Source organism: Cucumis melo, chromosome 1, assembly GCF_025177605.1.
Source record: "Cucumis melo cultivar AY chromosome 1, USDA_Cmelo_AY_1.0, whole genome shotgun sequence".
NCBI lineage: Eukaryota > Viridiplantae > Streptophyta > Magnoliopsida > Cucurbitales > Cucurbitaceae > Cucumis > Cucumis melo.
Genome location: NC_066857.1, coordinates 12184097 through 12256185, shown reverse-complemented (window position 1 = coordinate 12256185; position 72089 = coordinate 12184097). Strand labels below are relative to the sequence as shown.

At 34.8% G+C, this 72089-nt stretch overlaps 2 protein-coding genes and 1 long non-coding RNA gene across 5 annotated transcripts; 1 reads left to right on the top strand and 2 right to left on the bottom strand.

The window, feature by feature from the left end:
* Positions 1 to 4099: 4099 nt before the first annotated feature.
* Positions 4100 to 5499, bottom strand: LOC103490376 (probable long-chain-alcohol O-fatty-acyltransferase 5). Its single transcript, XM_008449867.2, has one exon. It carries the CDS (start codon positions 5436 to 5438, stop codon positions 4377 to 4379), a length of 1062 nt encoding a protein of 353 aa, XP_008448089.1. The 5' UTR covers positions 5439 to 5499; the 3' UTR covers positions 4100 to 4376.
* Positions 5500 to 36117: 30618 nt separating this feature from the next.
* LOC103490112 (protein ENHANCED DOWNY MILDEW 2) lies at positions 36118 to 71256 on the bottom strand. 3 transcript variants are annotated; one of them, XM_051079572.1, is made up of 20 exons: positions 70871 to 71256; positions 70728 to 70758; positions 70210 to 70640; positions 70040 to 70136; positions 68058 to 68111; positions 67827 to 67975; positions 61629 to 61716; positions 61444 to 61542; positions 50815 to 51062; positions 50637 to 50726; positions 50045 to 50554; positions 49742 to 49889; positions 49557 to 49661; positions 48102 to 48194; positions 44460 to 44501; positions 41887 to 41997; positions 41461 to 41532; positions 38065 to 38183; positions 37896 to 37959; positions 36118 to 37816 (listed from the first exon to the last, which is right to left on the bottom strand). In XM_051079572.1, the coding sequence occupies exons 3-20, from the start codon at positions 70617 to 70619 to the stop codon at positions 36287 to 36289; spliced, it is 4029 nt and encodes a 1342-aa protein (XP_050935529.1). In that variant the 5' UTR covers positions 70620 to 70640; positions 70728 to 70758; positions 70871 to 71256; the 3' UTR covers positions 36118 to 36286. The 3 variants fall into 3 exon arrangements, with proteins under 3 accessions (XP_050935529.1, XP_008447701.3, XP_050935534.1); XM_008449479.3 differs by lacking the exon at positions 70728 to 70758; XM_051079577.1 differs by lacking the exons at positions 70040 to 70136; positions 70210 to 70640; positions 70728 to 70758; positions 70871 to 71256 and adding an exon at positions 69011 to 69110.
* Positions 38105 to 39868, top strand: LOC127144044 (uncharacterized). Its single transcript, XR_007815648.1, has 2 exons — positions 38105 to 38209; positions 39668 to 39868. It is a non-coding gene; the product is annotated as an uncharacterized LOC127144044 (long non-coding RNA).
* Positions 71257 to 72089: the final 833 nt, after the last annotated feature.

Genomic DNA, 72089 nt, shown 5'->3' with positions numbered 1-72089 from the left:
GGAAGCTTTACAAAATACAAGAAAAAAGATCAAAAGGCTCTCACCATCATTCATCAAGCCATTGATGATAACAAATTTAAGAAAATTTCTGGAGCAACTACTGCATATCAAGCATGACAAATTTTGGAGAATACGTATAAAGGAGTAGATCGAGTCAAGAAGGTTCGCCTTCAAAAATTGAGAGGTAATTATGAATCACGACATATGAAGGAGTCTGAATTAGTTTCAGATTATATTTTAAGATTGCTAGCAGTAGTAAATGAAATGAAAAGATTTGGTGAGACAATAAGCGATGAGCAAGTAGTAGAAAAGATACTTCGCTCATTGGATGAAAAATTTAATTTCATCGTTGTAGCTATTGAAGAATTAAAGGATTTGAGTACAATGTCCATTGATCAACTTATGGGTTCTTTACAAGCCCATGAAGAGAAGCTTCTTAAAAAGAACAAGCAGATGACTGAGCAACTTTTTCAGTCAAAGTTGAAATTAAAAGACAAGGAAGACAACCTAGAAAAAGGAAATCGAGGTCGAAGACGTGGTGGTTATCGTGGACGGGGTGATTTCAAAGATCGAGGTCGAGGAAGCTACGGTCAAAGGAAATTTGATGAGAGTAATTCAAACTCAAATTCATCAAGAGGTAGAGGAAGACAACATTATTCGAGGTCAAGTGGGGAAAGATCAAATAATGACAGGAGGTATGACAAAAGACAGGTTGAATGTTCTAATTGTCATAAATTCTGCCATTATTCTTTGGAATGCAGAAATAGAGTTGAAGAAAATGCAAATTATGCTGAGAAAGATGAAGAAAGCGGTGATTCCTTATTGTTTCTAGCATTCAAAGGTGCGGAAACATGTGAAAACAGTGCATGGTATCTCGATAGTGGTGCAAGCAATCACATGTGTAGAAGTAAATCAATGTTCGTGGAACTTGATGAATCTGTTGGTGGAGATATCGTATTTGGTGATGCCACGAAAATTCCAGTTAAAGGAAAAGGTAAAATTTTGATCAATTTGAAGAATGGGAAGCATGAGTTTATCTCTAATGTTTATTATGTGCCTAATATAAAGAACAACATTTTGAGTTTGAGGCAACTCTTAGAGAAAGGCTATAATATTTTGATGAAGGATTATAGTCTTTTGATAAGAGATAATCATGACAAAATTATTGCTAAAGTGCAAATGACGAAAAATAGAATGTTTTTATTAAACATTCAAACTGATGTTGCTAAATGTTTAAAGTCATGTTTGAAAGATCCCAATTGGATTAGGCACTTGAGATTTGGGCATTTGAACTTTGATGGCTTAAGATTATTAGCCAGGAAGAACATGGTGAAAGGGGTGTCATATGTCAAACATCCAGATCAACTTTGTGAAGGTTGTCTCATGGCAAACAATCAAGGAAGAGTTTTCCACAAGAATCATCTTCGAGAGTAAGGAGACCACTGGAGTTAGTTCACACGGATCTTTGTGGACCGATCAAACCAAGTTCTTTTGGTAAGAATAATTATTTCTTATTATTTATTGATGATTTCAGCCGAAAAACTTGGGTTTACTTTGTCAATGAGAAATCAGAAGTATTTGGCATGTTCAAGAGGTTTAAATCTCTTGTTGAAAAAAAAAAGTGGTTATTACATTAAAGCTTTGAGATCAGACAGGGGAGGTGAATTCACTTCAAATGAATTCAAAACGTTTTTGCGTAGAAAATAGAATCAGTCGACCTATGTCAGTTCCATTTACTCCTCAACAAAATGGTGTTGTTGAAAGGAAGAACCGACCAATACTTAACATGGCTCGAAGCATGTTGAAGTGCAAGAAGATGCCAAAAGAATTTTAGGCGCAAGCTATTGAGTGTGCAGTGTACTTGTCAAATCGTTCTCCTACTTGTCAAATTTTGGTAGTTTGTTTGTACGTGGATAACTTAATTTTTACAGGAAATTGTGCAAGTATGTTTGAAGATCTCAAGAAGGCGATGACTCAAGAATTTAAAATGACAGATATAGGGCTAATGTCATATTATCTTGGCATTGAAGTGAAGCAGTCAGAGGAAGGAATTTTCATCTCTCAAGAACGATATACTAGAGAAATTCTAGAGAAGTTCAATATGATGAATTCTAAGCCTGTCGCAACTCCAATTGAAACTGGGACCAAACTGTCCAAACATGAAGAAGGAGATGATGTTGATCCTTCATATTTCAAAAGTTTGGTTGGGAGTTTAAGATATTTGACTTGCACACGACCAGATATTCTTTTCAGCGTTGGATTGGTGAGTCGATTTATGGAATCTCCTACAACTACTCATTTGAAAGTGACAAAGAGAATTCTTCGTTACCTCAAAGGTACGCTTGACTATAGGTTGTTTTATTCTTCATCTAAAGAATTCAAGCTTGAAGGCTATTGTGATAGACTGGGCTGGAGATACTAGTGATCGAAAGAGCACTAGTGGGTATGTTTTCTTCATTGGGAATACTGCATTTACATGGAGTTCTAAGAAGTAACCTATTGTGACATTATCCACTTGTGAGGCAGAATACGTTGCTGCAGCTCATGTATTTGTCATGCAGTTTGGTTAAGAAATTTGTTAAAAGACAGTTGGAATTTTGCAAGAAGATCCAACTGTGATTCATGTAGACAATAAGTCAACAATTGCTTTAGCAAAGAATCCTGTGTTCCATGATCGTAGCAAACACATTGATACAAGATTTCACTTCATTAGAGATTGCATTTCAAGGAAGGAAGTTCAAGTTGAATATGTGAAGACTGAAGATTAAATTGCAGATATTTTTACAAAGTCACTCAAAGTTAATATGCTTAACAACTTAAGAACTTTGCTTGGAGTTTTTCAAAAAAAAAAAACATGTTTAAGGGAGGATGTTGAAAATTAAACATGTTTTAAATAGATAAGTTATATGTGAGTTAATGTATGTAAGTTAGAGAAGGATGTGAGTTAAAAATGTTAGAGTTAATTTAGTAAGAGTTTCACCTTAGTTAAATGTAGGATTTAATTTGTTGTATTTAATTGTGATATGAGTTATTCTTATGACAATCCTATAAATAGGATTGAAATGTTGCAATCTAAATTATCCAAGTGTGAGTTGAATACACACAACAAGTCTTCCAAAAAGCTTTTGTTTTCTATCAAATATTCTATTTGGTGATTATTTATTTGGGGTGTTCATCAAACGCTTCCAACATTCCTACCCCGGAAACAACTCACAAACGGGGTAATAGGCCGCAAATTGATGATATTGAAAATTTCAGCTTTCACGTGAGATCATACTCTTTGGACTTCTCAACAAATGATTGCTTCTCTCGTTTGATTACAAGTAGGAGTTTGATATATTCAAATAATCAAAAACCTTATATTTAGATGGTAACTCTTTTGCAAGAACCCTAGTGGGATCCATAGCTACCTCTTTTAATCTTAAAAGATCAAGCACCTCAAAATTCATAAAAGGCCCTGCATTAGACTCTAATATTTTCATGGAGAAAAAGCTTCAAGATTTGGCCGGCAGGAAGACAATTATGATAAAATAAAAAATAAAAAAGGAAGGCTGACGAAAATTGATTTACCCTCAAATCGCCGTAAAGTGATACTGCCTTGTCTTGGCTTCAGACCGAAACAACCAGCTGATCTTTCTTCTTTTTTCTTTCTCAATTCCCGGTCGATCTGTTTCTTTCCATCGCTCCCCACCGACATGAAAATCCCCATGTCATCGTCAATTTCCTTTCTTTTCTCTCTTTCTTTTAAACCATTTTTTTCCTTCTTTCCAAATGGGATCCACATTTCAAAAGGAATTTTGCTTTCAAATTGTTAGAAAAACAAATGTTGATCATCGTTGTGTCGTGTCGAACCACTACCTTGAAAGCGACCTTGGTGCTGAATGATATATGTCGATTGCTCCGCGAAAGTTAAAAATGGAATCAAAAGAAAAATGCTTTGAGAAAACAATTAGGATTTTATTTTTGTATAAGGAAAAAAAACTATTCACCTAGGAACTTTTCTTTAAATATATATATATATATATATATATATATATGGTTTTTTTAGTTATAAAATATATTAAATAATAACCGTTATTAATTTTCAATTCTTATAAAATAATATAATGATAGACATTCTCAACGAATTTATTCCAAGTATCTATAAAATTTAAAAACAAATTATCCACTAATGTCCTATTTAAATGTGATATCACATTTACAAACTCCAAAAAAGACAGAAAAATCTACAAATATTTTCTTGAAATCACCGGAGGTATTTAATGTCACAACTAAAAAACAACTTTTCTTAACTGCAAAGACGTGGGATTATTTCAGGACTATCTAGCTTTGTAGGATTTACACCTTCAACCATCACCGACAATTGAATAAAATACCTAAATAAATTTACCCTTTAAGAAGTGGGCCATAGCATAATACTCCCCAATCGCCTTGTCGACAACACCATTTCGAATCAATTGAGGGAGCATCAGCCACCGTGCCGTCGCCATCAGGAAAACCAAAGAAATGGGCCCAGACACCATCGGGTGGATATTCCAGAGCCCAGCCACGGCGGCCTTAGCGGCAACCTCCGCGGCCATGCAGAAGCCGTGAAGAACAAAGAAACAAGTGACTTCCCATGTGGGAGGGGCACGTGTGAAGTAATAAAAGATGAGCTCGTGCATCAACCCCGAGACAACGAACGTAGCTACCATACCCAGAAATTGGGCCCACCTACGCCCAAAAGCGCGGGATGTTATGATACGGGTGGGGTCGTATACGGCCGGCCGTAGAATACTCGGAACCATGAGGTTCCATCGACGGCTCCAGAAATCCTGAAGCGAAGTGGACAGATAGGGTTCGTCGAACTGTGGTTCGAACGGAGCTCCGAAGATGGCCTTCCCCGGAAGAGAACACACAGCCAGCACGATCTCGATACCGAAGTACAAATGGAGAAAATAAAGAACGGAAACGATCGCCGGATCCATACGATTCCGGTAATCGTAGAGCCTAACGACAATCGCTAGAAGCAAGACCTTTAAACAAAGAACGATCGGATTTCCGTTTCTACGGATCTCGGATTTGTGGCTGCTGATCTTGATGGGAAGGCAGAGCGTGGCCGCGAAGTGGAGAAAGCTCGGGAGCGGGGAGGAGAAGAGAGGACCAAGATCGAAGGCAAAGAGAAGGAGTTTGAAATTGCCGAGCCAAGAGAGGAAGAAGGCAGTGGGACCGCAGAGATGGAAGGAGCGGAGATTGAGAGGGAGGAGGAGGAAGATGAAGAGAACGGGGAAGAGAGCGAGGAGCCTTGGGATTCCCTTAGGGATCTTGGAAGCGAAATAGTAGGAGTAAGCAATGAGAGGAATGGCAATAGTCCATACCTCGGCTAGCCTGTAGAATTCGCCGTCGTTCATTTGGTTACCGGCAGAGTTTGGGGGTAGTGTTGAATGGTAAACGGTCATTTTAGTTGAGATTTGGGTTTCTGCATATTTAATAAGAGGAAAGATGGATGGGATGAATATCAAATCAAATTCAAACTAATATTATATTATATTTTGTCAAAATATATATATGGAATACAGTAGATCTGGTTTGATTTGATTTTCTTAATCTCTTTGATTAAGTGTTGACCAACTTATTTTATATATATATATATATATTTTTGGTTGAGTATTGACTATTTTTTTTAGGACCAACAAAATTTTCGTTTGGTTCTCTTGGCTTAATATTGAAAATTTAGTAAATACAACAAAATATCAAATTATTTACGGTTCGTAGAACAAAACCCATATAGTTATTTTTTAAATATTTCATGTTTGTCCTTCCATCTTTCTTTTGTGATTCCCCTTTCTCTTCCATCTTTCTTTTGTGATTCGCCTTTCTCCTACTATTTCGTCTGCGATTTCGTCTTTCTTTTTTTCTGCAATTTCTTTATATCATCTTTTTTATTTTTCAATTCTTTATTTTACGTCGTTTAATCTTTTCATCGTTTTTCTTCTTTTTCTCTTTTTTTTTTCGTTTTTCCATCATCTCTCTACTTTTCCTATTCCTTTTTTTTTTCGCTAAGATTTCTTTCCATCGTCTTTTTTTTACGTCGTGTACAAAAAATAGCAAAATCTAAAAGATCGTGTATAAAGAATCTTAAAAAAAAAACTCATTTAGATTGGAGTAGCCAAATGTAAACAATCGTGTAAAAAAAAATAAAAGATCGTGTCTAAAGAATTTTGAAAAAAAAAATCATTTAAATTAGAATAGCAAAATGTAAATGATCGTGTAAAAAAAATAAAAAATTGTGTATAAAAAATCTAAAAATAATCATTTAGATTGAAGTATCAAAATGTAAACGATCGTTTAAAAAATAGTAAACAAATAAAAGATCGTGTATAAAGAATCTTGAAAAAAATTATTTGAATTGGAGTAGCCAAATGTAAACTATCGTGTAAAAAAAGTAAACGATCGTGTAAAAAGAGTAAACAATCGTATAAAGAAATCTAAACGATCGTGTACCAAAAGAATTAAAAAAATCGTGTACCAAATTTTGAAAAAAAAAATCATTTAAATTTGGGTCCCCAAATCTAAACGATCAAACCTTGACCCAAATCTAAACGATCAAATCTAAACGATCGTGTAACCAAATTAAACGATTGTGTAACAAAATTAAACAATGGAATTGAAAAAATAAATTGTAGTCATATCTAAACGATCAGATATAAATTGTAATCATATTTAAATGATCATGTATAAATTGTAGTCATATCTAAACGATCACATATAAATTGTAATCATATTTAAATGATCGTGTATAAATTGTAGTCATATCTAAACAATCGCATATAAATTGTAGTTATATCTAAACGATCGTGTATAAATTGTAGTCATATCTAAACGACCGCAAATATATTACGTGTGCGTTATTGACGACGTGGTTGATTGTGTATTTTTGGTATTTTACACGATAGGTCTCTAGGCTTTTTTCGTTTTTGGAATTGTTCTATAGAGTGTAAATATTTTACCGCTTTTTTATATTTTTGAAAAGACTTTTTTTTTTCTTTTTCTTTTTTAACTGAAAATCGTTTATAAATTTTTTATAAAAATTTAATACTTCTTTACCTTTCCCTTTCCTAATGAAAAAGATGTATCGCACTCACATTTCTTTGTCTTTTTATTTTTAATAATTAAAAAAGATGAGTTTTTAATAATTAAAAAAGATTATCATCATTGTTCCTTAACTAATCTAACTTTGTCGACGTTTAGAACAATGAGTAACTTACAATAGTCTGAGTATTATAATAATCTGGGAATTACAATAGTCTCCGTTTGCGATGTAGACTACTATAATCTGTGTTATTATAACATGTTTTTGGGGTGTAAACTATTATAGTCTATGTTATTATAAGTTGTGTTTGAGATGAAGATTATTATAATTTATGTTAATAAAAGCCGTGTTTGGAGTGAATACTAGTATAATCTGGATGTTTTACTATTCTTTTTTTGTCTACATAAATAATGTACATGAAAAAAAACATTTTTCTTTGATTGATTTTTTAAAAATAATTATGATGTTCATTTAATAAATTTAGCTTCAAACTAGATTTTTACTACTCGTTTTTGCGATACATATATATGATAAATGAAAAACACATAAATCCTAAATTTATATTATTAAATCTTCTTAATTAGGATCCTCATTTGATAAATTTAACCTTAATCTCCACGAAGTAATTTCCTCGTATCTTTAGATTATTGGCTTCTCTTTCTTCTTAGTTATTACTTGTGATTTCTTCTCTTCCAGATTTCTTCTCTTCCAGATTTCTTCATCTACTCTTCCACATTTTCTTTCTTTTTTTTTTTATAAAAAAGATGATTTACTCTTTTGTTTAAATCTCATATTTATTCTTCACCATTTTCAACAAGATTCTTTTGAAGCTACGTCATCTTCCTCTTCCTCATATTCAAGAATATCAAGACCATTTAAATATCATTTTGACATGATCTAAATGATCATTTATCATTTTCAACATGGTTGTTTACCATTGTCAACCGATTGTTTAAATTTGAAACATTTTTCCCATCGTTTAAAAAGAATTACACGGTTGTGTTGAATAATTTAAAAAATTGCTTATCATAGTCAACATGATCGTTTAGCATGGTTAACACGAATGTTTAGATTTGACGTCCTTTTTCCATTGTTTAAAAAGAACTACATGATCGCGTGGATATGATCTAAACGATCGTTTACCATGGTCAACACGATCATTTAAAATTGAAGTCTTTTTTTATCGTCAAAAAGGACTACGCGATTCTGTATCATGACCTAAATGATTGTAGATTATTTTGTTTAGATTGTAGTACATGATCATTTAGAAGAAAATTACTCACGCGCGCTTCTAGCCAATTAATCTCATGTTGACTAGGATATTTTTGGTTTTCCATTATGGGTCTGTAGGTTTTTTCCGTTGTCAAAATTGTTCTATAGAGTGTAAATATTTTAGTTGTTTGTTATATTTTTGAAAAAAACCCCTTTAAATTAATCTTTCATTCTTTTTCCTTATGTCTCTAAATATTTAGCCATATTTAAAATAAAATTAAAAAACAAACAACTTCTAATTAATTCATTCTACTTTCTTAGACATGAAAACTAAATAACAAATTGATTTAGCACTTTTGATAAAAATAAAAATAAAAATGCTTCCTTTAAAAGCATTCCCACATACATCCAAATAGAAAAATTGACAAAACTAACATCATTTTGATTTTATATTTCAAAAATAGCACGGTCGAGATCGAACCGAGATCTATAAAACATTTAGAAGTATGTTTTAGATCTTGGCGCGAGAAATGTATTATGTGAACTCAGTATGTATAACTCGGGGCATCTCGAGCCAACTATGACCCGAGATATGCATTATGTGAATTTGTAATATTAAAACTAAAGGCATCTCGGTGTAGGACCAGAGGCATCTCGGTGTCGGACCACCGAGTTGAAAAATATAAATGTTTTAAAGATGCGTCTTAGGGATATCTTGGTGCTTGTTTGACCGAAATGAAAGAGAGAAAGGTTTCAAAGGATCTCATGCCATCTCAAGGTTGTGTTCGACAGGACTGGAAGTAGAAAAGTAAATTTCAGGACTTTTGAGCAATCTCAAGGCCTTGTCCAACCGAGTTTGAAAGCATATAGCAAAAATTAAAGAGCACTCGAACCATTTCGGGGCGTAACAGCATCTCGGGACAATAATGGCACGAGAAATTCCTTCTGTGAATTCTTTATTTAAAACTCGTGACATCTCAAAGAAATAGTCGAAGGGAGCAAGATGATGCGTAGTTTCAAAAACTGGGGATAAGAAAGGTTTGAACTAAAAGGGTATTCATTGTTATGCTAAGTTAAAAAATATATAACTTAATGTGATGATTTGTGAAGGTACTTGTTCAATAAATGTAATGAATAGATCAAAAAAGAATGCAAGGCATGCAATTATTGCATGAAGAAAAATAATCACCATCAGCCATTTTCATTCTGGTTCTCTAACATCCAAGCTTTGTTTTGCCTTCCTAAGTATTTGCTAAAAACTGAAAAACTCTAATGGTTATGGCTTCTACTAACAGACTCAGATTCATTTGAAGGTAAGGAAGAAGATGAACTCAACGACCTAAATCTCCCAAAGAAGGAAAATATGTTACGAAATGTTCGTCCAATTCCACGAGTCTCTCCTCCCCTACTTCTTATTAAAGCTCACGTAAACCCTTCTTGAAACTTCATTCGCATTGAACCCACCATCCATTTCAGTGTACACAACTAGTGGGTCTCTCTCCCCCGCCAATCCTCCGCCAGAGAATTGTCCAACAAAAAACCCACCACTGAGGAGCCTCCTTGATTGTTAACCCTATGAGTTCTTTGTCAATAACCCAATTTGAAATGAAAGAGAGAAGGAAAATCGAAGAGAGAGGGGAAGTTAGATAGTGCAAGAGGGGTAGTTGAACAATATGGGAGGGGAATTAGATAACCCTAAGGACTGACAATAAAAATGGCAAAATAGGACGTTTACTTTAGATAAATGTCAAATTTATTTTAAAATTGACAAAATAGCAAAACAGAAAAATTTGAAAAAAAATTGCTGAAACAATGTTATAAATGCCCCTACCTAAGTGACAAACTTTATTTCTAAATACAATTGTTCAATAAACCCCAAATACCCTATAATTAAAATCAAACTCCCAACACACAATTAACACCTATCACCATCAATGCTCCATATTATTTTTACAGTCGTTTCATATTTTCTTCAAATCATGTGTGTCAGGCATTCAAACGATTGGAGTCAGCTTCGTCTCCATCAAACTCTTCAAAGTCTTCATACATTTGCCGTAAATCAAGGGGTTTTCTTCTTGTTGGCTCCTCCGACTGGAGACTCACGTGTCGAACAACCCATTGCAAATCCCAAGAAGAGCCGAATTAAATGTTATCATATTTTATTTCATGCACAGGTTTGATAATCTCCTTCAACTCAAAGTTTTCATACATTTCATGCAAAACCCACGGCCAACGTCTAAGGTCGTCAAACGTTGCTCGAAAAAGTCTGTCGTCACTTATGTTGAAACCCCAACGTCTTCCTCTCCATCAGCGACACTTTTTTCCTCTTTTGTTTGAAAGAAAAACTTTCTCTCTCTCACTGTGTTTGTCTCTTGCGTTGGTTGCACCCTCTCTCTCAATCTTCTTCTTTTCTTTTCTCAAATAAAACCTAAAAGAAAAATATTCAAATAATTGTAAAAATGCCATTGAAGCATAATTACAATTCTAAAATTTAAATTCAAATTGTTATTAAAAATATATATTATGTATTATTTAATAAATTGTTTAAAATATAAAAACTAAAAATATTGTATATTTGGTATTATTTTATGGGAGTATCTAAAATTTAAACTCAAATTGTTATTAAAAATAAATATTATGTATTATTTAATAAATTATTTAAAATATAAAGCTAAAAATCTTGTATATATATTTGCCATTATTTTAGTGGAGTATCTAAAATTTAAACTCAACTTGTTATTAAAAATAAATATTATGTATTATTTAATAAATTGTTAGTAAATTGTTTAAAATATAAAGCTGCAATCTTGTCTAACAAAATAGCAAATTTAGTTAAGATTTACCAAATTTGAATGTCTTTTGAAAAATACACTATCTTCGTTCTATTTTCAATATCCGATCTCATTTTTGAGCTATTCAAATACATTGTGTTTGGAATATATGGATTATCTTATACCCAAGGGAATGATACTATATCTTGATGACCAAATCTTTTACTTTCTGTGTGTCTCAAATCTGATGTTTATAACATGATTCATACTCGACATATACTATGTCTTGATAATCGTAATTCTATTGGTTATTATAAAGTTCGGTTAGTTAAACAACCGTAATTATGATTCAATGACACTATTTAGAAAATTGTTCTTATTCTTGGTTTTGTAACAAATCCATCTTAACGTTAAGTTTTTTGGATTGAAAAAGTATATGATTATATTAGCAAATAAATATTAATTTTTGAATATGTGATCATGATATATAACGAATAGCTTATCACATTATTTAAAAGCAAAAATTACAATGTAATTGTGTCAGCAACATATGCTATACATTCTGTCAAATACTATGGATCTAATATGGAAAAAATGATATTGTCATGTAATGTGTACAAATACACTGTAACTCTATAGAAAATAAACACAATCAAACCTGGCCAATTCGATTTTATTAAATTAGAAAAAAAATTAAACAATAAAACAAATGGAACAAATTATATATATTCAAATTTATACTTTCCTTATATTTTCCAAACAAATATTTTAAAGTAGGTTAATGAAATATATTTATTTACCAACCACAAAAATATTTTTAAGGAGCCGAATGAAATATTTTGGATTAAATCAAACTTATTCATTTTTTGTTAATAAATAAATAAATTTGAAGATGATCAAAATAAATTAAAACTAATAAAATATTGGGGTCTTTTAAAAAATAGAACAAAGAGGCAAAATATTTACACTGTATAGAACAATTCTGATAACGGAAAATGCCCACAGGCCCACCGTATAAAATACCAAAAATGCTTCGTCAACTACGCCATCAATAACGCGCGTGTAATATATTTGCAATCGTTTAGATATGGTTCAATATATACGCGATCGTTTAGATATGGTTCAATACATACGTGATCGTTTAGATATGGTTCAATACATACGCGATTGTTTAGATACGATTCAATATATACGCGATCGTTTAAATATGGCTACAAGGCGATCGTTTAGATATGACTATAATTTATACGTGATCGTTTAGATATGGCTATAAGGCGATCATTTAGATATGGCTATAATTTATACGCGATCGTCTAGATATGACTACAATGCGATCGTTTAGATATGACTATAATTTATACACGATCGTTTAGATATGGCTACAATTTATACTCGATCGGTTAGATATGGCTACAACACGATCGTTTAGATATGGCTACAATTTATACGCGATCGTTTAGATATGGTTCAATACATATGCGATCGCTTAGATACGATTCAATATATACACGATCGTTTAAATATGACTACAGGGCGATTGTTTAGATATGACTATAATTTATACGCGATCATTTAGATATGGATACAATTCATATGTGATCGTTTAGATATGGTTCAATTCATATGCGATCGTTTAGATATGGTTCAATATATATGCGATCGTTTAGATATGGCTACAATTTATCTTTTTAATTCCATCGTTTAATTTTGTTACACGATCGTTTAGATTTGGGAACACAAATCTAAATGATTTTTAAAAAACAATTTGGTACACGATTTTTTAAATTCTCTTGGTACACGATCGTTTAGATTTCTTTACAGGATCGTTTAGATTTCTTTACACGATCGTTTAGATTTATTTACACGATTGTTTACTTTTTTTACACAATCGTTTACATTTGGCTACTCCAATCAAAATGATTTTTTTTCAAGATTTTTTATATATGATCTTTTATTTTTTTTACACGATCGTTTACTTTTTTAAACGATCGTTTACATTTAGCTACTTCAATCTAAATGATTTTTTTCAAGATTCTTTATACAGATTTTGCTATTTTGTTGTACACAGCCTTTTACACAGTCGTTTACTTTTGGTTACCCAAATGTAAACGCGTAAAAGAAAAGAAATGAAGAAAGACGATGAAAAGATTAAACGACGTAAAAAAGAAACAGAAAAGAAGAATATGTAAATCTTAAACGATGTAAAAAAAGAATATAAAAAAGAAAGACGGTTGAAAGAAATTGCAAAATCAGAAAAGAAGAAATACGATGGAAAGAAATCGCAAAAAAAAAAAAGAAGAGGAAAAGAAGAAATGCGATGAAAGAAATCGAAGAGGAAGACGATGAAAGAAATCGGAGAGAAATCACGAGGAAGAGAAGGGCAAACTTGGAATATTTAAAAAATGACTAACTTTATTGGCTTTGTTACACGGACCGTAAATAGTTTGGTATTTTGTTACATTTATGTAAGTTTCCCTAAAATATTTTCCTATATCAAACTAAATGGTTGTTATGAAAAAATACCAAAGCTAATAAATTTTAAATTTGCACATTTCTCTCAAGTTTGTTATAAAAAAAAGTAACTAATAAATTTTAAATTCAAATTGTTATTAAAATTTTGTATTCTGTATTATTTAATAAATTTTTATAAATATTTTGAAAAATAAGTTGTTAAATTTTAAATTATAACAATTTGAATTTTAAATTTTAAATTATAACAACTTGAATTTTAAATTGTAAATTATAACAATTTGAATTTTAAATGGTAAATTATAACAATTTAAATTTTAAATTTTAAAATTTTAAATTCAAATTGATTTTAAGAATTTATCTGTGCCACTATTTTAGGAATATTATGTAAGATTTAAATTCAAATTAATGAGTTTAGGAGATGATATAAAATCTAAATTCAAATTGTTATTAAAAATATGTATTATGTATTTTTTTAATAAAGTTTTGATAAATATTATGAAATATAAAGAATCTAAACCTATTGAATTTTTATTTGCCATTATTTTATGGGTATTATCTAAAATTTGAATTCAAATTGTTATTAAAAATATCTATTATGAATTATAGAAATAAATTGTTAATTCATTGATTTAAATCCTAAGAATATGAAAATCTGGTAGAAATTACATCCATATTTTTAGGGATATTCATAAAATCTTCTCCAAAAAGAAAATATCATGTTTAGTTAAGATTTACCAAAACTAAATGTTGTTTACAAATGTATTCGTGATTTGTGATATTCTGCCTCATATTTTGACTTATTGAAATACGCTTGTATCTGTATGAGAAGAATTGTCCTTTATAAAGGGGTATAATCGGACAAAAAAAGTAAAAAAATTCTCCAACAGTCGATTTTGCTATAAGTCAAATTATTTCTAGGATTTGCTATTTTTCAGTTTGCTATCCATTATTTTTCTATTTTTACGGTTTTCTCTAACCCTAATCCCCAATTATGTTAATTTGGGGGCCAAACGTGGAATGGGCTACTCACTCTAAAACCCACCCCAAAAAGGCCATAAAAAACATCACAAAGAATAACAATTTTTTCAATCTTTTTTCTAAAATATGTTCATATTCATGCTATGATTTAATATTTTTCATTCATTTAAAAATAAAAATAATCAATGAATCCTACAACTCAAATGTCATTGAATTCGAGCTAGTTGTCATCATCGACTTTGAAATATTATTTCATTATCTTGATCAAGTAATAGACATCTCTCTATTATTGATCTCGAAATTTCAAATTTCTACGCACAAATGTTATAAAAAATGTCGATTATATAGTTTGTTTTTTTTAGTTGATCCAAATGAAAAATAGCCACTACAAGAAAAATTGGCTACCTTGACACCTTAATATAGCCCACTTGAGAGGAGAGAAATAAAAACAGTCATAGATGTCAAAATGCATGTTTTTTTTGGTAAAAAGCAGAGATTTTTGGATTTTCTCTAATTTAGTAGTTTTAAGTATCATCAATTTATGACAATTTTTAAAGGGACATATGCACTAATGGAAAAATGTAAAATGAAAATTGTGTCCATGACCCAACATTTTGAAATTTGCAGGAATGGAAAATTAAACAAGCTCAGCCCAATTGAAATTTTCGGATCACCTTAATGCCCATATAGTTAAAAATGTGAAACTGCATGTGATTACTATCTGATTGTTATCGGATTGTCATCTGATTACCGCTAATTATCAGTAATATCGATTGTTGTCTGATTGTTATTTGATGTTCATTGTTATCTGATTGTTAATTAATTGCAAATGATACTGATTATTATCTAGTGACCTTACATTTTTTTTTTTTTATAATTACTAAGTAGAATTTGATAATCATCTCATTACCTTCTAGATTTTGTCAATTATTATGTAGTTTATGATTACCATGATATGTGAAGCCTGTGTTTTGGTGTAAAGGAGTTGAAAATAAGAAAGTTGTAAAAATAACAAAGTATTAGGCGTTTTGAGGAGGAGTATGCGCTCTAGTTAAATGACGAGAGGAAGGGTAATATGTGTTTTGAGCTAGGCAAGTAATAGCCAGGCAAGGAAAGAAAGTTGATAAAGGAAGGCAGCAACAAACACTTAACCAATTATCAAGTGATGTGCTAGGCAAGGAGGAGTCGGTTAGGTGTTAAATATAAATGATTAGTTAGCTAAACATATGAAGCATGGATTTTATGCATGTACTTGTATTCCCAAAAAGATTTTCCTAAAATGTCTCCCACTAAGCATTAGGCTTATATTTTAAGTTTTTCTTTCCCAGATAAGCGAAGTGAAGAGGCTGCTTAGAGGAGGCGAGCTGTTGCATGATAAGAGTTGTTGCTAGGCGTTGAAGTTTAGGACTTTAGCTTTAGTTTCTATTACAGTATTGTCTTGTAATTGTACCAAGTCTGCTTAAAGAGATGAATAAATTTGGTAAGTTCTTTCAAGCATAAAAGTGTTACTCTCACTACAACAAATCGAGGTTCTTCTAACGCAGAAAAAGATGTCGGAAGAACAAATGTTAGGAAATACACATTATCCCGATGCCACTTATCACACGTCAGGAAAGAGAACATCATTTCTAACGTCTCTAGGTGTAGGCGTTGGGAATAATAACTTATCCCGACACGACATGCACGCGTTGGAAACTATCAGTAAAAAATGTTCAAACATTAATTGTGTCAGATAGATATTCCCAACGCATCCTGCATGGTGTCGGGGACGTTGTCAGGAGTAAGGGGAGCTCCCGACACTATTTTTGGTTCGTCAAAAATGGAGTCGGGAATAATGAGAGATTCCGTTAGTGATTCATCGAGAACAGCGTCGAGAGTAAAGGGATCTCCCAATATTTTTGTGCTGCGTCGGGAGCCCCCCTATAAAATAGATGTTTCAGTTCTGTGAAACACAAAATCTGAAACAAAAGAGAAAAAGGAAGAGAGATTGATTCCTCTGGCAAAACGAAGAGAAGAGAAACGCCCAGCCCTCGCCACTGTAGCCCTCACTGCGTGAGCCTGCTGTCGTCCCTCTCCCGCCATCTGTCACCTCAAATCCCTATTTAAGGTAAGTTTAAAATCCTAAATGTTTAAAAATATTAGTTTAGGTTAGGTTTATTTAAATAGTTTAGGTTTTTGTGTTTTAAAATTTGTTTTAGGATTTTTATGATGAATTAGTTTTAGGAATAGATTTTGGTTTTTGAAATAGGAATTTTGAATGTTGGTTGAAAGGGGGGGGGGTATTTGAGAAATTGATATGGAGAATTGAATTTTTGAATCTGTGGGTTGAATTTGAATCTGTGGGTTGAATTTGAAGAGTGAGAGTGGGGATAATTGAATATTTGAAGGGGGTAGGTTGAAAATTAGAGGGGAAGGGGGTTGAATTGGAAATTTGAGGTGGGAGGGGGGTTGAATTGAAAATTTGAAGGGGTTGAATTGAAATTTTGAAGGGTGAGGGTTTGAATTGAAAATTTGAGGGATTAAGGTTGAAATTTTAAGAGGGAAGGGGGGGCAATGACTATATTATTGTGTTAAAAATTATGTAATATGTGTTAAGATTCGTTTTGGCTATCCTGTAGTTATGGTATTTCTTAGTTCAATTCTAATAGTTTATTTTCTAGTCGTTTTAAATAACATTGTTGTTTATTTGGGATAACTATCTTGCAATTATGGTAGCCTTTTCTGTTTTGAATTTGTTTGTATTTTTTAGGGTTTGAAGGAGTGGTAGTAGGATAGCTTATATGGTAGTGTTATTGAAAGGGGTGGGTAAGATGTGAAGATTGAAGTTGTTTGTGGTTAATAATTAGGTTGTGTTGGCTATCCTGCAATTATGGAAGCCTTTGTAGTTTGAAGTTAGTTTCAGTGAAAACTTTGAGAGATTGTATATTCAGGAGAGTAAGTCTAGGATGTGAGAGGAGAGGAATATGTTTCTAATCAAACCTATTTATGTTTTAGAGACTTAAACGATGGACAAAGGTTTGATGAAACTTTGGAATAAGTTTTCTCTTGAGTATAGAGATGGAGTGACCTAACTTTTAGAATTTTCCAAGTTTCACGTTGATGCCTATGAACGAATAAGGTTTCCATGCAAGAGATGTATGACTTAAATTGGAACTCACTAGAGGGTGTGGAATGACATCTACTGACTATTGGAATATCCCTCTACTACACAGAATGAGTGTATCATGGAGAGTCATTAAGGTTTAGAGGTACAAAAAACTTTGAGGAAGGAACTAGTAGTAACTCTTTTGATGAAGGAACTAGTAGAAGGCAGTTTACTGAAGAAGATGATATGTTTGGTATGTTGAACGATTTACAAGCCTCAATTGAACAGGAAGAGGAAATGGAGGAACGTCGTTTGGAAGATGAAATGTCGAGGAATATTGAGATAGATATAGATGAAGATACAACAAACATATTTCAAGACTTAATGAATAAAGCACGTGATGAGTTGTACCTCGATTGTTCTGAATTTTCATCCTTGAATTTTTTAGTTAAGTTGATGCATGTGAAGGTTCTAAATGGTTAAAGTAATAAGTCGTTCGACATGTTGTTAGAACTCTTAAGAGCAGCGTTTCCAATGTGTAGTAGTACTATCCCTAGTTCATTTTATAAAGCCAAATGAAAACTTCGTGACTTGGCCTTGGGATACGAGACTATTCACGTGTGCAAGTATAACTGTGTATTGTACTGGAAAGAGTTTCTAATTTGCAACATTGTTCTACCTGTGGCGAGGCTTGATACAAGGTTAATCATAATAGAGGAAAAAAATTTTGCATAAGGTATTGCACCACTCTCCTTTGGTACCGAGATTACAGCGCTTATTTGTACGCAGGAAGGGACCGCTGACATGAGATGTCATAGGGATAAATATGTTGAAACAGATGATGTACTGAGACATCCAGCTGATACAAAGGGATGGAAGCACTTTCATTATGAATTTTCTGATTTTATTTCTGATCCACGGAATGTGTGTTTGGGGTTGGCTTCAGATGGGTTTAACCCATTTGGTCAAATGAGTACCTCGTACAGTATGAGACCTGTTGTGTTACTTCCTTACAATTTGCCACCATGAAAATGCATGAAAGAGACAATTTCTTCATGTCACTGCTCATACCCGATCCTAGATCTCCTGGTAGGAAAATCGATGTGTATCTTCAACCATTAATTAAGGACTGAAAGAGTTATGGACTTTTAGGGTGCGTACGAGTGACTCTCTTACAGGTCAGTTCTTTCAGCTACATGCAACCTTGTTGTGGATGATTAATGACTTCCCGACATATGGTGACCTATCAGAGTGGAGTACAAAGGGGTATCAGGCATGTCCCATATGTATGGATGATAGATCGTCATTCGGGATACAAGGTAGAATATTCTTCATTGAATATAGACGCTATCTTTCATAGAACCACGTGTGACATAGAAATAGGCTACTCGATGGAAAGTTAGAGCGTAAGGCTCCTCCAGTAGTGATGAATAGACACTAAATCTTAGAACAACTAAATCAGTTGGAGTTTCCATTTATGAGTAAATATCCTAAAATAAAGGATAAAAAAGAAAGAGAGCTCTTAATTGGACAAAGAGAAGTAATTTTTCAAATTTCCTTATTGGTAAAGACTACTTTTACGTCACAAACTTGATGTAATGCGCATTAAGAAGAATTTTTGTAACAATTTGGTTGGTACGTTGTTGAATATCGAAGGGGAAACCAAAGATACCATGAATACTCGATTGGGACCTATAAGACCTGAAGATAATAAAGGATTTACGTCTTATAGAAGTTGGTAACTGATTGGTCAAGCCATACGCGAGCTACACATTGACTAGCAGTGAACAAGTTGAGTTTTGCAAGTTCCTGAAATCAGTTAAGTTTTCCGATGGATTTGTTTCTAATATATCGCGATATATGCATGAAAGAGATGGAAAAATATGAAGACTCAAAATGCACGATTATCATGTTTATTACATCGACTACTACCTATTGGTAGTTAAGCATTCGTACTGAAAAACGTGTACACTGCTATTATCGAATTATGTAATTTTTTTCAAGACTTGTGAACCAGAACGATAAGAGTAAGTGATTTTGAAAGATTGCAAGCATACATCATAATCACATTTTGTAAGTTGGAAAGAATATTTTCACCAGTCTTCTTTAGCGTTATGGTACATCTAACCATTCAGTTACCATATAAAACCAAGGTTACTGGTTCAGTTTCTTACAGTTGGATGTATCCCATTGGAAGAAGTCTACGCACTTTAAAATAGTATGTTAAAAATAAAGCATGTCCTGAGGGGTCAATTGCAGAAGCGTCTGGATGAATAAATCGAGCACCTTTTGTTCATGTTACCTAAGTGGTATAGAGACTTGATTCACAAGAGATGAACGAATGATGATACCATTGTAGAGGACGAGGTAATTAGTGAGTTTGAAATTTTCAAGCAGAAAATACGACCCTTAGGTACATCAAGTCTTCGTACTATATCACAGGAAGAGAAATGCCACTTCCATTGGTACATACTCAACAATGTAGACAAAATATCGGAGTATCACAATTAAGTATTCTTTATCTTTGTAATTCTTAGGTATAGTTGTTGAGTATTTGTTATACATTGTTGTTACACAAATTAAACTCATAATCATCCCCATCAAGAAATATTTGAAGCTAATACGTCGATATACTCAAAATGCTATGAATTTGTATAAAAGACATCAACGGGGATTCCCTGAATGGTTTCTAGCACAGTTATATAGCAAGTTTGTGTGACATATATGTACCAACGTATTTAAGCACGTGAATGTGTAAAATCGTTGTCACATTGATTTCAGGTTATAGAACTGCTTGAGTCTAAAAATATATCTCACGATTTCTTCTCACTTGCGATGGGACCATCATTTGACATTCGTTATTACAATGGATGCATCATAGGTGGGCTGAGATTCCACACGTCGAAACTTGATTCCCGATGCACTACTAAAACAGTAGACTAATGGTCATTGGTGAAAGCGATGCAAGTGGAAATGGCAACAATAGTTTCTATGGTATTTTGGACTAAGTATTGCACATTCAGTATTCGTTGGGAAGAAACGGCTGGCTATTTAAGTGTCGGTGGTATGACACGGACATCAACAAAAGTCAAAGAACACACATTGAACTAGGACACAAATCTCTCAACACGTCCCGTTTTTTGTTCACCGAGGAACCTGTAATTCTTACGACGTAAGCACATCAATTTTTTTACCTAGATGACCTAAAAAATGGTAGCAATTGGAAAGTTTTGCAAGTTGTCTAGAATAAGTGCATATGGGACGTGCCAGAAGTGGATGATGTTGAGAAAAAGTACCTTAATGTACTAAAAATCGTTGTCAGCCATCAAATGGATGAGCACATCGAGGATGACACTCTATGCAGAACTAACGTTGATCCCACAATCGTTGAAAGATCGGTTGTGCTTCATGTCATTGACGACTTCACCAACAATGTGGATGAACACTTGTCACATGCAAGCATAACAAGCGATGACGGCGAATTATAGTGACAAACCACGTACCCACATATTTATGTAGTTTATATATTTCAATTCTAGCTATATGTTTGTATTTGCTTATTGAATGTTTGTTTTCTATGTCTACAGGCACTACGTCGTCATTCTTCCGCACTGATTTTCTTGAGATGGATGCCATGTTCTTTGATTTTGTAAAGGATCTAGATAACCTTACAGGAGGGTTGTAATCAGTGGACAACAATTCAGGTGAGTCTAATAATGGTACATTTTAACTTATGATTATTTCAAGTTATTTTTCTAACATTATATGTTCTTATAATTTATTAAGTAGGTACTTTTCAATCATTTGCGACTCTGACTCTTAGAAGATGTGCGCAGTCTCAACTCTTAAAGTTGGAGTGCTACATTATAGCCAATGGGCAGGTTTCGATGACGATCGCCCCTAACACGGAGAAGCCTATTTCCCTACATGTCATTCGCTTCAGTCAAGCGATAGGCATGTGTGTGCAAAAGACATTTCCTGTCTGTTGCCTTAAGTGTCGAACGTAGGCAAAGAATACATCGATGTCGTGAAGGGCAACCTCTAGGTAAGTCCACTACACATTTATGATTTCATTTGAAACATATTTAAGTTAACCAAGTTAATGTGTTGTTTTTGTAATGTGTAGCAGTTTTTTGTTTTTGATTTCAATGATCAAGCAATGAATAGGTTCGTTGAGCATCAGATGCTCAGCACTTTTAAAGAGTTTTTAGGCGATTGTCACAGGCACTTCAAAAAGTACAATGACCTCGAGGAAGCTCGTGCCAACCCACCACACCTATTAGTGGGACATGATGAGGATTTTGGTACTTCCTCTATGACCACTACATGAGTCGTGCATTCCAGGTGAGAAACTGAACCCTTTGTCATGGTTAATTATGATTTCAACTTTTAATATGTATAAGAAATAAACAATATTATTATTTTCATGTAGGAGCAATCACAGATGAAAAAGGCTGCTAGACAAAAGCAGCCTTATAATCATAACAACGGGTTGAAGTCGTTTCTCCAATGACAACATGAGCTCACCAAGCAAAGAGGAGATTCGATCGACCATGTGGAGTTGTTTCGACAAACACACGTTTTAGACGAGATGTTCGTGTCCCAGGCTACGGAGGATGCGCATTTAAGTTATCCAACAAACACTTCTACTCTTATTTGTCCTCTTTAATATATAATATATTTTTTACTTACTAAGATAGTTTCTAAATTTATTGCAGCATCAAATGCTAGAACTCTAGTCCCAGCCTACCCCAGAGGGTAGTTAGCCATTATCTGGGATGAGATATACGAGATAGTGTTGGGTAAACGACCAGGCTACTCAAATGGCCTTGGTTGTGGACCAAAGCTGAAGCCCTGCAAGACGACTAGAGCGAGCAGTTCCACAACGTCATGTCCACTGTCCACAGTAAAGCTTCAATTATAAGCTAAGTTTGATCAAGCTATGCAACAGATTGAAGAACAGACAAGAAATCAAGAAGCGTTAGTTCCAGAAATGGATCGAATGCTGAAGATGATAGAAGACATGACTCGGGCACAACAAGGACCACCACATGATCCCTAGCTTTGTAATTCATATATATGTTTTCATTATTCTTTAGTTTTCGAAATGACAGTATACAGTGATCATGATATTATATATATGTACTAAACTTAGCCACTTTTGTATCATTGTAGGACTCATGATGTATAATGATATACGAGGCTTGTTAGGAGACATACGATTTTCTTTGCGCTTTTTTTTAACGAGGAATATTTTTTATTTGTATTATGAATATTGTTACATTTTTTTAACTTATTTATATTATGAACATTAAATTTTTTATTGAATTTGTGTTTGTATTTCGTAATTTACTAATATTTTGAATTTTCTTTAATTAAATCGAAAAATGAATGTGAATATTTCAAGAAATAGAGACTCGATTGAAAAACAATACAGGAAAATATTTCAGGAAAAAAATAAAAATTACATATTTAAAATATAGAAATTACATATTAAAAATATATTCTGACGCAGTACGAACGTAGGGAATATCCTGCAAATGTCACGTCGGGGTAGTTATTCTCGACGTATGGATAACGTTGGATATAAACACATCGGGGGTAGTTATTCCTGACGCATAGATGACGTCGAAACTGTGGATGTCGAGGATTACTTAGTGCTGACGCATCAAAGACATCAGTAAAAAAGACATCGAGAGAAGGTTATTTTCAACGCCTTGTTGGTGATGCATCAAGAATCAGTCTCCTGACGCATTTCTTTCAACGGTCTTTCCAATGTTCCTTCTGCGACGGGAATTCGTTTCCAGACGTCTTTACCTCTTCCGCCAATGTTTTTATGCGTCAAGAGTCTCCCCACTTCTTGTAGTGTCTTTCATAACATAGAGCATATTTTTTTTAGTAAAAGTTCAAGTTTTAAGAGTGGGCTTTCTGACGCTTCACTTAGAAGCATTGGAATCGCCCGAGTCGCATTCACTCCCAAAACGCATAGGTCTCATTCTAGATGGGGGCATGATATGATAGGAATACTTCGACCCTTTAGATGTAGATTTTGTTGTGCAACTGACCGATTTTAACCTAAATGTAGCTATTAATAGAATTTTTTTACTTGAACAACTATCCTTTCCCTTCAGTTTTCAGCTCTGTCTTTGGAGCTTGCAAGAGAGCTTTGACAACTGTCATTCTCTTTTCTTTTTTATTGGAGTAAGCGCAAGAGCATTTTTTGCAAGAGCACTTTTTGTTTCTTCTATTAGTATCTTTTCTATCTTGGAAGCACTCGAGTGCCTCCATTCTATCTTTGCCTTCTTGAGATCAATCTCACAATCCCCTTAAAGCATAATCAGTCCCAAACTACTAAAGCAATCTTTCGGGACTCTGGTCTATTTCTCTACCATAGAGAGCTTTACTGCCTGCCTTTCAGACTTCTTTCTTGATCCAACTTCATGACTCTTTGAGACCTACTTACTGCTTGTGCTTGGCTTAGGATATCCTACTTTCTTCAAATTTTTCTACTCAAGTGAAGAAAGAAGTGTGGTTGTGGATTGAAACTCTCGTACGATACTTGTTCGTCACAGCTACTAGAATTGGCTACTATTAAATAAGTGTTGACTTAAGTCCCTTTGATGGGGCTCAGCTCCTGAAATGTATGTGAGCTACCTTCCTAAGAACTTAAAGCCCTCTATCTCTAAATAGAAAAAAAAAAAAAAAAAAAAAAGCCTTGCCAACAATAATAAGTGGCTCTTATTAGAGAAACAACTTCGTTCTTTGACTTCTTTGCTCAGTCAAGCTTCCTTGTTCCTTAGTGCAATCTCAGTCCATAGTTTGAGACTCTGTTCCAACTAGCCTACCTAGTATATATTCACAGTTGACATGACTCCATACCGACACCCTTTCCCTTTGTGGAAGGCTAAGTTACTCCATAAAGTTAACGTACTTATCTTCGTACTTTCTTTTTTTATGTATCATATTGTAGGACTTCATCAAGCTTTCATCCCTTCACCTTTATACAGCTTGGCTTCCTTATCACCCATGCCTTGGTCTAGAGTCTATGTAGTCGTCAAACTTCCCAATAAAAGGCCTATGATATAGTGGTGGACCTTATGAATGCCTCCTTTCAAACTTTTCTAAGAAGCCCTTTACAAGTATAAGGAAGAGAGGGTTGATCACCTTTCAACTTAGCTACTTAATACTCAATTCTAAAATAAAGAAAAACGACATTCTGAGTTGCAAGGAGGCAAAAAAAATTGAAAGGAGGCAATACGAGTCGACTACAAGAAGCAAAGTTTTATAGACTCAACAAGCCACTTATAGAATATCGACTACTAAGGAAAGACTTTCCACTTCATTGAAAATGGGAAGGCTTGATGTAATTGAGCTCGCTAGATAGGGAGAGAAGCGACCCTGTAATGTTGACAAGGTTAGAATATGCTCGACTGTGAAAAAGTAAAATAGTATGATTTTTTCTTTAGTTGTTACTTTAGTTAATAACTAGTGGAATAGCTAAGGGAACAATAAGAAAAATAACACAAAATCTTTGTTAACCCAGTTCGGTGAAAATCTACCTATGTATGGGGAGCTTATAGCTCAAATAAGTAGATTTTACTAAGATTCAAACGAGTATAATACTTTCAACAATCTAGAAATCACTCCCCATATAACTATTACTTTTTTTAGTTATTTTCTGTAAATTAAAAATAATCAAACTACCCTTGAATTGTATTTGAATCTAATTAAGATAAACAGAATCCCCTAAAGAATTGACTTTATATCAACTTACTTAATGTCCTTTAAATCTTTTATCACGGATACACTTTGAACCATCAATGAAGATATCAAACAATCTTCATGTACTGTCTAAAAAGGTAATGACTTACTTTCGTAAAGATTCTTCATAAACTTGGAGCTTGAGAGACGTCTTTGAAGAATACCTTGAAGAGTGAAGAACCTCTCCTTTTATAATGAGAAGAAAGATAGACACGGACAAGGAAAAAGAAACCAGTTAGAGCTTTACCGGTTATTTGAAGAAAGATATTATCAGTAATTTTAAATCTTTCCAATGAAGCAAGGAATATATCTTTTTCCTTTTAGAAAGAGAAAATGTATCAATAAAATCCCTGAAAATAAGACATATTTGACAAAAACATAGCAGACTATAAAGGAAGGGGGAGGGGGGATGCCACGATTGGTTTGTACGTCTTTCTTTAGTTAAGAGATTTTTGAGTTGAGCATACCTCTTTGAGTAACTTACCATAAATCTTCAGTAATAGTTCACGAGCTCTAAATATGATCTTAGCTCACTCACCTTTTCATAGGTACTTGTCACTCCTCGATGACTCAAATTCTCATCCAATACCCTAGGAATAGGATCTCTATCTTTACATAAAGGTGATTCTTCCTTAATACCTTAAGGTTCGAAGTGGCTAACGTGGTCATTGAACGAATAGCTATAGCCCATGATCAAAGTATATCACCAGTTGTCTAAGTACCGGTTAGAATAGCTCATTATGGAATGTGCAGAACATGGCAAGGGCATTGGTGAGTCCAAAAGGCATAACCGAATTGTATTACTTTCTTTAATAGCTTTATAATTGATCTCATCTTTGATATTTAATAATTTAGTCATTTTACCGAGATAAATAGATTTATTATGATTATCATTGACATTGATGGATTGATTTGAATTCTATAAAATGACTGTTGTGTTGTTACTATGTCTTGCACGAACCAAATGAAGTGGTGAAGCTACCAAGCAAGTGATTGGCGCTTGGTTATCGTTTTACACTTAGTTTCTTTGTAAAAATATCACCAAGGTTTTTCAACTAATTTTCTTGTATATTGTCCCTTTAGGCACATTCCATAGTTTTCTTGTACTTTGTAAAAACATTATCTAAGTTATTATTTATGAAACTTTCTTATTTATATTTGTGCCTACTTTTTGTGTTAAAGAAGAACTAGTTGAATGGTGGAAATCATGTATAATAACATAAATCATTTGCCATGGTTCAAATATTCTTAAAGATAAAATGACATGATTTTCATATTCTTGACAGGAAAAATATGATATAGTATTTTTTGTTGTTTTACATTCTTTAATTTTTTTTTTGTCAACACACATAATGCTAAAGAAAAAACACAATTGTGAGAGAATCAATGACAATAATTATATGATGATATATTTGACAATGACATTTTATGATTATCGATAATTATTCTTTTTTTACACTTATTTTCGATAATGAGAAGACCAATTATAACATTTTTTTTTTTACAATTGTCATCAATAATTCTATCTTTATAGGTGATACAGTGACTATAAATAAATGTTACGAATTAGAAATCTGACATATTTTAAATGTCACATGTAACGGCCCAACTCCTTATACTAAGTCGAAGCATTACTAAATGTAAATAACAGAAATAAAGTTATAAGGTTTGACTAAAACGAACAAAACCTCAAAATTTTATTTATTTAAAACCAAATCAGAAGTAATGTGCGAAATGTAAACCAATATTAAAATCCTACTCAGGCCCTATCTACTTTTAAAGAAACGAAATAACAAATAAAGAATAATAAAAAAATCAAATACTAAAAGTTTAAACTGGGGTGTAAAGCGAAAGCAGAGATCCATATGGCTCGCCACGGTCACTTCTGGTCGCTCGCCAGCTTGCCCTTGCCCTTACCTCTGCCCCTACCTGAAAAATATGAAATGGAAAGAGCGAGTATAAAATACTCAGTAAGGGACCCACTACTAGTCCCACTATGTGCCTGTTAACTTCCTATTAGAGTCCTAAAAATGGTACCCAAGAACTGACACGTTCCCGAACACGTGCAACATGTGATCCTGTAGGAACAAAATCTGGTCTTCGGTGACCCAAAGGAACACCTAGGACAATCTAGTCTGTAGCGTGTCCGGAGGAAGCGCTAAGATAATCGGGCTGCGAGGATCCCGTCGAATCGCTCGAATCATATCTGTATCCATGCTAGACTGGCGGTCCCGTCGGACTACACAGTCCTAAATAGGTGGTGATCCCGAAGGACACCCATGCAGGCACGACGCTAATAGGGTAAGCTAACATGCACCTTAACCACAACATACATATAGCATAGCATCATCATGTAATCATATCACGGCTAATCATCATATCACATCTCATCACAATGTCCAAACATAAAGCCATAACAAGCCACATCATCACATTATACCATGTCATCATATCAAGTCACATCATCAGTCACATCATACCCTCATTAATTGACATATCGTTATAAGTCTAGTCCTCAACGTGCATAACTAAGAATGTGTGCGGTCTCATGATTCTAGTCGTAGAGATAGTAGTAGAAATCTCTTACCTGGAGATTTGCTCAACGAGTCCTAACAGCAAGAAAACGCGCTTTCCAAACCGCTGGGTCCTAAATGGTTAGAAAAACCGGTCTTCATAACTTGAGCATTAAATGACCAAGGACGTAAGAACTCAGTTAAAATACTCACCTGAGGTCGGGGTTACAACGAGGTGGTCCTTAACTGGAGAAGTCTTTCACTCTACAATTCAATTGGTCCAAGCTACCTTTTTAAGAGAGATAAATCAGTTTAATCCAAATAATTTATTTAGGTTCAAAAATCTTAAGTCCTTGCTGGGTGTGCCAAAAACCCAATTAACTTACCAAAATTGGAACCCTAATTTAAATGATCTTAATGTCTCGTTTTTGTAAGTTTTATAAAAGTATGTTTTCTTATTATGCCTTATTGCTTCAAAACGAATAGAAAAATCTACTTTCTCACGTATCATGTTTTCTAGAACTATTGTACAAAAGTTTCGATGTATAATTTTATTTACCTCAAGTTTGCATTGTTATAAAAAGTTTTAGTATCTTACTACTAAAAGTATAAAGATTTTCATTTATTTTGATGTTATTATGAACACGTTATTTTCTTTTATTGTTCCCCAGATAGCAATTAAGGTTCCGACTGACCTATGAGAGTTAAAGACATACCAGCAATTGTATTTATGTTACGAAGCAATTGCATGTTACATTAGTATTAACATTTGATTTTATACATTAAAGGGAATGACTAGCATGATTTTGAGATCTTTAAAGTGATAAATTGCACTTTTTCGTTAGTTTTAGTTTTATCCTGGTGGGTGATTTTGTAGCGCAATTCATAATAGCGTACAATGGAAAGTACTCTTGGTAGTAGAGTTGTTCTTTTTTGTATACCACTAGGAAGTGTAAGAATTTTCTTTTTATGTGTATTGGTTTATCAAAGTTTTAGGAAAAACTCTACCAAAATTTTTATATAATTTTATAAACACTAGTAGAAAAAGGGTCTACAATGACAGTTAAACGTTGTCATTAAAGGTTTTCGTAACAGTTTTTTGGAGTCATTGGTGCGGCAGTCATGGAAAGTGTTTTATGACAGATTATAACTGTCAATATTTAGTTTCGATGACAGTTAATAACTATCACAGTTTACATTTTATGACAGATTGTAACTGTCATTATTAATTTTCGATGACAATTAATAACTATCATTGTTTATTTTTATGACAGCTTATAACTATCATAGTTTACATTTTATGACGGAAGATAACTGTCATTGTTAAGATTCTATGACTGATATTAAATGTCATTATTTATCATTTATATGACTTTTTAACTGTCATAATTTTACTTACCATGACTTTAATTAAATGTCAATAAAACTTCTTCGATGACAGTTTTATTTTTCAATTTAAATGTCATATTTCTGTTTTTAGTAATGGAAAGTATTTTTAAATTTGAATCTTGTATTTCTTGTCGCCCTGCCATTACACATACTATTACAAACATATGGAAAAACGGTGAACGCTTTTATAGGCCTAACACACTTTGTAATATTGTTTTAATTGTTCGTACAAATATGTTTTGATACCAACAAAGTATTTAAATAACCACATTTAAACAAAAAAAAATTCCTACCAAACCTACAAAAAAGCCTATACATCAATGAATTGGCGTAAATATGGCTTCATTGCTCCAATGGATTGTGGCAAAACCTAATAAGATAATTAAAGGAAAAAAAAATGATTGAACAAAACAACACATTCACCCAAATAAACACATCACATTGACTTCATGACGAACAACACACTTACAACATAGAGCACATACACACTTCAAGAATAATAACTTCTAAGCTTAGCTAAATTCATACCACAAACTAAGATAAATTACATACACACTTCAACAACACTTCATAATCAACAACACACTTTAACAACACTTCATAATCAACAACACACTTTAACAACACTTCATAATCAACAACACACTTCAACAACACTTCATGATGAACAACACACTTCAACAACACTATTTTATCAACAACACACTTCAACAACACTTCATAATCAACAACACACATCAACAACACACTTCAACAACACTTTTATATCAACACTTCATGATCAACAACACACTTCAACAACACTTTTATATCAACAACACTTTTTTATCAACACTTTAAGATTATAAATTTATTAGTCACATTTTAAGTTTAGCATGATAACTTGGACAAGTGTGCGACAAAACAGAAAGAATTGATGTTTACAAAAGAACTGAACACCTCATGTCAAAAGCACCTCAGCAGCAGCAGATAAAAAGAGAAAGGAAAAATAAAATAAAATGAAAAAGATTATAAATTCTACTCCTTCCCACAAAGGGGTGTTGGCTACGGCCACACATATATTAGTTTTTCTATTTTCTTTATGGAAAAGAAGCTGAAAATATTGATAATAATAATTTTTAGAAAACTGCAGCAACTCCACAATTGAATTTTCCCAAAACAAAAAGATACATTGCATTAGAATAATTTTTTATTATTTTGTTAACGAATTTTTTCAAAAATATAACAAAACGAGAGAATATTTACATTATATAAAACAATTTTGAAAACAGAAAAGTCTACAAGCCCATAATAAAAATTACCAAAAATACTCCGTCAACAACACGCATAATATATTTGGTATACCATCGTTTATATTTAGCTATTGTTTGATACACAATCATTTAGATTTGATCGATTAAATTTGGGTAACCAAATCTAAACAATTGTTTTTTCAAAATTCTTTGTACACCATCGTTTAGATTTGGTTAGATTTGGGGTAACCAAATCTAAACAATTGTTTTTTCACGATCTTTTTTCAACCAACATCAAATCTCGAAAAGCGACATTAAACCTCTGTTTATCGATCTTTTCGAAAAGCAACATTAAATCCACGTACCAATAAACGGGCTTTTGGTACACGATCTTGAACCAAATAACAATTTGAAAAAAAGAAAAAGAGGAAGAGAAGAAAGACGATGAAAAGAAAAAAAATCAGAGAAGGGGAAGAGAAGAAAGACAGTAAAAAAGAAGAACAAACCTGGAATATTTAAATAAAATGGTCACCTTCATAGAATTTTTCATTTTATTACATAAGCTATAAATATTTTACCAGTTTGTTATATTTATGTAAATTTCTCTTTTGTTAAATCTTTTAATTTGAAAAGCTAAAAGTTGACTATGATAGTAATTTTTTATTAAGATTTATAAATAGAATAAATTAAACTAAACTAAATTTTTTACCCTAAATTCTAATATCTCATGGAAGTAATCATACAACAAAATAAGATTTCATAAGACAAAATGGAATTTTTTCTATCACCATAGGAAAAAATGATCTATGATAACTGCAAAAAAAACACTATAATAGATCTTCGTTTTATGCAAAGTTTTGACAACCAAAGCTACTTAAAGTACGAGGATTCTTACAATGTTTTTAAAACGTTGTACAATATCCAACCTTTTTATAGCATTTAGGTACACGCTATGAATTGCTTAACTTTTACATTGTGCAAACTTAGAAAACTATAAGATGACATTACGAAAAAGCTACAAAATATATTTTATAGTTAAAATATAAGGTTCTTTTTAGTCTATTATAGCATTTATTTGTAGCATTAATTATTTATTGAATAGATGTTATAACAAACCTTCAATGTTCAAAAAGGTTTATTTTTCTTCCTTTTATAATTTTTTTATAGCTCTAATGAATACTATTGTACAGCTTTTATACCTTCTTGAATATGTTCATATTTCACATAATCAAATGGGGTCTTTTTAAAAATATAACAAATCGATAAAATATTTACATCATATAAAACAATTTTAAAACGGAAAAAGCCAATGGGTCCAAAATGAAAAATCCAAAAAATGCCCCATTCAACGAGCAAGATTCATCGACCATACACACGCGTGTGTAATTGTCTTCTAAATAATCATGATACATGATCGTGTAGATAATGATACACGCGGTTGTGTAGGTAGTATCAACACACAATCGTGTAGTTTTTTTAACGAATGGAAAAATAGCTTCAAATCTATATAAGAAAATAAATGTCAGAATGTTAAACTCTAGTAACTTGCTGTGTCGTGACAAACCACTGTCCTAAAAGCAACTTCGACCAACCGTGGTGCTAATTGTGATGTTGGTTGCTCCCCAAGGTTAACACATCTTCCCAGTTTAGACATGCACCCAAAGAAACAAGGAATAGAAACAAAACGGTAAGCTCAGAACATTAAAGCAAAAAGAGTAGAGAACGTGGAGCGAAGAATGGAAGAAGAGAGAATTTGGAATGAAAAATGATTTTTGTGTGTTGATTCCAAATGAAATGCCTAGAATCTATAGAGAATCAAGGATGGGATGATGTGGCCGAGAGCAATTGTCGAAAAAGCAAGGTTGAGAGCAATTGTTGGAATATGTGTAGGTAGTATCAACACACAATCGTGTAGTTTTTTTAACGAATGGAAAAATAGCTTCAAATCTATATAAGAAAATAAATGTCAGAATGTTAAACTCTAGTAACTTGCTATGTCGTGACAAACCACTGTCCTAAAAGCAACTTCGACCAACCGTGGTGCTAATTGTGATGTTGGTTGCTCCCCAAGGTTAACACATCTTCCCAGTTTAGACATGCACCCAAAGAAACAAGGAATAGAAACAAAACGGTAAGCTCAGAACATTAAAGCAAAAAGAGTAGAGAACGTGGAGCGAAGAATGGAAGAAGAGAGAATTTGGAATGAAAAATGATTTATGTGTGTTGATTCCAAATGAAATGCCTAGAATCTATAGAGAATCAAGGATGGGATGATGTGGCCGAGAGCAATTGTCGAAAAAGCAAGGTTGAGAGCAATTGTTGGAATAGTAAGATCGGTAAGTACGTATGCACGTTGAACAATAGAACTGGGCGGCCAACGACTGTGTAAGTGCGGTTACCAAACATAAACATACCTGCCCGTCCAGTCAACGGATGGCGGCAGCGATGCATGGGGTGACAGGGTTATACTATCACAACAAACACAATTTGAACTTCCCTTTGATTGCTTAGATGTATATACTCACTTACCACTTCAAAGACTATCAATGTGGGATAATTTATCTTCATTTTGCTAATGGATCAAAGCCCACATGTCATTTCTAACAATCCCCCACAAATGACTGTAGCAGCAAGGTTACTGTGTAGCCAAAGGAGAATGAGATTTCACTAAATTTGTTATGAACGTAGATGGGACATTAAGCTTAAACATCAATATCCGAAGATTTGAATTGATGCGTAGTGAAGTAAGGCAACAACCTTGTTAGAGAGAGTGAATTGTATCTTGAACTTCCCATAACACTGGTTGAGACCCTTACGACATGCATTATCCCTACTTAAGGTTTTGTTTCTACAATATAGATTTGCCTTCATGGCCATGCACATAGAATGAACCTCGAATCATCGCGAAAGCTTTAGAAAAAGACCTTTAAACTCTTTCATAAAAGGCGGTCCCACCTTCACTATCATGTTATATGCTTCATCAAGTTTGCCAAACCAAACCACTCAAAAAGAGCTATGGAGACTTCATCATTATCCATACCAAACTATGGACCACTCAAAGGTTTTTGTATCATCCATCAAGTCCATTTAAGGACAATCCACACATTAGGCTATGGACCATCAAGTCTATCGCAACAGAACCCCAATAAGAGGATATGGAACATTAAATCTATCGCAACAGATCATCCAATAAGGGGCTATGGACCATCAAGTCTATCACAATAGACCATCCAATAACAAGTGCTATGGATCGTCGAACTTACATCTTTACTGAGGAATCTACAACCACTTTCCTTGTTAGTCCTTTGCATAAAGGATCAGCCAGGTTCTTCTCAGATCAAACAAACTCTAAGGAAGTAGTTCCTTCATTTAGCAGTTGTTTCACAACTTCATGCCTAAGATATTTATGTCTTCTTTTGCCATTATAGACACTATTCTTGGCAATACCTACAGCAGCTTGTGAATCATAGTGTATGGATCTAGGCACAAATGCCCCCCACAATGGTAAATCTCTTAGTAGGCTTTTAATATACTCAGCATCTTGTCCCGCCAACTCTAATGCTATACACTCAAATTCCATAGTAGATCTAGCTATGCAAGTCTATTTTGCATACTTTTAAGATATTGCTCCAACCCCGAGCAAAAATACATACCCACTAGTACAGTTAACCTCATCATTATCTGTGACCTAGTTTGCATCATAATATCCTTCTAGTACGACAGGAAATTTGTTAAAGTGCAAACAGTAATTTATTATCCCTTTAAGATATCACAACAGATGACGTAAAGCATCTCAGTAGTATCTATCAAGATTGTGTGTATATCTACTTAATCTACTGATAGCATATGCAATATCAGGTCTAGTGTAGTTCATTAAATACATAACACTATCTATGATCTTTGCATATTCAAGTTGAAACACACTATCTCCTTTATTCTTCTTAAGTTGTTTACTGGCATCATAGGAAGTTCTTATTGGAGAAACATCAAAGGAATCAAATTTCTTTAGTATTTTCTCTACGTAGTGAGACTGACACAGGGATAAACCATTTTTATTTTTCCTGATTTTAACACCAAGAATCATGTCTGCTTCTCCTAGGTCTTTCATTTCAAAGTGTGATGAAAGAAACAACTTGGTATCATTTATCAATTTCATATTTGTTCCAAAGATTAACATGTCATCAAATATAGACACATTAATATGCAATCAGCTCTAAACAACTTTGAATAAACACATGTGTATGAGGAATTTACTTATCAAAGTGTTATTAAATTTTTCATACCACTGTTTAGGAGCTTGCTTAAGATCATAGAGAGATTTTTTAAGTTTACAGACTTTATTTTCTTGGCCAGGAATTTTAAACCCTTTTGGTTGTGTCATATAAATCTTTTCTTCTAAATCACCATTTAGAAAAGCAGTTTTTACGTCTACCTGGTGAATAAGAAGACTATATAGTAAAACAATTTGTTCTCCCTTGTTCTTCCTCATTGGTAGATTACAATTGGTGTTCGAAATTGGTAAGAGCGTTCTCATCATCTTTTTAAGTTTTATTTATTGCTTTGTTTTTTCCTTGGTTTTGTAATGGTTGTATGCATTATACATCCACAAATTCTTCTCTTTTATATTTATTAATCTTGATTTTAAGATATCAATGATACATTAATTGCAATATAAAATATAATAGTTGTTGATCGAATAATTTAACTTCATTTGTGAGTATTCTACTTTTTTTGGATGTGAATTTGGAGTTGAATTTGATTTCTAATTATTCTGCTTTAGTTTTTCTTTGTAACAGTTTTGTATAACAATGTTATGATGTTATATTATATGTATTAGTTAATTGATATATTTGTTACCTAATTTTCATTTTTTCAAATTTTATGTAGTTCATTGTAGTATTATTAAGTATATATACGATATAGATCAACGTATCATTATCAAGTATATCAACAATATATGAGTAAAGTATATCAACAATATATGAGTAAAATATATCAACATATCAGTAAAATGAATCATTATCAAGTATATCAATCATATTACAAGTGTATATCAACGAGTATCAAGTGTATCAATAGGACGTCAAACATATCAAGTGCATTTAATCAATCGAGTGTATCAAATGTATCAATGGGTAGACTATATCAAAGAACATCATGGTGCATCAAGTGTATCAAAATCCAAAAGGAATCAAGAAGAAGTATCAAATATATATCAAATATATCAAAAAGTATCAGATGTATCAAATATATCTCAAGTATATCAAATATATATCAATAACGAGGACATTTGTAACATTTAACATCTTATATATAAGAGTTGAACTTCGTTTTTTCCATCAATAAATACGTGTAACATAGACTTAATTATTATAAATTGTTTTTCCTTTTTTACAAATATCTCTTGTAAATGCATTTTTAAATTTTATAGTGAGTATTTAATAAATAAAAGAATTAAAATAAAAAATAAACATGTTAGTAGAGACTAAATTAAAAATTTATTTAAAATACATAAGCTAGAATTAGACATTTCAACAAAAAGAAACTAAAACTGAATTTTGAACATGTATGGACTGGAATAATATTCTTATTTTTAGACGTGAACAAAATGGTAGAAGGAAGATTGAGCAGATTTTGAGATGAACAATCTTTTACTTGAAATAGTAGCATACTTACAAGGATAAATTTGCTACTTACATATACAAAATCATTCTACAGCTTATCCACCAGTAATGTAGTTTGGTTAGCCAAAAAATGCTTTACAATTCCAGTTGGGCCAAGCAAAAGCTAAGAGTATTGTACTACTCATTAAGCCAACCAGCTGAATTTTGGTTCGAATATGGGTATTGCGGACCGGGTGCGAACCCCTGTGATGCACCCCTGAAACCAGAGGATGTGTGTGCTCTAGGGTCGAATGTGCTGCTGCTGTTCATCTGATGCACAGCACCCATTCCTCCCAATCTAAAGTGGTTCAACTCATCAAGTCGAGGTGCATATCGTTGTGTTGCTGAAGTGTTCATCCAATGGGATGGTTCAGGAAATGTACCCAGACGCCCATAACTAGATGGGATTGCCGCAACCCTGTTATACCTAGGATCAGGTCCAGCTTGATAATTGCTTCTTAAATTGTCAGTATCTGGGTGCCCATAAAGATGAATATGTGACCGTATTTCGGAGTCCCTCATATACGTGTCAACCCCAGCAGAGTAGGGTTTATAATTAAGACCATCAACATGTCCTCCCATTTGATTGGCGATACGTTCGTCAACGTGTCTAGGACCAATACCATATATGGAACTTGCATTGTTTAACCATCCAGTGGTCCCACGTGAGTAAGACTCCTCAGCATTGAGGTTGTACTTTCTAGCAATGTCATCAGTTAAGCTGGTCTGTGCAGCATCGTAAGGAGCTCTAAAGTTGGTGTTTGGCTCAGTCATAGTCGACCCCAACTGTTGATGTCCAATCCCATCCACAACAGCATGTGAAGGCATCTCAACTGACTTATTGGATGTATGATCACTCGCATTTGGAGAAGCACGAGGTCTCTGTTTAATCTCATTTAAAGGCCTTTTACAATCACGTCTACTCTCTTCTGATGTCTCACCATCACCTTTTCGAGGTATTTCTTCAAAACGCTGCCTCTTCTTCCTTGGAGCCTCAGGAGACATATTTGGATGGACATCCCAATTGTCATGACTCTCTCTGTCACTATCCCTCTTTGATGTTTTCGTGGATTCACTTTTAGGAACTTCAGAGACAACTGATCCACTCTTCGAATCTTCTGCTTCATCTGGTGCTAGTATTATAGAATCTTTAATCAATAATGTTTCATGAAGATGAATATGATTAGCAGAAGTTTTAGACCTTAGGCCTTTTTCTGACTCCAATGGCTTAGGCCTTGATGTATCAGAACCTTTTCCCATTCCTGAGTCCTCTTGTTGCCTGTGCGTCGACAAATCAGAACTCTTTCCCTTATCAAAATCTTTTACCATTCCTGAGTCCTCTTGTTGCATGTGCCTCGACAAATCAGAACTCTTTCCCTTATCGAAACCTTTTCCCATTCCTGAGTCCTCCTGTTGCCCGTGCCTCAACAAATCAGAACTCTTTCCCTTTTCAGACTCCTCCAGCTGCCTCACCCTTAAAGTATCAGAAGCCTTCTCTTTTTCTGAGTTCGCTTGTTTCCTTGGCCAGAGATGCCCATGCTCTTGGGCTATGGCTATGTGTTTATCAGTCCAGTCACGACGGCTCCATAAATAGAGCACTGGTGGCCTGACATTCCACTGATCCATCTGCTTGTCTTTCGCATCGACAGATCCAGGAAGATAAAATGACTGAAAAGGATGAAAAGAATCAGAGTTCTCAAAAATATTAGCAGAAAATTACAACAGGAACTTGTTCTTGCCAAAATACCTTTCCTGACAAAAACTCAGTATCCTCCCAAACCAGGTCGTAAGGAGTCTTTTTTTTATCCAATCTGCCAGTAGAAAACAGGTGAGTCAATGAGAATTTCGTAAAGAGCTCTCTTTCCTTTTAAACAACATCCAAGTAGATGCAAAGATAAAATGTTGACCACCATTACCTCTCTGTTTCAGGAGGAACAATAAGAATAAGAAGCTTTGGATTGAACTCCAGAGCTTTGTCAACGAATTTGTTTGCCAAAGCAGCCTTAACTCCAAATGGAGGATTTAGCCCCATGATCTGCTCCCACGAGATACACAAGGGAGGTAATCAGCTACATTTATAATAAACCCCAAAGATCCAGATAACGTATGCCATCATATATAAATCGATGTTTTATTAATTTAACATACTAACATTAAAACTAAATTCTTTATTTTCAGCCAGATAATCTTCTTATAAATGTAGTATTTTATAATATGTATGAAGACTTAGTAGATAAACTAAAACATGGGGTCCATTTCAAAAGCAATTGCTCTTCAGTCCTTCAGCTAAAGTTGTCTACGCACTATCTTTCTCCAATACGTCCACGGTGTTTGGCTGCTAATGATCATCTCCAACATCTATTCTTTGATTGTGGTTATGCGACTGCCTGTTGGAAAAAATTGCTGTCCATATTTCACCTTCATTGGGTCTTCAGTGTTTCATTCAAAGATAATGTACTACAAATCATATTTGGACCATCTTTGAAGCCCACGGCCCAACTATAATGGACCAATGCTTCAAAGGTTTTCTTGCTGAAATCTGGTTCGAAAGAGATCAATGGGTGTTTCATGATAAATCTCTCCTCAATGTGCAGATCGCTTTGAAGCTGCAAGAATCAATGACTAATCTTGGTGTTCTTTTTCTAAGCTCCTTAAAATTTTCTCTCCAACACCTTACACGATACTTTCACTCCCTAAAACGGATTTGGTAAGACCTTAATTTCTCTTATACGTATGAGTAGAAGTCTACAGAAGATCAAAAGCCTTACAGAAAGACTAGAAAATGGTCGATGTTGAGTTCAATGAGGTTAGAGGTTCCTAGGAAAAACTATCCTTCCAAATATTAATTATGTTTCTTCTGATGTTTGCATGGGAGAAAGTTGTAGGAATGTTATGGTTGGCAAAAAAGCTATTGATTCAGTTGAAAGTTCTGCATTGGTGACAGAAAATATTACTTTGAAGGAGTCTAACCAATCTAATAAGACACATGAGAAATCTCGTGTTTAGTGTGACTACCGTAATAAACCTCGACATATGTGTGAAACTTGTTGGAAGCTCCTTAGAAAATTTGCGAATTGGAAAAATTCTAAGCAAGGTGAGAAATTTTCATCAACATGCCTTTTCGCTACTATTGTGGATTCCAACCCCTTTAATAAATAGCAAATTCATCAGTTAAAGAGAAATTCATCATTGGGTAATCCTAGTGTTTCCTTGGTACAATCAGGTAATTATTCTCAAGCCATCTCTTGCCTCAACTCCTCCAAGTGGATTATAGGTTTCGAAGCATCAGCTGGTCTCTCATCTTTTTAAATCACTCTCCTGTATATTGCAATGAAAATTTGCATTGTCGATGGTAGTTTCACCTCTATTGCAGAAAAAGGAACTATTTCTATGTCAACGAAACTCACATTACATTCTGTTCTTCATGTTCTAAAGTTAACTTGCAATTTGTTGTCTGTTAGTAAAATCTCTAAGGATGCTAACTACCATGTTTTTTGTGAATCTCATTGTACTTTTCAGAATCAGAACTTGGGGGAAACGATTGGCAGTGCTAAGATGATTGGTGGTTTCTATTACTTTGATGAAGTTTCAGTTAGTCATAAAATAGCTCAAGGCTTGAGTAGTGTCTGTTATCCTTCTGTAAAGAAACTATAATGCACTATAATGCTTTGGCATCTTAGATTAAGCCATCCAAATTTCTTTTATTTGAAGTATCTGTTATCCAAATTTATTTAAACATCTTGATTGTTCACTTTTTCAACGTGAAACTGACATTTTTGCTAAACATCATCGATCCACATATTTGCCAAAAACCTTACAAGGCTTCTTCACCTTATTTCATAACTCATACTGATATTTGGGGTCCGTTAAAGTTTTGATTCATAGTCGTAACCACTGGTTTGTTACCTTTATAGTTTATCACACCCATTTAACTTGGCTTTATCTTTTAACAAAAAAAGTTTGAGGTAAAAGAGGTTTTTGTTCGGTTTTACAATATGATTGAGATCCAGGTTTAAACTAAAATCTGCATTCTTCACTCGATAATGGCACTGAATATTTTAACGAACAATTAACCAATTGTTTTGCAAGATAAGGGTATTTTTAATCAAGCTACATGTCGTGATACTCCTCAACAAAATGGCATTGTTGAGCAGAAAAAAAAACATTTACTTGAAGTTACTCATGCCCTTACTTGAAGAAACTTGACTCAAAGTAATAAAGAATAGACGGTTCTATCACATGACCAATCTAATTCTCCTATGAATGATTCTGCAGATCCAGGTCACATACATTCTCCTTATCATAATTTTCCCAATACTTCTCATAACTCCTTATCTGATGTCTCTAATCTAACATTCCAATCGCCCATAGGAAAGGTACCCATAAATGTGCCAAATATCCCATTGCAAACTATCTTTCTTGTCACAATTTGTCTGACAATCAAAAAGCCTCCACATCCAAAATAACCAACTTGTTTGTTCCCAAGAATATACAGGAGGCTCTAAATAATATGAATCGGAAATTGGCAGTAATGGAAGCATAGTGATGAATATGCTGAAACAAAATTGCATATGGTACATAATTGAACTACCTAAAGACAAAAAAACAGTTGGATGCAAGTGGGTGTTCACTATAAAATGTAAAGTTGATGGCAAACTTGAAAGGTACAAAGAAACATTTGCTTCAGTTGCTAAAATTAAATCTATCAAAGTTTTGCTAACTATTGCAATTAATTTTGATTGGCCATTTTCTCAACTGGAAATTAAGAATGTTTTTCTCAATGGGGATCTCGAAGAAAAGGCATTTATGGAGTTGCCACCTAGTTTTGAGGTAGATCACAGGATTAACAAAGTATGCAAGTTACAGAAATCATTATACAGTCTTAAACAACTTCCTAGAGCTTAGTTTGAACATTTTGAAAAACCAATCATGAGCTATAGATTTAGTCAAAGTCAAGTCGGTCGTATCATGCTTTATAAACATACAGAAAATGACAAGGTTAGGATTTTGATAGTTTACATTGACGATATCATTCTTACAAGCAATGATTAGACAGGATTGACTTTCGTGAAGAAAAAGTTAGCTGATGATTTCAAATCAAAAGACTTGGGAACTCAAACGAGTCTCAAAGTACGAGACCAAAATGGTATTTTAACCTACGTGTTAATCTATTTTATTTATAGAAGTTTTATTATTTCTTAAAATGCTTTTCAAAAATTATACCTTGAAAAAGCACAATTGTTCACACTTTTTTCTTTCTGAAGCGAAAACTTTCACTGAAAAGATGAAAATAGAGACTATTGAGCACTCACCAATTGGGATCCTTTAGGCAATTCCTTCGGTTGAACAGTCATCCAATCCCTTTTTTCAAAGTTGAAGTCATTCTGCAAGAATAGGCATGAAACCGCCATCCAGCAATCAAAGATGACCAAACAAATATAATAAAATGTAGAAAATAAGCAACAGGCAACCAGCATGAAAGAAACACGACAAAGTCTGATAACAGATACTAAGAAGCAATCTCCTTGAGAAAAGAGTCTTGGAGTGCAGAGAATATAGTAAATAAATAAGTAAAAATCATGAAAATTAGTAGTCGAACTAAATAACATATCCAAATCAGCAATAGGATAATGATTGGTCAAAACACATAATCGCCATGATATATCCATAAAGCTCAACAAAGTTGATAACAGATCTGACTTCTATAAAACCAAAAATATAAGTTTGGGTTGTTGTACCTTAGGTGGAATAAAGTCAAAGTTTCTGAACGAGCATTGTTTACCCGTCTCATCAAGTTTTTTCTTCATTAAAACACTGAAGTCATTTGCACCACAGCAGAAATCCACTATCTGTAATTATAGAGAAAGTTTTAGAATGCAGCAAAACTAGATTATGATATAAAAATAAAAAGGACACCATACATGAGGCGATTATAAAATTGGCATGACCTTAGGTGGTATTTGAAAGCAATAACTACAACATATTCCATCGTCCCAAAAGAAATCCCTGACCACTATCAGTATCACAAGCGACAGCACCAGCAAATTTAAGTTTGCTAAACATCAAAACAAGCTTGGAGAGGTCATCTACTTGGTACCAGATGACCTTGGTTGGGGTTCAAGATCACTACTAGAACCCCAAAAGAAATCTCTGACCATTTTGTGAAACTGTCCAATGACACGACCAGTTTCAAAGTGTCATACATTAACACTAGCTCGGACAAACACGAGAGAATCCAATACTATTGAGATACAAAGAAGAGAAGAGATCAAAAAGTAAACCCTCAAAACCTAACAAACCATCTCCATAAAAGAGAACAAAGCTCTAGAACACAGTAAACTTTAAATCCTAGGAACATAAGTGAGAATTAAACCACAAAGCATGCAAACTTCTAAACAACCGTTTCCAAGCTCGCGAATGCTAGGAAAAAACACTTCTTGAGGGTAAAACAGTAGGGCTCAATCGCAAAGACAAGAATTCCACAATAAAAGTTGAATTTCTGGACCAAACCACCAAGCTAAACTTTAACCGAAGGAGAACGAGGTGTACATTTTTCAATCGAAGCGAAGAACTTGACAGGAACTATGGGTGATTTTTCTGCTTGAACGTTTTAACCATCAAATCAAAGAGCATAAAAAAGCTATCTCCTTGGTATCATAAGCATCACTGTAACAAGATAATTGAAATGACCTTAGGGCAAGAGCTACAACAAACATCCCCGTGCAGGAAGAACTACAACAAACATCATTGAAGAAGCAGTCCATTCTATTCTCTATGTAATCCATAGGAAAGCATGAATCAAATGTGTCAACATAATCTCTTTTTATTCATTGAAAAGGATACGTTAGAGTGAGTGGGCCCAAATATCATTAGGAAGAGGGGTAGACCATCCAAAGGAGAAGACAGTACACCATGAATCTGAACAAAGGAATATATTCCTCCCATTACCAAGCTTAAACTTTGCAACTTGAGATGCTGATCCATGGACTTGTCAAGCTTAAACCAAGCTTACCCGAAGAGCACCAAAGATGTGGATCAACTGCATGAATACTTTTAAGAATTTTGCACCATAAAGAGTCCTGCTCCTTAAGGAATCTCCAACTCCATTTAAACAATAAAGCTGTATTTCTGCTTTTCAGATTTCCAATCCCTAGACCACCATCCTGGTGCCATTTAACCAAATGGTTCAGCTCGCTGCCTCTCTGACCTTCCCGAAAGAAGTTACATAAAAGTCTCTCCAACCCTTGTATGAGAAAGGCATTTGGAACAAGGACATATAATAAGTTGGTAGGTTGGCCAACCGAATTACATAAAGTTAAACGGGCCATTGAATCCTCTGCTTTTTTTTACTGCTAAATCCCTCATTGATGAATTAGCTTGTTCGATTGGATCCTCTACCAGACATCTTTATCTTATTATCCGGTCTGATCATTACCCAAAGAAAATTAAATTATTCTTCTGGGAACTTAGTCATGGTGCCACTGATACTGTTGATCGCCTCCAACGCCAAATGTCATATATGTCTCTTTCTCTTACTTGGTGTGTTATGTGTCAAACTGCTGCAGAATCTGCTTCTCACCTATTTGCGCACTGTTTCTCTGCTACTCAGTTTTGGCACATCATCTTGGATGATTTTGGCTGGTCAATCCCTCTTTCCTATAAGAACTTCTTGGTGGGTCACCCTTTCGTGGGATGCAAAAAGACAATTTGGTTGACTATTGTTTGTGCCTTCTCCTGGACTTCATGGACCGAGCACAATAGGACTCTACTGCCTCTTCTACTTCTTTTTTGGACACTGTTTTAACTACTGTTTTTTATTGGTGCAAAATTGGGCACCCTTTTAAGAACTATAGTCGCTCCTTTCTCGTTTCTAATTGATTATATTTTTATAATCACCTTCAGGTATTTGGGGTTCCCCTATTTCATCTTATAAATGAAATGTTCCTTATCTTAAAAATTAAAAAAAATAAATAAATAAAAAGAAAGTTAAACGGGCCCCTCTAGACAAGTTATACCTTTTTCCATTTATCAAGTTTCAAATGGACTTTATCCATAATAGGCTGCCAAAAAGAGTGCTGTTTTGGCTAAATACCAAGAGGTAAGCCAATCGTAGAAGTCCAAAAGGATAATGTACGAGGCTTGTACTCTTTGTTAGATTGTAGAGTGCACAATGAATCTAAAGAATATTTAAGGTAACAGATAGCCTCCTAACAATGAATTGCATTGAAAGAAAATGTTGCACTAAGAAAAACAAATAACAAATTCTGCTCATATATAATAAAAATCAAACAAATCAACATAATGGACTTACTGTATTGCCTTTCTCTATGTACCAATGAAGCCTATCAACAATCTGCATTGCAGAAGACATTTTAGTATTTACAAGGACTATGAAATGACAAAAATAATGAGAGCTAGAAAAAATAAAACAGAAAAAATAATGGAGAAAACACGTCCATATGTCTGGACAGAAAAAAAGGACCGCTGCTGATTAACAATTTCCTTCTGCTATCACACATTGATTTTTAATAAGAGACATCATCAGACAAAAGCAAAGCAGGAACAGCTTAGGAACAGGGTGAAAAGAGAACCCCATCCCAAAAAAACTAGTTGCAAAAAGTTTGACCAATTGTTGAGATGCAAAGAAATTGGATAATTGCAAAAGAATTGGCTATAACTATGACCCCACCACAAGAAAATGAGTTGTAAATTTCCACCAAAAGAAGCTATATCAGAAGACTTGGCTTCAAAAAGTTTTATGTTACTTTCAAGCGAATGCAACTAAAGGAATGGCCCGACAGCATACCCCAAAGGACTTCAACTTCACTTCAGAAAGCCAGTCATCAATATGATTAGAATTAGAAAGACGAGCGGAAATCTAAAATGTACTAAGCAGAAAGCTTCTTCCCTTGGAAGCCAAGGAGCAGTGAAGAAAAAGGTGATCAATATTGTCCTCCTTTTCCATACACAGACTGCATACCGAGAGACAAAAGGTTAATGCTGAACAAATTCTGAAGCCTATCCTGATTATTAAGACTCTTATAAGCTCAGGACGATATAAACACTTCCACGTTCTTTGGGATCTGAAAATTCAATACACTTTTAATAAGTCAGGACATCAAAGAAGTATTCACTTTAAAAAAACGCTGACGGTAAGTTCTCTCCCTTCTCTCTCCTCTCTCCCTTTTCCTGTAGCCGGTTTCTTCAACAGACTTTTTTGACTAGTCTCAAAGCACAACATGGAGGTTGTCGATTGCAAAACCGATCGGTCCCACTACGGCATTTGGAAAGAGGAAGATAGTTGTTTCATTGAAGATGTGGAAGCCTACAGAAGCATTTCTATTTCTGTTAGCCAACTCAGATGGACTTAATCAGTAATATATGATTTACTCAGAACTCCAGTGGACAATTATTTCAAAAAATTTGGGAACATTGATAGAGGAAGATTGAGAATTTCGAAGTTTCAAACAAAGTCCGGATAGGTCCTAAGCTGCGATCACTAGCCATATTCAGGGGGTCTTTTCAGTATCAGAGTTTGCTCAGGAAAAGATCAGCAAGGATGGAAGTTGTTTTGCAAGATGATAGAAAATTTGTAGAAAAAATGGATATTAGATGGTACTCTGGTAATATCTCCAGCTTTTCTTCTCTGCAAATGGTAGAAAAGTTCAGTTATGTTGATAAGGCTAAGTCCAGTAGCTCTAAACTCCCAGCTCCAAGGTCTGAAAAAATGGAAGTAAGCCAGGATTTTAGCCAAGAAAGGAAGCTACAAGCGGCCAGTTATCCTTCCCCTCCAAAACAGAAGCAGTGGTTGATCAAGAACCATGAAGTTGCTAAGGTTAACTTTAAAAACCTTTGGATTATATCAAAATTATTTGCTTCAGATGACTGGAGATTGATCCATAAGAGGCTGGAAGAACTTTTCCAAAAGAAAATTGTAATAAATCCTCTATGTGATGGGAACGCCCTCATTTGTATTGATCAAGGATCAATCATAGACTTTATCCGTGAGGAAGGAAAATGGCAGGCATGGGGGGAATTCCACCTCAAATTCGAAAGACGGGATGACATCAAACACAGTCGGCCACTTGTTTCAAAATGCTACAATGGTTGGCTCAAAATAAAAAACCTTCCTTCGGATTATTGGTGTAGAAGCACCTTTGAGGTTATTGGGGTTCACTTTGGAGGTCTTATTGACATAGCAACTTAAACTCTGAATGTAACAAATTGTAGTGAAGCCTGGATTCAAGCAAAGTGGTTTTATGTGAACGATTGAAATTACAGATCTAAAGAGGGGAAATATTTATCTACATTTTGGTCGCTTTGAACTTCTAAATCCTCCTGGACCTTCCAAAGTTCCTATTTTGTTGGATGATTTCAAAAATTCTATTGATCGTTTGAGAATTAGAGATGCGTTTTTAGATGAAGATTTTGATTTTTCCTCCTTTCCATCAGTAGTGAATGTTCCAAAAAATCGGTAACAATAATAATAAATGAGATTAACGCTCAAAGTACAAGAGTATTATACTAAGAGCAAAAAGAGGAAGAGACAAAAACATCCAAACAAACTAACCAACTAAGAACCCGGGCACTACAAAAGGATTGTTTGTGATTGTTTGCTTGTCTGGCTGTATTTTTAATTCCTAGTCTTGTTAGAAGTTGTTTCCTATGTCCTTTTTGAGTTGTATTGGTTGTGGTTAGCCCTGCACTTGGACATTATTAGTTGTTTTGTCCTTTTATTATGTATGGATATGATCAGGATGCTAAGAGGGTGCCAACCTAGTTGAGATGCTCAGGTGTACCTCCTGATCCTTTGTTTGAATGCTTATTGTATAATCCTCTTATACTATAAGCTTTAGTTTCATGGTTTACTTATTAATAAATGGGGTTGTTTCCTTTTCAAAAAAAAAATCTAAAGGATCAACTTGATCCGACCTCTTTAGATCCTATCGACGAGAGTAATGAATGGTTGGTCAAAACATTGGATGAAGAAAGTAATGAAGCTGAAGTTGACAATAAGCTAGTTTTTTACAACGACGACCTCACATGGGGAGATGTAGCTCATGCTAGCAGCGTTAGAGAACTGCTCATATACACTAGATCAAAAGGAAAGTCAACAGCCTCTGCCTCCACTTCTAGAGTTCAAAAGCAAGCACCAACTAGACAAGTCGTTAGTGATGAACATAAGCATTTCATCGATGAAGAGGAATTAGACATTGAAGAGAACAATGGCCAAGGAGCAATGGACAAAACCTTAGAGTTAGATGGAGATGATAATGAATTTGTCATTTGATCGTGTTTTAAACTTTTACTTCTAGAGTTTTGTTCATTTTTATTTTTTATTTTTTTGAAAAGGAGACAAGTTTCTTTATTAAATAGAACTCAAAGTACAAGAAACTTATACAATAAGTTTTGTTCATTTTTATTGATTACAAAACTATTATTAATCTTTGAGGCTTTGACATTTGTCTATAAACTTATGTTCTACTTCTCCATATATTATTTAGTTATTCATTGCACCTCCCTTCGCTCAGGCGTTGCCTTTCTGTCACCTCTCGCCTTGAGGTACGCCTTGTGCTTTGAAAACACTGCTTAGAGAGAGAGCAGTTCCATGTTTATTTAATGAACGTACATAAGAGAGAGGGAAGTTTGGGCTTCTCATATACGTCTTAAATGTCCAAGTTCAATTAAGGTTGTACTGCTTAAATTATGGCTTGTGTTCTTATCATATGGTGATTTATTGCTGGGAGTCCTGGTGTGCACTTGCAGTAGTACACATCATGCTTCGACAATGGATTTTCGATACTTTTCGGCCAAGGAAATCTTGTTATTACCAAAGAAGTTCCTTGAAGTACACAGTATAACAAGTATCATGACCATGCTTCAACAATTAAAAGATAAGACTACTAAAGTACTGTTAAACCAAAGAAAAACATTGCTACAAAAACAAGTATACCTCCACAAGTTTCTCAACTTTTGTAAAATGACGACCAAAGGAGGAGTAGCGCATGCCATAAAGAAATGGTGCAAGATACACTCTGAGTTTGTTCTACAGTAAAGAAATTCACAAAGTCAGTTAAAAATAATTGTTCAAAGAAAACAAGAATTCAACGATGCTAACACATTTTATCCAAATACACAAAACTTCGTTGAAAACCAAAAAAAGAACAAGACTTACATTGAGAAAAAAGAATAATTATACAAGGGAAGACCAAAAAAGATCAAAGCCCACACAAATGAACCCAATTAAAGAAAGAAACTCCAGTCAAATAAATTACCACCTTACCTAGAGAACAGATGAAGAAGAAACTCCTCAATCATCTATCTGGCCTCTGTGTCTAATGTTTTTCAATGTTCAATGCATAATAAAGCACAGTCTTTTTAAGGCTTAAGTGCAAGGCAGGGTTTTTTTTGTAAGGCACAGTCTATATATATAATACAATATAGTATAAAAATACAAGATAAAGAAGAGAAAGGATAATTGAATTAGGAATATAAAAGTATAAAAATAAAAGTAAGTCTAGGAAAAAAGAATATTGCATTTAGGCCAAGCAAATTTTATTATTTATAATTAATATGGAAGGAAAAAAACCCTATAATTACTTTTTTAAAATAATGAAAAAACACCAATGCCTAGGACTTTGGGCCTTAGGGCTTCACTAAAGGCGCCACATCTAATGCACTTGGGTGCAAGGCGAGGCACCACGCATGCACCTAGGAGGCTTTCTAAAACACAGCATGTTTCTAGCAAAAAGAAAGGCAAACACCTCATAGAAACAACTCCAAACTAACCAAACAAAGTCAAGACTCGAAAAGATATGATTGAAGTCTTTTTTCTGCCCACCTTTCAAAAAGGAGCATCTTTCTAAAAAACCAATCTAATGTGTAAAAGTCTTCCATGATTGACTTGCCACATACGAATGTGCCAAGTCTTCTAGAAAAGTTTCACAAAAGCTCTAAAAGAGGGAACTACATTCTTAAAATTTTCATAAAAGCTCCAAAAGAGGGAACTATAAGAAATACTTTTAGAAGGATTCAGGCTCCAAAGATAAACAATTTTTCTCTCTCATACTAATATCAAATGCCTCGATCGAGGATACAAGAGCCACTATGTCAGTTGCTTCTCTATCGAGCAGCAAATGACAGAATCCCAACGATATCCTAGAGCTACTAAAACGTGAAAAGGCATCTGCCACCAAATGATTCATCATAAGGAAAAAGATACAAACAGGAAAATAGAGAACAGGGGCCGGAGGTATAAGATGAAAGCATAAAATAGTTCAAGACTTCAGAATCACAAAATAATAATCAGTGTAAGACCATGCTTTGTCAAAAATGTCGTCAAAACAGCTGAACAAATAAAAGCCTAAGGAAGTTTCTTTAGAACAGTGCAATAAGAAATTGTAAGCACCTTCCACTTAAATATGTGGTTAAGGACTTCAGGCTCACAAACAGCTTCTGCATCCTCAATGCAACATCCTTCCTCCTCAAGCTTTCGCAGAGCAGCTCTAACAGCCTAACAACCAAAACAGTAAACCATTAATGGATAAGAAACCACAAGATCACTTTAAGGACAAAAGTTAATAATTTTCTTACCACAACTGAGCCTTCCAACTTCCCCATCTTAATTGTCTTGTCCACTACATGTTTTAAAGAATATGCATGAGTAGATGGGACTTTGTGCTTCTTAATTACGTCTTCCAAAGTAATTGACGATGCAACATTTTTCATCATGTCCATTAACCTAGGTCAAAAAAAAGAATATTTTAGAAACAAGTCCACTTTACCATACATGCAAGCATATACTTTAGGGAAGTTTATAGCTGTTGTCATTCCTTTATTCATCTTTTAAGGGTGAGGACATCAAAACCAAATGTATAAATACAAAATGCTAGTTACCTCCTCTCAGAATCAGCATCTAGTAGGAGCATCCCACTTCTATCCTCCTTGTAAATCTTACTTTGATCAAATCTCTTGGTTGGTATGGCAGACTTGCCAACTAAGGAGGATTTTTTCACTTTGATAGTCTTATCAATGTCCATGAGGACAGATTCTCCTTTTTGATTCAAAGAGTTTCTTGAAATGTTACCCAATTTCACTTTTTTAGACTCAGAACCCAACAATGATTTCTCAGTCATTTTACCAAGAAGCTTCCCATCAGATGAGGACCTCCCAAATGATTTGAATATTTTCGCAGCAGATTTTCCCTGAAGGTCATCTGGCATAGTTCCCTTCTTTGATACAACATTCTCCCTACTCCCGCTCCCACGAAAGACTATCGTCTTCCCTTGTCTGGTATCACTGATAGGAAGTTTCCTTTTCTGAATGGGAAGCCTACTCTCTTTAAGCCCAGGAAATTTTATATGGTCTCTAGCAGGAGTTTCAATTTCTTCATCAATCTCATGGTCCCTGGTCAAATTAAAAGAAAAAACATTAACAGGCCAATACTGATTAAAGTAAATAATAGTAACAGCTGACAGAGCACTCTTACAAGCAATATATCAAAATGCGATTAGGTAATAGCTTTTCCCATGCCCTGGTCGGGGTTTCACCATCCTCAGAACCTTCAAAAGTGATTCTCCTAACAAAATAATGCATACCTTAACCAATTAACCACCAGAACTTAAAAAATTACACTCTGATTCACCATATAGAAATTCAAAGGATACCTTGGTAAGCATTTCCTGTGGTATGATTTTGGACACCGTCGACAAACGGCAAACTGTAGTTCCCATATTTTCTTATTTTCACCGAGCGCACAAACAGAGCACTTATGCACAGGGCATGAGAAAGATTCTCCAGATGCAATCTTCCTCTCAAGGTCTCCAGCAGCAACTTTATTCTCCGGATGAAGCAATCTTGCAATACATTTAGGATGATAAAAATAACCACAAGTTGCATTTACGCATTGGAAGACCTAAAGAGCAATAGTAACTCATATTAGGTAATAATCAAAGACAATGATGTCTAAAATCATATGTAAATCTCTTTTAATAAGAAATGCATATGTATATTCAACAAAAAAAACCAAAAAGGACCAACTAAGAGCAAAGGGTTGAGGAAACCCCCACCAACAAAACTAATAAAGAAGAGCCTAGCAACTGTTAATACTCGTAAAAAGATTATAATTACAAAGGAAGAGATGAGCTATTCGCATAATTAACAATGCTAATAAATAAATTAAACATTAAAATAACAAAGATTCCAAACCTACAAACAGGAAACTAGGAAAGTAAGTCAAGCAACCCAAGCCCAATCAGAGGGTCGCTAAAATTATGAACCAAAAGATTGTGAATGTAAAGATGGAAAGATATTAGGGTGCACCTAAGTTCATTATGATTATAAAAAATAAAAACAAAAAAAAATCACTAAAAAACAAAAAAAGGAGCCAATGTCTGCATTGCGCAGGATTCATATAGAAAATATTCATACAATACATGAAGGATAGCCATTTTAGTAGTGAAGTGTATGGTCAATCATTTTATACCTCATGAAACATCAAACTGACAATGAGTTACTTTTTTAGAGGAGTTTCATTGAATCTTCAACAACTTTCCAAATATAAGCAGAGTACAAATAAATAAACTTGACTTTAAGGGTGAGTGTTTTTAGTTTATGTGATAAAACCAATTTCAATGTGAAAAGAAATGAGAGAATAGGAGGCTAAGCCGCTAACCAAAAGCCAGTCCACTAAAATGAAGAGAAGCCTCTATAAAAAGGGACCCAACTATGCAAAAATAACACCTATAGAATAAATTACAAAAAGCCTTCGAATTCAAGCCCCACAAAGAAACATGATAACGTACAGTGAACCAAATCTCACTAGGGACTCTCTCCACACCCCTAAAAACCCCATTGTGCTGCTCACCCCACACCACCCATAAAATAGAACACATCCCCACAACCCAAAGGAAGTGCCCCTTCTCCCCACTGGTCGGGCTTGAGAAGGGACTCCTCAAGCAACACACCCGCATCCCTATGTCAAGTCCCCCCGAATGCCAAATGTATGAAACAAAGAGTTCCAAACCGAGCTGGAAAACTCACAACGTCCAAGAATATGGTCCAGATATCCCTCCCCTTCCTACAAAGAAAGCAACAAAAAGGACCTACAAGCAAGAGCATCTTCCTCTTAAGCCCATCCATCCTGTTTTTGTTTTTCTCTTTTACGGTCATGTAAAACTTGCCAATTAAAGAACTTCACTTTCCTAGGAATCTCAATCCTCTACAGCACAAAAAAAACAGATAAACCTAGGGAGAACCACTTCACCCACCCCTAAACGAGTGGCCCTCAAGTACCTCTATTGTTTCCCTATTGGAAAGAGCACAATGAAACTCAAAAGAGAGGGAATAAGAGCTCCTAGACCACACAAGAGTATCAGCAACAAAATAGTTTTTGTGATCAAGAAAATGATACAAACAAGGGATTAAGGAACAGAGAGGCCTCTCCCCCACCCAATGGTCTTCCCAAAAGTAAGTATCTCTCCCCTCCCCCACCACACAACAAATGAATTGAACAAAAGCAATGAACTTTTTCAAGAAAATCTAGGAGAATTCTTGGAATAAAATATTATTCAGTATTTGTCCATACATGAGGGGAAGACTCCGATTTATAGAGTTTTAATACAAGTCGAGGCAAAAATGGAATTAACCTAATACTATTACCCAAATAACCCCATTCTTCTTACATCACCACCTTCTCCTTCTCCCTTTTGATTCAATTGATGCAATCAAGCTCCCTTTCATCCCTAACATCAGTTTCAATTAAATCAACTCATTCGACATCAATTTCATGAGGATCGAGCTCATGCCATTTCTTCAAACTCGAAGAAAAGCCTCATGGATCTAGCAAACCACCATCTGAAGTGATTCTTCAGAGTCATCACTACTGAGTTGGTAGCAAAAGCATATTCAGGAGAGTTGATGTAGAGTGAAGAATAATAGGGGCCAAGGCTTTTGCTGATTTTCCTTTTTTTTTTAGAAAAGGAGACAAGCCTTTTAAGTTATTATTAATAAAAGACCCTTTAGCTCAAAAGTACAAGAGTATTATACTATGAGCAAGAGAAAAAGAAAATTCAGTCTAACTCTACAAAAAAAAACTACAAAACAAATTCAAGCTAAACATAGAAGAGATCGAGCTAAACAAAACCAAATCCGAAGAAATCTAATTACAAAGCATAATGCAAAATTCTCTCGTAAAGAACTAAATTGAAACTAGAAACTCTCAAGAAGATGCAACCGGCTGCCTCGAAACTGCCTAACCCAATTAATCCATAATCCATAGGAAGCTCGAAGAAATCTTCCACTATTCAGCATCAACGTGAAGGATTTACTTGCTACCCGTACGAAGGGAAATCCAAGAATGACTGGTGTTGGTCTTACATTGAGTAAAAATACATTAAAACTGCTCAAGAATCAAATTAGAATAATTACACAATCAGCTAATATTGATTTTAAATGATCTAGTATTTTGCAAGACCGGGGACAAAAACGAGTAGCAGACAACAACATTGCGGATCCTGGCTCTTCCTCAAATTGAAACAGGGCATTGAGATCGGTTTCTAGAGGCTCATAATGTTTTTGACTTTCAAGTTCGGTTGACCTATCTGAATGCTCCAATTTCTCACTACTAATGCTAAAAGGAAAGTCGAAAAAAGGCTCACCCTTCTTATTGGATTGATTGAGAGGGGTTTTGCTTGGAGAGCCCTTCAAAAAATTTGTCTTGGAGTTAGGCAAAGAGAACTTAGAGTACTTAAACTGGGTAGACAGGGGATGATGAGAAAATGGTTTAGAAGAACGGATTGGGGCTTGAATTTCAGTACAACTGACTTCCAATAAATCAGGATTAGCCTTTCCAAATAGCTTGGAGCTTCTGGAAAAAGCTAATGAAAGAGAATGGGCAGTCTTTTTCTCAAGCAAAACGGGTACTTGATCATCTAAAATCTGAGCTTTTAAGGACCGTTTTGCCATGATCTTCTTCAATTTCTTCTTCCGGATAAAATACTTCGGAAATGGCTTGAGGTAATGTGAGAAGATCTTGGAATAATTCTCTTTTCAAATTTCCTCAGAGCCTTTTGATGAGGAAAAAAGAGAAGAAGAATGGAAGCTAAAGATGAAGGGTTAATAGGAGGGGCAGCAGCCGTTGGTTTCTTTTGGAAAATAGCAGCGGATATAATTTCAGCTTTTAGCTTTTTGTTCATAGGATTGGAGGAAAGAGGATCACCAAAAAGAGGGCTGCTGGCTGGATGAAGGAACTTTCCAACCGTAAAAGTTGACACAGCCAGATTTTTCTCTTTCTTCATTAAAAGTGCCTTTACAATAGCTACTTTCTTGTTCCTTTCAAAACAAAATTTATTATTCTCTCTCCTTCTCTCCTTCTTAAATGTGGCTCTTCGAATCCAACCAAGTTCACATTACTTTTCTTGAAGTCCAAATTTAAAACCACCGTCGCTTTAGGGGAGGTAATCGGTGCCAGCACCGGCGAGGCTAAAAACTGGTGACTTCCCTGTTTCAAAGCTTCAAAAGAATTCCTCGGAATTTTTTGGATTGATCTTAGATATTCTACCCCCTCCAGGAAGAATGAATCATCAACAACTCCATCTTTAAAGCCTAATTTAATCTCTGCAAGTCAAATGGATTTGAAAAATCCTCAAATGATAATGGCCCTTGGTTAATGGAGGAGGCTCAATTTGTTCAAAATCACCAAAGTGTAAGAAAAAATTCCCTCGATTGAAGTCTATTATTTCTAATGTAGCTGGTACAAAACCACATTGGTTTCTTTTTACTTGAATCTTTGCTTCAGAAACATTTAAAAGGTTGAGCGTTTCAGAAGCAATATTTACCGGACCTCCAAAATGGTCTCCTATAACTTTGAACGTCTGATTGCTCCAATAATCAAGAGAGAGGTTTTTTATTTTAATCCATCCTCCATAGCTTTCAATAACAGATGGTTTGTTATGTTTACTTTTACTCTATTTCTCAAACTTTAAATGAAAAGGACCAATTACTTGCCATACGTCTTCTTTTCCAACAAACTCTTCTAGAGATCCTTCATCCAATTTAATCAAAGCATTCTCTGCAAACAATGGATTAATGATTATCTTTGATTGAAAAAGATCTTCCAAGGTTTTTCTAATTTCCTTTCAATCATCAAACGCAAATAATCTTAAAATAATCCATAGATAATCGAAGCCTTCTTCTAAAACTTCCGGGTTTTTATTGATCTAGTGCTAAGTTGTATTCTAAAAATTTGAGGTCAGAACAGGGGAACAAATGCTCTGTTTTACCAATACTTGAATAGAGGGTCTGTTAAGCATCACCTTTTCAGCATAACTTGCTCTTAATGACTCGAAAGGGGGCTATAAGGAGATTTGGAGATGATTTCTGTACCAAATCAAATAATCGTGCTTCATCAAGAATCTTTCCAACATTTTGTGAAAGGATTTCCAACCTTGACGAGAGACACGAACAAATACGGATGAAGGATAAATTTTTGTTTCTCTTCCAAGCTACATGCCTCATAACCCAACCTACTTTTGACCTAAATTTTAAGACCCTTGTACTTCCAAAATCATTAGAACCATTTCGAAGAAGAAAACCATTCTCGAGGCCACGCAAGAATTCTGAAATTTCCTCAAGAACCATCTGAAATGAGTGTTTGATAATGACAAGATCTTTCGAGCTTCCACGTCTTCTATATGGAAGAAATCTTTGTCGAACCAAATATAGTAGGGGGCATTCACTACTTTGCATCTTTCTACTTCCATTTTCACCAAAACCAAGCTGCTGCTGAAATAAAGATGGACAAGAAGATTTAGGCTCTAGGGAACTTACCGGAGAAGAAAGATGACAAACGTCGGAGGAGAAAAAGGGAGTAAGAGTGTGGTTAGAGACGAAAGGAAGGAAGGGAGGAGAGAGGAGAGAGGAGGGAGGAGAGAGTCCACTTCATTTTCTAATCAGTAACTATGCTATATTTTCACATGTACTTTACAAATTATCAAAACCTAAAAACTTGGCATTTTCTTTCTAAGCATGAATTCACACAACAATTGCCAAAGCAACTTTAGTTAAGGCTTTTGCTCATTATTCGAGTCAAGATATTAGTTTAAACGGGTGTCTCTCATCTCCATGAATTAAATTGTTGACGGCAACAATGGATAAGATCGCTCTCTTCCTCTACTACACTTCATAGTCTTGTTTTGTAATTTTTTAATATTCTTGGAGATGGAACAAAGATCAAGAACTTTTTTATTGATGTAGTGAGAAGATATAACAAATGTTCAATTGAAATAAAAAAAGTGGAAGTGGCTAAAAAGTAAGTTCTCTCTGTTCTCTCTCCTCTTTCCTCTCCCTTCCCTCCTCCTCCCTCTGCCTCCCTTTTCGGTTCTCTCTCTTTTTCCAATAGCTTCAAGACAGCTACTTCCCAATCTACTAGCGTTTGCCTCCCGCTGAAGTCTACCCTCAGACAAATCACTAAAGGTCTGGTGGTTGAGTTTCGTTTTAATTGCACAAGGAAGCTTAAAAGTGAGACTGCAATGGAAGTGGTAAGTTGCAAAGTTCTTCAATCGTATTATCCCATTTGGTTAAAAGACGATAGCTTCCTAGTTGAAAATGTGGAAGCTCATAGATTTTATCAATTTCTGAAGCTCAACTGAGCTAGTTACTGGAACCATTATCGGAGTTATTAAGAGGCTCGAAAAATCGTTTCTTCCAAAAACTGGGGGAGTCAGATCAAGGAAGACTGAAGTTGTCGAAGTTCAGGGCAAAAAAGGGTTGGGTGTTATGTTGTGACCTTTGGCCATTGTCAGGTGGATACTCCTTCATTCAAGTGTGTTCAGGAGAAGACAAACAGAGGTGGTTGGCATTTCACAAAATGCTGGAGAATTTCCTTTCAAAAGGAGAGTATATAAGTTGGTATTCACGTAAAATTGCCATGTCTTTTAATCCAGCACAGGCTAAGATCACAAGCTTTGCAGATAAAGTTAAATTGGATGGTAACTTAGCCCATGATGAAAAGACGGAAAAACAAAACGTCATTAAAGTTGATTATCAGGCTGTCACCAATGATGAAGGAGAAAGTTCTCGGGTTTCCTCTGTTTCGAAGACAGCAAAATAGAGCCACTGGTAATAAAAAACTCAGAGACTATTTGAACAAAGTTTGAACGTCTGTGGATCATTATGCGACTCTTTGCATCGGATGATTAGAGACAAATCTGAAAATTGCTGGAAATCTTGTTCCAAACAAGAATTATCATCAACCCACTGTTCAATGAAAACGTTCTTATTAGTTTGGGCCAGGGCTTGGTTGAAGATTTCATCAATGAACCTGGGAGATGGCAGGAGATGGGGGCCATTTCACCTAAAGTTCGAAAAATAGAATAGATTTAAACGAAGCCGGCCATTGGTAATGAAAGGATTTGAAGGATGGTTGAGAATTAGAAACCTTCCTTTGGACTACTGGTGTAGAAAAACCTTCAAAGCCATCGGAGAGAACTTTGGGGGTTTGGAAAACATTGCCACAAAAACGCTTAATCTGACCAATTGCAGCAAAGTGAGAATTCAAGTTAAACAGAATTTATGTGTATACCTACTACCACTGAAATTACAGACTTTAATAGAGGTAATTTTTTCTTGATTTTTGGTGATATTGAGCCTATGGATCCCCCTAGTATTTTCAAGGGAAGTCTTATTGTTAAGGATTTCAAAAACCCTATTGATCAACTAAGGGTTAGGCAAGCTTTGGAAGATGAAAATGTTAATGTTTTATTGTTCCCTCCAGAACTTGATGAGTTTAAATCCACTAAAACAGCTCTCACCTTTTCAAGAAATCTGTTCAAAGCTTTGAATCACATTCAAGTTTCCTCACCGGCACCAAAGGAGAAGACAGAGGCCGACGAACTGATTGGAAATAAAATCAGTACATTAGAAACTAATAAGTTGCATTCAAGGAAGAGAGAGAATTCAAGAAGATATCCGTGCATTTAATTCATTGGGCTCTGGTCTCCCGCCAGTTAAACCTCAAATGGTAGAAAACTCAAATGGGGCAACTTTTCAGCCTAGTGTGAACAAAAAGCCTTAACGAGGAAAGAGAAAGTGAATGGAGATGATTCTCTGCAAAGTAACTCTTCAGCTTCCATCCATAAGGGCATGAAAAGGAAATTTAAAAAAGAGGCTGTTGTAGTTCCTCCGTTGGTCCTCCCAAAAGACAGCTCAGCTGCATTAACTAATCACTCAAGAACCCTTCCATCTTCCAGCCGTGTTCTCATATCTTCCTCTGCCTCAGAATCCGACTCCTCCTAGCCTTTTTCCAACCAATCAAACAGTACAGTGAATATAGCATTCCAATCATCCAAAGATAATTCAGTGATCTTCTTCAGTCTCCATCTCACAATGCGAGTAAGTTTGAAATACCTCGGAAGTTTATGGCTGACATTTCCTTGCATCAACAAATGAAGAGAAACAAGAAGCGCAAGATTCCTAAAATGTCTCGAGGAAGTTCTTGTTTGTTTAAGCCTTTCCGAAAACACTCGCGAGGAAAAGGACTTCTTTTAGCAATTCCTGGACAAAAATTACAAACCCTGACTTCCTTGAGGCATGTTGTGTCAAAATCAAAGTCCCTGGACTAAATCAAAACAGGTCAGCTTCTTTACCATTTTTGAATAAACCTGGTTCCCATTCCAAATGTAATTTCCAAGAGCCTTTCAATCCTTCTTCTGTGTGAGGATTACATTGCAATTTTCAGACTTCTCATAAAGGTTCGAAAGACTTCGATGAAGAGTCATTGACAAGTGTAAGCAGTGAAGAACTGGAAAGAGAAGATGATGAGGATAGAAATTACAGATGAAATGTCAGACGATTTGAACAAGGCTTTAGGTATTTTATTCCAATCTGAAGAAGTTCAATTACTTTCCATTAAGAAAAGCTTCCCCTCTACTCCACTGGAAAAAAAAAACATACTTAAAAAATTACATTCCATATTGGATACCTATGGAAATCTCTTTAGCATAATCCAATGGAAAAAAGGTCACTCGGTGGATATCCTTCAGGGTTGAAAATTGAAGATTAGCTATTGAATTACGTGAGGAATTGGACAAAAAAACATTGTGGCTGATTCTTAGAAGTTTTCTAAAGAAATTAGTCCAGACATACTACTACTTCAAGATTCTAGAAGGGACAGATTCGTTAAAGAATTCATAAAAAGCATATAGAGCTGAAAAGATGTTGACCAGATTTTAGTTGGAAGCTTCAAGGATTTTCGGGAACTTTCTTACAAGGTGGGTTGACGGTTATGTCAGAAACTGATTGCTAAAGCTGATTTCTCTTTGATAACTGGCAAGTTTTTGTGGATTGGAAGAAGACTACTTCGAGATCCTCTGGGCTTTGGATTGTGCTGGCAAGTTAGCTTTGAGGCAGCTGTTCGCATCTTCTTGGCTTTCTCTTTCTCCTCTCATCTTGAAGATTTGGGTGTGCAGGATTTTCTATTCAAGTCAAGTGGGCTAATTTTGAGAGAGTTTAAGTATTGCTTTGCATTTAGCTTTCTACTGATGTATTGTCATTGGGTGGCTTTGATTAGCTCGTTTAATTTCTGATTCGGGTTCGTATTTAGGTTTCCATCATATTTATGTTGCCCGATTTTATAGTCTTTGTTCATGTGTTAGCTTGTTTTTTCCCTTAGTTTTTATGATCTTAGTATAGAACTCTTGTACTTTGAGCTTTAGTGTCATTATAACTTATAAAGAGGCTTGTTTCCGTTTCAAAAGAAAGAATATTCTTAGTGATGATCGTAATTTTTAAGTCTTGATTAAGTTATTTGCACCACCACCACGACGCCCAAAACTAAAAGAAAAAATATTAAAAAAGACCAAACCCTAGAATCATCTAATCTTCATCCATCCCGCCTTTAAGTCCCCACAAAGTCGCACAAAAATAACCCACTTAAATATCTTTAACTATTTAATGAAGAAGTTTTTCGTTTATCCCTGTACTTCTCTCTCTAGTCTTCTTCTCCTTTGATGAATCCAACTCTGGTGCCAACCTTTTCTATTCTATTCCATTGACAAATATTTCAATATTTTTTAAGAGAAATTGCATTTCAATACCTTTGATAGTACTTTTGGTAAAGTATTTTGTAGTATTGTTATCAACTTGACACTTTACACTCTTTAGTGCATTACATTTAGTATATTTAAGTTAAATTGGCATATATTTGATATTCTCTTAATTGAAGGAATGTTTCTTCAATGTATTCGTATCCTAGTTTTTCAGAAATTGACATATCATTGTATTCTATTGAATTATCCTATATTTGTATTTGTGTTTTGTTAAGTCACCATGGCTTTTCACATATAATAAAAGAAATAAGGGTAGGTTGGCACGTGAAAAGGAGGGAAATAAGGGAGGAGGGGACCATCATGGTGGGCCCAGCAGTTAGTTAGTAGTGGGAGTTTTTAAGCCGTGGTGATCGGAGAGAGAAGGTGTGCAGAATTTTGTGGAAGGAAAGCGCTGCCTAACTCATTGAAAGATAGGAGGATCAGAAGTATCAGGTTCCATTGTTCTTTGTTATTTGTATTTACGTTTCTCTTGTCCATCTTTCTGTTTCAGTGTTAGTAGATTGTTTTGGCTAGGGAAGGTCTGCTATCGTAGTGTTGGTTTCTGTTTTCCATTTGCTTTCCTATATTGTAATTACGTTCGAGAAAGCAATGAAGTAGAATCACCACACTGGTGTTCTATCATGTTTGTAATTCATACTTTTTTTGTTTGAAGAGGAAGAAAAAGGGAGGTTGGTGGATTTTCATTTAATAGCAACAATGGTGAGTGGCACAACAATGGTGAGTGGCACAACAATGGTGGAGGAGGGTTGAAGGAGAAGAGGCGAGAGATAATTCAATAAAATTAAAATTAGTATTTTATTCCACTTATTGTTTTATTTTAGTTAATAATATTTTTATTTGTAGTAATTATTACCACATATACAGATCGTGTTATTAAAGGGAGCAAATCAGGCATTTCTCAAATGTAGGAGACTTGATTGTTCAATTTTCAAACCTAGACAACAATTCAAGACAAACCTCAAACCACAAGGATCAAAAGTGTAATTTCCCCTTTGCTTGTTCAAATTGGATACGACCCATTTTATTCTCTCACAACCATGTTCTCTCATATTAAAATTGAACATACCCGCAAAGACACCTTCCTCTCTCTCATTCGTTGTTTCTGTCTAAAAAAAGCATACTCCGCAAAAACAGTGTATATTGAAAGTAAAAAAAATCAAAAACATCCAGTTAACATTATTAATCCCATACCTCAGCACCAGAAGACTGATCAGATGAACCTAAATTCCCGCAAGCATAGCACTGGTGCTGCTTATACTCGCAATTCTTGCAAATAAAGGTTTCAATTGCCTGCCAACAAGTGCATACATATTGAAGAAAATTAACAAAGGGAGTTTGCAAGCATAGAAAACATAAATGATATAATATTGCCATACATCTACTTCTTCTTTAGAGAGACCAAGCGAGAAACAATCACCATCCTCTTCAGTTGCATGAAAAGACCTCATGCACCTCCCATCACAGCTGTAAGAAAATCAAAATCAAAATAACTTATTAGGCTTAGCTTGATGCTTCTACTTGAGAGTAAATTTCCAATGACTTCTGTAATTACTCATTCGATCATATTATTTTGAACTAGAAACAATTTTTGTGTGTCATTTCCTGGTCGAGCTGTCATTTCTATGCCATTTTGAGTAGGAGGCTAAAAGGGAAGAAAATTCCATCGAACTATGATTTTAAAAAACAAACAAAATTTTGCAAAGCCATTAACAAACATCAATCATTAAAAGTAGGGAAACAACAGTATGTGAATTGTGAAAAAAAGGCAGAAAAAAATTGGTGGGAGAAGAGGTATTGGCAGTTTAGATATGAAATATTACTCTCCACAAGAAGAAAAAAACTTATCATTCACTTAAAATCAGACGCAAGATCCATAAAATGAATTCCCGAATATATATATATATATTTTTTTTTTTTTTTTTGAAAAGGAGACATGCTTCTTTATTAAATAATTCTCAAAGTACAAGAGAGTTATAGATTGAGAATAATAGAGAAACCTAGTAATCAGGGAGAGAGATAGAGAGGATCAGTAGGTGCACTCAGACATCTCAACTAGGTTGACACCCCATAGCATCCTCATCAAATCCAAAGTAATACAAAAGATATTCAGGTCAAGCTAAGACCGAAAACAACAATAAATACTACCTAATAGAAGACAGATGCAAAGCTGAATAGAGATAAAACAAATGTAGAAATACAGAATAAATATCCCAGCAACACTACAAAAACACAAAATCTGTTCTAGCAATCTGGAACATAACAGTCCTGAATTTCTTCAGATGAAGGCAAGTCCAGTTGAGGCAAAAGTCCTGAATTGAATAATCTTAAAATTCAGCATTCAAAGAACACCAAGCAGCTGCATTTCTTTTAGAAGTTTCAACTATACCTATCCAATCCCTTTTATTATCATGGAAAATGGTTGGTTGGGCTCAAACCAAATCTCTACTAGAAACGCTTTTATCAAATTAACTCATTAGAAAAGGTTTTTTTTATAAATAAGGCCCTCTCAATAATTGAAATACATTGGCACGTAGAGAACCATCAAAAAACCCAAACTGTTTTGAGAAGGAGCATATAAAGAATAGATGCATTATTTGCTCACTGTCCTTCAAGCACAAGGGAAACCAGTGGCAGCAAACAATTACTAGGAAGTTTCCTTTGCAAAGTCCCGGAGCCATTAAGAAGACCAAATTGCACAACCCATACCAAAACATTTATTCTCCTTGGGCTGCCGGAAAAAGTGCTTTAAAGCAATCTTTTTCCAAAGGGGAAGAAGGAGAGAGGTGTTTCGAAAGGGCTTAACTGAGAAATTACCCAAGGTCTCTAATGACCAAACTCCCCTATCTTCCAAATCTATTAAACCTTACAAAGAAATGAGGGTTAATAGGCATTGGAAATATTCTATTTCTTCATCTTTCAGCGGTCTTCGAAAAATCAAAGACCAAGATTTTATGACATAATCCCAATGAGCAGCAACCGAGTCATTGGCCAATTAAGCCAATCTGAAAAGATTTGGGAACTGAGTTTTAAGAGAAAATTCACCAACCCATGAATCTGTCCAGAAAGCTACTCTTCTTCCATTCCCAACCTTGAAAGGAGCCAACTTTTCCACCCTTATTCCATTCTCCAGATATACTAATCCAAGAACTTCTTAAACTTGTTCCTGATTTATTAAGAGTCTACCACTCAAATATTTTGCAGCCATGAATGCGTGAGATTCCTCACTTTTATAACACTATTTTAACTACTTTAATGGCAGAAACAGAGGCAGCACTCTGTAGTTATATATTTATAAAGCCAAATAGCAGTAGCTACAAGATGATAAAGGAAAATAACATGGAAATAACAACAGAAAACAATAAAACATACCCTCTATCCTCTAAAGACTAGGGCAATCATCCTCAGCCGCCAAGGGCTTTTCTCACCATGAAATTCATAATATTTTTCCTACCTCCCCTGATCCCTTACCTCTACTATTTATAGGACAAACTCCTAAATAAGACAAAAGACATTATCCTATCGGGCCCACATGCTATTCCACTAACCCACTATCCCATTCTAATTCTTTCTTCCATCCAGGCTGTCCTGTGGGATTACATTCTTGCCCTTTCTTTTATACACATTAATAATAGGAGGCCTAACAGAATGCTTATAACTACTTGTCGCCATAACGCATAATCTTCTTTCATAAAACTCTAGCCCCATTTAGCCAAGAGAGCCTTATTTTTATTTTTTAAACCCACCCAAAACCAGCCCCCTATCTTTCTGTGAAGGTTTGACCTTTTCCTAGGATGCCAAATGTTTTAACTTGCTGCCAAGTGGTCTCCATCACTGTGATTTGACTTTTATCCCATAAAGTAAGAAGGCCTCCGGAAGCGCCAAATGAATCCACGACTTCCCAACCAATCTCCATTGAGCTCCATAATGATTTAATGAAATTTGCATCCAGATTTTCCATTTTTATTCTTGGACCATAACCACGTCCGGGTGATGGCTTTTGATGAACTTCTTTAGGGATGAACGTTTGAATGGGTCTTTTAGGCCTCTTATATTCCAAGAAATGATCTTCAAAAGAGAAAAAATCTGGACATCTGCTTTATAGTCACTTATTTACTTAAACCAACACAATTTCACAGTCACTAATTATGGGCAACAAATCATTTGGAATTTCTGCTGGCTTGATTGGGGAGAAACAAGGAAAGTTAATAGAGCCACCACATTCCCCTTCGAAAAGGGAAATCAAATCCACTGCTTCAATTTCGGAATTTGCCTTGTCTTCTTGAGCTTGCAATAATCCTGGAGAATCTTCACTACTGACACTATAAGGGGAAATTATTTCTATATTTAAGAGCTTCTGAATGGACTCAACTGATTGGCAAGAAGACCCTCGGATTAAAGTGATTTTAGTGTTAGGATATGTGAAGCTTGAGTAATTAAACCGAACAGGAGCGGGATGCGGAGAAACCGACCCGATAATATCTGAAGCTGATTGAATTTTAGAGGTAACAAATTTCCAAAAAATCTGTATTATCCTCTTATATAGAAAGCTTGCTAGGCTGCTTCTTTTGAGGGACTTTCTCCAGATCTTTAAGGGAGCAAATTGCAATTGATTCAGATTCAACAATGCAGTCCATGCGTTGTAACTTCAGTAGTATAAGAAAAAGCAGTGCCAGCTAGATGAGCATCTTTGTTGGAGGGGACTTTGGGATTCTGGTGTGAGCTATCAAGCTTGGCCAAATCACTGAAGGCAGTAGAAAGCCTCTCTTTGTCTGTCTCTTCAGTTTTCTGCTTTTTGAATATTGTGGGGCCTGCCAACTTAAATGGCCAGTTGTCTGCTATGGGCTTGGTGAGATTAATTTAGAATGACTGTTCGTTTAACGTCTCAATTAATGTTGTGTCTGAACGTCTAATCATCTCGCTCCCTTTCTCTGACGCCGGCAGCTGATGGGAAAAATCTTCAGGGCTTCAAATGGGTTTCTTGCTACTGGTAAAGTCTCGAAGGTGGATTTTGAACATTTATGACAGGCGGGAAACCTGAAAGATCTACTTCTTCGTCAAATAACATTGTTCTGATGCGCAGGAGGTCTATGGGATTTTCAAAATCATCAATCAATTATTTTTTCCTTATGAATTTCGTGGGGTTCATCTGTTCTATGTCCCCAAAATGCAGAAAAATATTTCCTCTTCTGGATCTTTGATTTTTATCCTTGAAGGAATATAGCCACAAAGGTTTCTTTTAACTTTGATTTTTGCTTCTCTACAGTTTAAGAGATTTAGTCTCTGAGGCTATGGATTCAAGCCCCCCAAAGTGATCTTCGATGACCTCAAAAGTTCTTCTACTCCAGTAATCTAAAGGAAGATTTTTTATTTTTAACCAACCACCAAATCCTTTTGTGAAAATTGGTCTGCTATGTTTTATTTTATCCCATTTTTCAAATTTAAGGTGAAAAGAACCCATCAATTGCCAAACTCCTTCTCCCCTTATCTGTTCCTTGATAGATCCTTGATCCAGATTAATTAAAGCATTTTCATCAAACAGAGGATTTATAATAAAATTAACTTGTAAAACTGTTTCCAGCATTCTTCTAATACTTCTCCAATCATCAAAAGCAAAAAGTTCTGTCACAATCCACAACGGATCAAAATTAGTTGGAGCTACATCTATATTCTTGATAACCCAGTGCTTCTGGTTTTCTGCCTTTGCTTTTCTGTTTGTGTAGGTGAGCGGAGACCCTTGCTTCACTTCCTGCTGTCTTTGCATTGGAATGACTCTCATTTGCTCTGCCTTTTCTTTTGATTCCTTAGAGAAACTGAGTTTGACCTTTTCTGCATAGCTCTGCTTTTCGATCAATCTTAGTGATGGGGTCTTGCTTACATTGCCTGCAAACCATTTGATATAGTCCATTCTCTCAAGGAACTTTCCCATCATATTCCGAAATAACAACCAACCCTGTTTCCTTTCTTTTGAGTATGCCCTTAGATTAAAATGGCCGCCAACAAAAGGCCAGTGATCACAACTAAGGATCAATCCTGATTTTGCTTGGAACTTCCAAATTTTCGGCCTTCCTCTGACTGTGTCACCGAGTTTGTTAAAGTAGCTATCCACTGGTGTTCTTAGAGGTTCCGTTGTAGCAGACATAATCCAACGAAGCTAGTTGTTAGAGACGGATAAGATTCTTTTAGCTTCCATATCTTCAATGTGACAACTTCCTTCTTCTTTCCAAATACAATAATGTGATTGATTTAATTTGCAGCTGACGACTTCCATACTAACTCTTGAGACTTATCTGAAAAATCAAGACTGTGGCCAGCGACAGGGTTTGGGGTGGAGAGAGGGTAGAGAGAAAACTTACTTCTTTTTTTCTTTTTTTTTTTTCCCTATGAATTATCAAATATCAATGGATCGCTTTAAACAAAACAGAAAGGAATGCACTACAGAAAATGAATATTTCAACATTTCATCAAAAATAATGACATATACAAAAAGGAAACTCTTAAACCAAAGGAGAACTGAAAACCATAGAGAGAGAATAGGTACAAAAGATTTAGAAAGGACACTCCAAGATGATGCTACAAAACTATGTACCACCATGAATTTTCTTGGCCTCTTCCCTAACAGGATGCCATCTAAATGAGAGAGAAGAGGACTTCTTTTATTCACTGGGATAACTGTGTGACTTTGAAACATGATGGTTCTAAGTGTCTAACCACCTCAAAAGTTCACAAAACATATATTTCCAAAGTTTTGTTCTTTTTATATTTGTGACTGTTCGAGCTAACCTACATGCACCTCAACTTATTTTACAAAGAAACCATTTGAGCACACAACCTTCTTTTGTCAAAATTTTGTAGGATTAGATATTTTAGGTGGGCAGCATACATGAGGGTATGAACCTATTCACCATATTACCTTTTAACTTTTTTCGCAGGTCCCAATAACCGCACCCAATGTCGTTTACAAATATTTCAAAATATGAACCTAGAATTGATGTCTCAAAAAGCTACTGAGGCTTACACCTTGAGGCTCATCCTGAGGCAAAATTCTAAGTTTTAGCCTTGAGACTTACGACAAACCATAAGAGGCTTACACCTCTCACAGAAGAAGCTTACACCTTTGTAAAAATGCATCAAGGCTCAAAATCTATGTGCCTCGTCTAATGATTAAAAAAATAGCCATTTGCCTAGCTTCTTCAAAATATAAAGGTTTAAGTTGTGTCAATTTGAATTAGGACTACTTTTATTGTTGTGACTTTAAAAACAGTGAAGGCAAAAATTTATAGTATAAATTAATCCTATTGCATATTAGTAGTAGTAGTGACGATAAAGATATCGTTTAGAATTTTCTGATTAATTGAAAATTGCGGGGGCGAATTTTCTTTTAGCACTTTCATATGACAATCATGTTTAGCACTACTAGGTTACTCATACCAATTTAGAATTTTTAAAATCTTTTTATTCACATTTTGAGGCTTACGCCTCGGCCTCTCCAAGAGGAAAAGCCTCAAGGCCACCTCTAGCATTTTAAAGCATTACCCAAAATGTACATCTGACAAGAAAGAACAGAAAATGAATACCATATAATGTTGCCACCATTATCACAAAATGCACAGACAGAATCAAAGACATCATCATCATCACTTTCCTCTTCAACAGCATCATCAACCATGTCTTCATCATCTGAATCATCAACTATAAAACTTGGCTGCACATTACGTTGAGCATCCTGAAAGTGCAAAAGTCCAAGCTGAAAATGAGAAAACTGGAAAGTCCTTGTAAGCATGCACTTGACAGCAAAAATGAATTACCTCATGACATGACATTCTCTTAACAGGCTTCTCTTCAAGGAATGCACGTAAGAACTGTTCAGATTACAAACCATCAAGGTAAGAAGATCATATAATTCATTACAAAAGAATTCTATTAAAATATGGCTCAAGCAAAATTAACTCGTGCCACTGTGGACTGCTTTTTTCTATTGAAAAGCTTTCATTGAGAAAAAATAGAAAGATACTAGGGCATACCGAAAAAACTAGGCCCACAGGAAAAACCCCACTACAAAAAAGATTTCCAACTAAGATATTTCCTAGAGAATAATTACAAAAGGACTTTGAAACCGAAGACCAAAGAGAAGCACTGAACCTCACCAAGGACCAAACCTCACAAGGGTCTCCATCCGCACCTCAAAACACTCTATTGTTCCTCTCCCACAACCAAACACACACCCTACGAACCACAAAAAAACAGCCTCTGTTTAAAAGGAAAATGGAGGAACTCCCCAATCACGAACACATATCCCTCTGGCGAGCATCACAAGCTCAAAATCCTAGAAAGAAATAATTCGACACTGATCTCGAAAACTGACACTCGTAGAATGCGGTCCATGTTTTCCTCCACCTTTCGACAAAGGATACAATAGAAAGGACCCATTAACGAAGGCATTTACAACATATAAGAAGCAGAGGTGTAGGGGAAGTACAGGGATCCAAAAGCCAAACACTCCAAATGGAGTTTTCAAATAGGTCATCTAGTTAGCAAAACGTGGTTCTCTAGCACAATGTTAATTGAAGATACCCAAAATGCTAAAAGAATTCCTACTTGAAGGTTTTATTCATCTACCTCCGTCCCCTTATAAATTTAAATATTTCTTTCCAAACATAACTCCATACAAATTGCAAAATGAAGCACATCCCTACACAATCTTCCCTATGCTTTGACTATAAGCCAAAAGATTGGAAATCCAATCTCTTACACCCCTTACTTTTGTGGCCCTGGTAGAACATTGTTTCTCCTTACACAGTTACAGCCAATTGGAAAACTTTTTTGTAACCTCCTTCAGCATTGGGCTTGCTTTCCTCCTCCTCTTCTGCAATATTATCATCTATGAAAGTGTTTCTAATTCAAATAAAATGACAAAGCCATACCACTAAAATAACTATCATTTGAACAGTAACTATACTTTTTCCAAAATGATTCAAATTATAATAAATGCATGTTCCACATGCAAAATTTCCTTGTTACTATCTCCTGAATTAACAAGTGGTAAAGACTCATATTCTGTAGAATTAATTCAATTCAATAGCCCATCGACTAAGCTGTGAAAAACCAGATCTCTTCTTTGTTGACTTTTTTTAAGTACCTCAACTAGTTAAACATTGTACCCTCTACCACTATTTCCAAGATTTTGAGGTCATCTAAAATCCCAAACGTAACAGAATCTTTGTTAGAGTTCTTGAAGTTTTGTACTCTTTTATGCCATGAAATCAATGCTTGTGAGATGATATGAAACATATATCCTACTTGGCTACTTCACCCTGTGCTTGCAAGCTGACCGCAAGGAGATTAACCGTGTGTACGTTCACTATCTTCACCCACAGAAAATCAGGGCCTTGCACTCCACCAACTGATCAGGACAGTTCCCTCTAAAATAGGACTTCGATCTTCAGATTGTGGGGGGATTGTGTTTATAGAAAATGAAATGCCTACTGGGATAAATATGGTCCCAGGAGTCCTGTAGGAAATTTCTGAAAAGAGGGTATAAAATATATTTTGAGAATGGAAGTCAACATAACCTAGAACTGTGGAATGGTTGAGTCAAATATTTTATTTATCTTCCACTAACCGAAAAAACATTTTGCAACTCTTTTGCCTATGGGGTGTGGCTTTGAGACTTGGGAATGTATCACATACTCCTTCCCCCCTGCCCTTCTTCACATCCACATAAAAAACTTTATTCAACAAAACAAACTAACATAATCTTTTCATTGTCTGCACAAGAATGAAACAGAACCTGGGACTTGGCCAATATATCATCCCTTTTAACTGCTTCGCCAATGAGAGACATGTGATCCACCAAATCATTCTGGGAAGGCCTCACTTCATACAAGCTGCAAAAATGAATGGCTTAAAAACAACAAATACAAAACCATCAAACTAAAAGATGAAATGAATTCATGTTACCTAAAGGTTTTAGCTAATAGATCCCACAAAGATTTGCTAGATGTATCTGGATTCCTCTTCAAAGCATGAAGGCATTGTACTGTGATCAAGATGGTTCTAATGGTATCCTCAAAGCTCTTTCTAGGCTTCTGAAGTTTAATCCACATATTCTCTTTGGAAAGCACCGATATCTCTGGCTTTGAACCAGAAATATTAAATCTCCATGCAGTAACCTGTTTATAAACCTTTTGAAGTCCATGATCAATTGTACCATGGAGGAAAACAGGTTTTTGACTGCCCTCCAATCTCTCCCCTTCATCCCATTTAATCGGCAAAATAGAGAATGAAATAGGTTCTTCCTTCTGATCCACAAAGTGATAATTTGAGACAGCTTGTGGTAAGGTCTCAGCCTCATCATCTGAAGACGCCATTACTCTATTGTAGTTCCAGTCCTGCAGCATAACAACTAAATTCAATGAGTGAAATAACAAAATAAAAAATGCTTAAAAATCCCACCTACAATGAAGAGAATATTTCACCTTCCCTTAAGACTACAACAAACACCAGTTCCTAAAACAGGAATAGGATTGATCATAGTTACATATCCATAAGAAGTACTCCCTAAAAGGCAAAACAGAATGGAAAATACAAAAAGGGTAATTGAGAGGGACGAAGAAGGTACCTGTATGGCCTTCGGTTGAGAGTCAATCCCTACAAGAAGCTACTCAAGCTCGGGAAATGACAATACCGAACAATTTCAACAATGTTAGCAGCGAAGATAGCAAACGAAGAATGGGAACAGATTGTAAACAAGAATCGGATACCAGCAGCCCCACGGAAGAATCGCCGGCAAAAGTTGGGCAGGTGAAAATTAGTTCGCGACGGAACTGGCGAAGAGGAGAGCAATACTCTTTGGGGAAAAGAACTTACCAATCAATTGTGAAAACTGAAAGCCACGGAATCGGTAAATTATAGAAAAGATACGAAGAGGATGTTTTGGAGGCACGAGGTAGGGGACGTTTGGAGGCGAGAGGTAGAATACGGAAACTGAGTATACATGTTGTTTTTGTATACATTGTTTCAAAACTTTCTTGCTATTTTATATTCATAAGCAATTTCATAACCTTTTTCATAAGCAATTTCAACTCAAACATTTTTATTTTCAAAAATATAACAAAATCATAAAATATTTACGATATGTACAACAATTTCGAAAACATAAAAAAAATAACTTATAGGCCTACAACCAGAAATATTAAAAATGTTCCAATCAACACGCAATTAATCGACCACACACGCTCGTGTAATTTTTCTTCTAAATGATCATAATACGCAATCGTGTAAAAAAAATGATACACCATCATGTAGGTAGTATCAACACCGACCAAAATAACACATGTAATTGTTCTTCTTGATCATGAACCAAGATTGTTTAGATATTGGTGCACTATCGTGGAGTTAATGATCATGTACAAAATCTAAATGATCTTGGTAATCTTGGTTCTACCAAAATCATTTAAATTTAATACAAGATCATGTACCAGTATCGTTTAGATTTTGTACACAATTATGTACCAAGAGCTAAACAATCGTGTACCAAGAGTTAAACAATCGTGTACCAAGAGCTAAATGATTGTGTACTAAGATTTAAACAATTTTTGTTTAAGATCGTTTAGCTTTAGGTATACGATCGTTAAGATGTAGAAGAGGAAAAATATAAGAGATTGCGAAAATCATTTACCAAGTGGGAATTTGAAGAAGTGAAAAAAGGAAGAGTGAAAAATTGAAAAAGAAAAAAATTCTAAAAGAGGAAATGAATAAATCTTGAATAAGAATGAGTGGAAAATGAATAAGAAGTAATAATATGAATAGGAGATTAATAAATTGTAAAGAAGAAAAGA

What these genes read in the sequence shown, in the direction of transcription:
- LOC103490112 (XM_051079572.1), bottom strand. Translation starts at nt 70,619, where the DNA reads ATGGCGTCTTCAGATGATGAGGCTGAGACCTTACCACAAGCTGTCTCA. An exon ending in AATGGTGGCAACATTATATG is followed by an intron (nt 61,717 to 67,826) that starts GTATTCATTTTC and finishes ATTTTCTTACAG; the next exon opens with CTGTGATGGGAGGTGCATGA. An exon ending in TTGACTTTATTCCACCTAAG is followed by an intron (nt 41,533 to 41,886) that starts GTACAACAACCC and finishes CTATTCTTGCAG; the next exon opens with AATGACTTCAACTTTGAAAA.
- LOC103490376 (XM_008449867.2), bottom strand. Translation starts at nt 5,438, where the DNA reads ATGACCGTTTACCATTCAACACTACCCCCAAACTCTGCCGGTAACCAA.